The sequence below is a fragment of the Chanos chanos genome, chromosome 12, assembly GCF_902362185.1.
Source record: "Chanos chanos chromosome 12, fChaCha1.1, whole genome shotgun sequence".
Taxonomy (NCBI): Eukaryota; Metazoa; Chordata; class Actinopteri; order Gonorynchiformes; family Chanidae; genus Chanos; species Chanos chanos.
Genome location: NC_044506.1, coordinates 9914079 through 9982159, shown reverse-complemented (window position 1 = coordinate 9982159; position 68081 = coordinate 9914079). Strand labels below are relative to the sequence as shown.

General features: G+C 43.0%; 2 protein-coding genes across 2 annotated transcripts; one reads left to right on the top strand and one right to left on the bottom strand.

Moving 5' to 3' along the window:
• The first annotated feature begins 13905 nt into the window (after nt 1–13905).
• ripor2 (RHO family interacting cell polarization regulator 2) lies at nt 13906–52037 on the top strand. The gene is made up of 23 exons (XM_030789500.1): nt 13906–13981; nt 32578–32698; nt 33868–34026; nt 34368–34446; nt 34742–34765; nt 35055–35108; nt 41271–41420; nt 41677–41740; nt 41938–41981; nt 42415–42540; nt 42945–43093; nt 43293–43422; nt 44208–44354; nt 44725–45375; nt 45899–46071; nt 46991–47156; nt 47334–47466; nt 47754–47915; nt 48469–48642; nt 49014–49216; nt 49436–49519; nt 49658–49748; nt 49872–52037. The coding sequence occupies exons 1-23, from the start codon at nt 13906–13908 to the stop codon at nt 49970–49972; spliced, it is 3261 nt and encodes a 1086-aa protein (XP_030645360.1). The 3' UTR covers nt 49973–52037.
• Nucleotides 52038–54169: 2132 nt separating this feature from the next.
• gmnn (geminin DNA replication inhibitor) lies at nt 54170–57474 on the bottom strand. Its single transcript, XM_030789519.1, has 7 exons — nt 57439–57474; nt 56750–56818; nt 55686–55787; nt 55432–55588; nt 55087–55169; nt 54694–54804; nt 54170–54600 (listed from the first exon to the last, which is right to left on the bottom strand). The coding sequence occupies exons 2-7, from the start codon at nt 56804–56806 to the stop codon at nt 54358–54360; spliced, it is 753 nt and encodes a 250-aa protein (XP_030645379.1). The 5' UTR covers nt 56807–56818; nt 57439–57474; the 3' UTR covers nt 54170–54357.
• Between the last annotated feature and the right edge of the window lie 10607 nt (nt 57475–68081).

Genomic DNA, 68081 nt, shown 5'->3' with positions numbered 1-68081 from the left:
GTCATTTTGATAGAACTTTTTTTCATTCACAAATAAGGAAGTATTCTGTCCATACTGAACCTGTGGTTGTGTCATGTCTTTCCATCCAAGGCACACATGCTTTCATCAAGTCGTCACTATGTCAGTTCAGTGTTTCATCACACCGCAGTCCTTGTAGTAACCTCTGGTTTGGAGGACTGACTCTTCTTTGTATGTGTGCACCCTCCTTTGTTGTAAATTCCTTTGTTACTGAAATCTGATCACTAGAGGGCTGTCTTTTACCTTCTAATGAAACAAACAGAGATGATTGTTGAAAACAATTTGAAATACAAAATACTCAAACACACTAAAGAGTTTTCATCATAAATATGTGCTAAGATCTTACAGTCTGAGAATACGGTTCCCCCCTTTTTGGATCACGTTGCATAGGTAAAGGTGTGTGTGTGTGTATTCTGTTCAGGTCCGATCCCCCTTCCAGTTAAGATGAGGAATCATGTTTCAGCAGGGTGTGTGTGCGCATCCAGTCTTGGGCACCGGCTGCCAATGGGTGTGCTGCTCTCTTTGGCTGAGAACAGCTCAACGCAGCCTGTGTGTCTCTGTCGAGCTGCGTAGGGGCATTATGTTCCCCTGACTCATACATAAAATATAAAGCTGAGACAACGCAAACAGAGCAAAGCAGACAGAGAGAGAGAGAGAGAGAGACATCGAGAAGTCTGAGAGAGGAGAGTCACAAACAACACCAACTCAAACCTAAGAACAGCCAGAGAACTACTCAAAAGACCCAGAGAGGGCTCGGAGCCTTCCCCCCCCTCCCTGTGAGATGAGCCCGCCGCGGGAGCTGGACGGACGGCGTTCGGGCTGACGTCTCTGGATGACATCTCGTCCGTGCGCTCTGGCTCGAGGCCATGGAACTGTCGCGACGGCTCCACTGGATCCGCAACCGGCCCTGGAGGGCCAGGGCCCGTCGCAGGGAGTTCAACAGTGAGTGTGTTCTCCAAGGATGTGTCTGTGTGTGTGTGTGTTTCTGAGTGAGAGAGAGAGACAGGACATAGTAGGGAGAAAGAATCTCAACTATATACTCTTCACTGGGTGCACTGAGAAGCACTGTGAAAAGACCCAGCTATCAGACAGTGGTCTAGCTGCATTAGCTGGGAGCTGATTGGGCCTTTTGGCTGGACTGGTGTGTGTACATGACTCATCCTGCTGGAAACGACCAGTAGATGGCTCTGTGTGTAACAGCACTATAGTGGTCTGTAGAACAGTGCTATTGTTAGAGGAGCTCTGCACATGTGATTGTGTAGTGTTCACTAAACCCTCATATAGTGAGCGTCCTCGTACGGACATTACCTGGCAACCGGTTCGCTCGAGTCTTGCATCTAAAGTGGTCAACCTTTTTGGTGATGTTCCTGTCTGCAAGGTTTTGTTCCCATCCTAATTTAATACACTGGGTTCTTATATTAGATTTACTCCAAGAATGTGTGAATGAGTGTTCAGATGGATGTGTTACTCAAGGCAGTGAGTGCTGGGCAAATGGGAAGAGCAAACCCTAGCAGCTTTCTAACAACAAGAAAGGTTGGCTACTAGTACTGTCGACTGTTAGCCAGGTTTACTTTTGTTAAGATAAATGTTGAGTTCCAGCTTTGTGTGTGTGTGTGTGTGTGTGTGTATATGTGCGAGAGAGAGAGAGAGAGAGAGAGAGAGAGTGTCTAAATGCGATGGGGATCTGTGATCTGCTGCCTCTGTCTTGTGCTGCTACAGTTTTAACGACATTGGACTATTTGTCATATTCCTCCACATACAGCCAGCATGTGATTGGTGATGTGAAACAGCAGCTCCCGGTCCCAGTAGTGTTGTGATAATTCACAGCCAATCAGAATGTCCCTCAAACACTCTTATCAAATGCCAGGCATTTATAGTCAGCGGTTCATTCAGCGACAAACATACCTCTTTACTGAGTGTATTACTATCCCACTGACGCAGAGCCTCCAAACTAAAAATAACAGTCCTGCAAATTCCTTTCATTAATTTCACTCTGCCCCCTTTTGGCTGGAGGTCATTTCTGAAACGTAGTTACTGAGTGGGTGTTGACACGTAAACACAATCACACAGTGTGAATACTGAGAGGGCTGGACAGGGGCAAATACCTGCACCCTGAGCTCCGCTGTCTGTCAGCGCTGGTCTCAAACAGTTCCGTCAGACACCACTGGAATTTGGATTCTGTAAAAGTCTAATTGAAAGAGCGTCGATGCTCTTGGTACGGGATCATGTTGTACTCTCCGGGCCAAATTACCTCTCTCCTTAATGGTCGCGGCAACTGATCGGCTCCCGTACTACGCCAGGCTTTCCGTGTCACGTCTTAAGTAGGCGGTTCAGAAGCGGCTAAAACATTCTAGCATTTTCCTTTTTTACTCTCGTGTGATCATACGCGCATGTTTCGTGGGAGCTGTCGTTAGCGTTGGTTTGAGAGTCTCAGAGCCACTCTGAAGTTAGTCCAGCCGTGGGCAGCAGTTCACAAACGGCCCAGGCGAGAAATGCTGAGCGACGCAGCTTGTCTAAAGTGTTCTGCCCTTGTGTGGCAGAGTGCTGCATTTTTGATTGCTTTTTTTTTTTTTTATTCGGTGTCAAGTGTTTATTGAGCTGCTCAGCACTATTAAGATATAAGGGGAAAAAAAACAGCTCCCCTAGCAGATGTGTGTGTATAACTCTCTGTGTGTGTGTGTGTGTGTGTGTGTGTAACTCTTTCTGTGTGTGTGTGTGTGTTTATGAGAGAGAGATGTGGAAAAAACAGCTAAGCTGTCTAAGGCTGGTAGGACTGATAGAAACAGGCTGTTAGTATCATCTGCCATTATGATGGAATTTAGATAATATCTGTTTACCGCTCCCTCTGATATGACTTCTTCATCTCTCTAGAGTTCATCAGTTTGTTCTGTTTGTTTACATGGAAGATTTGGCTTTCTGGCCAAACCTACTACTGCACGGTTAAACAGTTAAGGCTGGGCTTTGGGCACATGCAACCCCGTAAAATGACTCAGACCTGTGTTAAGTAGGACACAGGATGCTGATTTGAACTATGCACTGCCTAATTCTTTCCACTCTTATGCCAAATTGGTTTAGACTACACAGCTGAACATGCTTGGGTTTCCCAGCTCTGTCCTCTCTCATTCAGAGTGGGTCAAAATGTCTGAGAGAGAGAGAGGGTGAGAGAGCGAGAGAAAGAAAGAGAAAGAGGGAGAGAGAGAGAAATTAAATCCTGTTTTATGTGTGACAGAGAGGATTTAGCTCAAAGCTCATCAACTCAATGCCGTTTTAAATACCCAGTGACAGCGCAGAGAGCGCGTGGCCTCAAAGGCCTTTTCCATAGCTAATTAATGACTGGGGTGTATTAGCATCCCAGCCAATGCTAAAATCTCACCCCACGAGACGCCAAGGACCCCAACAGATCCACTCACAGATCTGATAGCCAATACTCAAGCGAGCTGTCGTCAGTCGATTAACTCACGTGTTCCAATCACACACGTCATACAAGGTCACCGAGTTCTAGCCCTGTCTCATACGTGTCTGCATTTGTGAAAACTTTTTCTTTAGCGTGTTCAATGGGTGGCATTGATGTGAAAGTTTGACATCAGTGTGACATCAATGTTGAGCAGTGGTTTTTAGAAAAAAAAAGAGAAAAAAAACTCCATTTCAGAAGGTCAAATCTACACTGTTCTCACTGAGCTGTGTTGAAGGCTGACACTTACAAATGGAGACTATGGTGCTTGTCTTCCAAATGAATGTACGGTGTGCTCGGCACACCGGAGCTCACCCAGTTCTACAGCTGCTGTAGGCTGTAGACCTTTGTGTCTGCACCAAGGCTGAAGGCTCTTTCTTTTCTGGACTTGATAATCTCTGTGAATTGAATTCCGCCCCTCCCGTATTAAAACTAATTATTGGAAACACCCTGCAGTGTTTAGAAGGATGAGAAAGATAGACAGACAGAGACACAGACAGTGAGACACACAGGCAGACACACACACACACACACACACACACACACATATACACACACACACACACACCAAGGCCCCTTTGCAAAAAACCCTGCAACCGCCTGGGGGCTTATTTAATTTCAAAGCTTTCTTTCATCTCTGTGACGAGTGGATCTCGGCTCGTGGTGTTGGTAGACATGCTAAAGATGTGTTTCGAGAAGCCAGACAAAGGCACAGCAGCGTGTGGAGCAGGGTTTGATCTTCCCTGTACAAGGCGTTCTGAGGAGACTGTCTGAGGGAAGGGGTTAAAGAAAGAGGACAAAGCTCTCGCTCTCTCTCTTTCGCTCTCTCTCTCTCTCTCTCTCTCTCTCTCCCCCGCCCTCGCTCTATCACGCCTGGGGTGGCTCAGGGGTATGTACCGTCTGCTGTCTAACATCCAGACTCTGTTCTGTTCTTCACCTGCAGAGAAAGATGTCTTTGATGAGAGAAGGAGGGTAGTGGAAATGAGATGGGGGATTAAAGAGAACGTCAGCCCGTCTGATTTTGGCTGCTCACTGGAGATAAGGCCGGAGGAGCTTTGTTGTGTGTAAAACGTATTGAGCCTCGTCTTTGAACTTCAATTTCCTCATGAACTCCAGCCTAAAACTGAGCAAGAGAAAGGTGGAGTATTGAAGTATTGATCATGGTAAAGAGAGAGAGAGGGAGAGAGAGAGAGAGAGAGAGAGAGAAAAAGAGCACCTAAAAGAGAACATCTTTAAGAGGATCCTTGCTATTGCTGTATCTGATTAGAGTGTTTTGGAGAACATGTGCATGACATTGATTTCTTCTGAGCATGACTCTGGAGATTGACTCTCTGTGGGAAGCCTCAGCAGGTCTGAATTAGTCATAAACTGTGACTTTCTCCACTTTTTTCCCCTATAGATATTCAGCAGTTACTCTAGTTAGATATTCATCAGCTCAGCATAACAGTCTGTGGTCCATCAAGCATTATTTAAGTAGTTTTTTTTCTTTGTTACCAGTCTGACTTGTTTAGCTATTTCTAATGCTGTTCTTTGTGATATGTGAGGGGCTCTTGTCTGGAATTAGACGTATAAGCTCAACAAAAGTGGAATGCTGAGCTCCAGAAATAGCTTATTTCTTTCCTTTGATAACCTAGATCTGCATTGAAGCCTGACTGGCTGAAGAGAGAAAGCTGCTATTCTCAGCAGCCAGTGAGATATACCTGCAATCAGCTAGCAGCTCAGACAATCAGTGCCTGAAGCATATCTCCTCCAGCAATAAACACTCAACAGACAGCAGGTTGTCCACAACAGATCTGGGACTCTCCGCCAGCCAATACGACAGGCACAAGCTAAACTCAAACTCACTTTACTTCAGCCAGAACAATATGGGAAAATTCACCCACAGTACATATGCACTTCACAGTGGGTCTTGGGGTCAGGTGTAATGTTTAATTCATGAATTCTGATTTTTTGGAAGGGTTGAGTTTAGAGATCTTACCCCGAGACAGTTGGTGGTGTAATTGTATTATTCTTCAGAGATGTGTAATTCCTGCACTGTTCTCTGATATGGCCACTAGGGGGCTACTTTAATAACAGCTTTCACAAAGCGGCTCTGGAGTCAGGTGGGCGTTCTAGGGTTTTGTTTTAAGACCTTTAAATACACACACACACACACACACACATACACACAATTAATGAGACCAGCCCCACTAAGCAAGCATTAATAAGAACAGCACCTCAAAAGTCACCGTATTCAATACAGTGCAGACCTTTTGAGAATGTCTTAAAATTTTTAAGTACTTTTAAGAAATCTGCTGTGCATTTTGATCTGCACAGAGTCTTACACCCTGTTTTGTGTGTTACATAACAAACAGAGAGATACAGGACACGATTCTTTCCTAATCTGACTTCTGCAATTTAAAAAGATGTAAATTGCTATTAGGAGGTTGTGTAAGAGGCCGATTACATTGCATTCCCTTAAAGGAAATGAGGAAAGTTTCCATCTTGGTTACTTTTTGAACTTTCTTTCTTAAATATATTTAGTCTTTAGTCCATGACTCATCCTGCGAATAATGGTCAATTCAGAATTCAACAAGATTCTAATGTGTGAATCAGTGTCTAGAACAAAGCCTTTGCTAACCCAGACTCTATGCAGTGTGTTTGAGTTCTGTCAACAGGCACTTTTTAAAAGCCTTCTAACTTGTGATTTGTTCATTTTCACTGAAAACAGAGAATAGATTGTCTCACTGTGGTGCATAATTCATTTCCAAAGGGTAGTGTCTTTTGTGGTTATTGTACAGCTGTAATGTTGTGGACACAGAAGATGTGGTTAGGGACAGCTCTAATATTGCAATGCATATATACGAATCCCGTGTTTCATCTCGTTTTAATACTCCGAACTCTCTCTCTCTCTCTCTCTCTCTCTCACTCTCTCAGTTTATGGCCTTAACCTGATTTGTGATGGGCTTTACAGACAGAGCATCTTCCCACTCCATGGCAACACGCCTCACTACTGCTATTACAGGACTTAGAATGTGGGGGTCCACTTGTGCAAAGGGAATTATATTACAGCATTATGTGAATCATCCACTCTTTCTCTTATCCTCTCTTTCCTTCTCTCCCTCTCCCCCCTCTCTCTTTCTCTCTCTCTCTCTCTCTGTGATTTTTCTTTTTCATCCAGACTTTTTCTCTCATCCAGATATCCCCCTTTCAGAAGCCAGTCACCGAATCTCAGTGCTGGTTTTTTTTTTGTTTTTTTTTTGTGACAAGTCTTGTAGTTTTTAATCCATAAATCAGTTGGGGACATTTTGATACACTCTGTGATCTACAGGCACAGCTGCAGTGAGAGAAAGAGAAAGAGAGAGAGAGAGAGAGAGAGAGAGAGAGAGAGAGAGAGAGGGGGTATTGTGAGTAATAGCCTTTATCAGAGCCGTTTGAAACCAGTTGGAGCTTTGCTGTCGTACAGGTTCACGAACCGGATACCGGTTTACACGGTCGTGATCTGGGCCTGCTGGTGTGATAAGAGGCCGCATTCTCTTTGCTGTCACCCTTGTCAGTTTTTATTCAGAGAGATGAGCTTGGAGAACTTTGATCACGCTGTCACTAAACCCTCACTAAACCTCAGTGGTCTCCAAAAGCTGACAGGAGGTATGCACTGTGGTCCTTTTCTCTGTGTACTTTAAGCCCAAAGAGCACTACTAACTGTCAAAATTTATGGCACCCATCTTTGTAAAACTGGAACAAAAGCTTTGACACATTTCTTTTTCCTCGCACGAGGCCCCCTTTTTTTTATTGTAAAAGAGCATTCTTTATGAAGTGTATCAAACTGAGAGGAAGTCTGAATTGTTTGTCCAATTAGAGCTTATGTTATTTTGACGCTCTAGTCACAGTATGTCGTGCAGTATCAATAGATAATAATGTTAGTGACGTAACAGCTCATACTGACGGACGGACACAAACAGCGGAAATATCGCCGCGCTCTCCGGGTAAACAGGATGATACCAAGGAAAGAAGGTAAAGAGGACAAAGGAGGCGCTATCGTAGATTCAGAGTGGTAGTTCATCAATCTGATAGGTGACAGAGCGTTGTATATGAGAAATGTTTTAGAAAGACGCTAAACAGTTCATAAGCCTGTGATGAGCAATTTAGAAGAGAACTGCTATCAGCCGCGGTCTCAGCTGACGAAGTCACTACTGAGTCATGCCAGTAAAGCGTGAAAAATAATCCCGTTCCTCAAGAAATCGCCAACGGCCCGTGGGAACTGTGTCAAAAACAAGTCAAATAAAAATACGAACAGTGTTTACCGCATAAATCATGAAACTAGACGATAAACCATCAGAGGCAGTTGGAGGACGACAAAGTTTCTTGGAAGCCTGTGTTACGCATCACAGGCGAGTCAGTGCTATAAATTGTCATTACAACCACATAGCTGCGTATGTGTAAAAGTGCAAAGACAAATGCTTTTGTGTGCATTTCTCTAAATGACAAACCAATGGACCTTTGTAAACTGGTTGTTTTGTTTGGTTTTTTTTGTTGTTGTTGTTTTTGCTGGATACTCAAAGCCAAAGAAGAGAAGATATATTATGGTGTTTTCTGGAAGTTTAGGTTGTTTTGAGGGGCAGGATGTGGGCCTTATTGATGAATGCCAGGCTGTCCAGCTTGGCTCTGCTTAATGAGTGTCGGGATAGACTCACGCCAGTCGCGGTGGGGGAGCCCATTCTCATGCAGATGGACCGGAAAAGGGCCCTCTTGTTTTGAGTTCTGAGCTCTGGAAACCCATGTGAGAACCTCTTGGGGCATGCAGAGAAGAGAACCTCCCCAAGGACATTCCGTGTGCCGGTTGGCAGATGGTTCTCTGTACACTCCATAAAACCCAATGTAAAAGCAAGAATTTGTCCATTCTCAGGATGCAAAAAAATGTATATTGTTTTGTGAACAGCATTTTTGGTATCAAGAGGTTGAAGATGGTTCAAATGTATCTTAATCTGTCTGTCATTCTATCTATCTATCTATCTATCTATCTATCTATCTATCTATCTATCTATCTATCTGTTTGTCTGTCTGTCCACTGTTTCTCTAACTCTGATTTATAGTCAGTTCATATATATCTATGTATACTGTGTGATGCACACAACTGACCGCCAGGCCTGTTTCTCTGATCTTTTGATTGTACTTTAAAACCTCTGGTTTTTAAAGAGCCCATTCCACTTGAGTATTTTTGTTTGTTCAGTGGAAGGAAAAAAACTGGCACATGCTTACACACACACACACACACACACACACACACACAGGATTCCATCTCCACAACAGCGCCCTCATTGACTCAAACAGTGTAACAGAGAACCATGAAACAGATCTGTCAATGTCAAAAGCTCAACTGGGCTGAATCCTTTGGCCCTGAAAGAGTAGTCATCATTGCAGTTACAAATTACAGTCCACATGTATTTTGTTTTCCGCTGGTCAGCCACATATCTAATATAATACTAAAGTGACAGCCCCACCTCCTTTGTCTCAGTATTTTACCCTGTTATCAAACCTCTTGCTACACCACAATGCTTGTTTTCAAAAAGTGGGAAGAGTTTGACCTCTCTGAGCGTTCTGGGGTGTGTGCCACACCAAACAACTCACAGATATTTTGATATATCTCAAGGAGATTTTCCTCCACCCTCTTTTAGCAAGATTGCAACAAGAGTTACATCCCTTGTACCAAGATTCACATCCTTTTCTCTGGTCACCTGGCCCTGTGGGAACGGATGTCGTGGGTGCCAGAGGCTAACCACAGCACTACTCCACCCTCAGCCTGATCTTGAAGCAGAGAGAGAGAGAGAGAGAGGGAGTGTGTGTGTGTGTGTGTGTGACTACTCCACCCTCAGCCTGATCTTGAAGCAGAGAGAGAGAGAGAGGGAGTGTGTGTGTGTGTGTGTGTGTGTGTGTATTACAAAAGAACTTGTTGGTGAGTATTTTTATTCTGATAGGGATGAAATCTGGAGAGGAAAAGGTGAAATCAAGGGGGTTTACTATGTGGATCAATTCCTCCGTGCAACATATGACACAGCTCTGGATAGAGTGGTGTGTGTTCTCTTAATTCTATTTCATTCTATTTGCTTGGAACCTCCAACAAGTTGTCTGTCTCATTGTAAAACATCCCATTAACAAAATGTTCAAATCAGAGGTCTTATCACTTTACCATAAAAAAGCCATTAAGACATTAATATTTAAACTATATTTTGTTTCCTCACTTTCATCAAACATCCTGCGAGTAGTGCATTCTCTGTATTGTTTTGAACTCTTTGTCTAACGACTTTTTAAAAAGGGTGTCCCGGAGGGAATTTTAAAAACAGCCCGACGAAGTGAAAAAGCAGAAGTCAGAGTGAAACTGGTACATGGGTGTGGTGCAGAGTATGGTTTATTAGCCGTGCCACTCAAACTGTTTACTGTTTACTGTCATCTCAGCCTTTCACCTCGATGTACCCTCACTGGTGGCATCTGCTGATCACTGTGTAATTTGCCTCACAGCACCTGGGATGTGTTAGCTCTCATTCAGATGTTCCTCTTCAGTGCATGGGAAGTGTTACTTTTACTCACTTATGAAGCGGCAGAGAGAGAGAGAGAAAAATGGACAAAACATGAAAGATTACGTCTCTTTAAGGCCGGTACTAACACCGGTGTTCATTTTGTCCGCTTGCCCTAGCACAACAATATCACTTGTCAGCTAAATGCTATCAAAATGCCAATACCTCGGCAATTCATTATATTCAGTCATTTAAGACGACTTTTGGTTCGGGATGTTAGTGATTAATGGGGGTGCTACTGGCGGTCTTGTTTGAAATATTAAAATTCCCACGTTATGGTCCCCCAACTTCAAAACAAATAACTTTGTGCTAGGAGACTGAATAAAGCTCTTCTGACTAGTTAGTTACACACAGACCTAAGTCTCCTTTGCTGTTCCAAGAGCATGCCCTTTGGCAGCATTAATCCGTGGAGGAGTGGATTACTGGGCAATGGTTTCTGTAGAGTGAAGCCAACACTTTACCAGACCAAAACAGTTTAGCTAGCTTCTGCTTTATCATGCTGCCCTTGTTATTGTTTCCGTGGCAACCCAGCACCACTTCACAATTATCTGTCATTGTTTGCCCTGAGAGGACACAGAGGAAAGAGAGAGAGACAGAGAGAGAGAGAGAGAGAGAGAGAACAGTGGGAAAAGGGGAGATCAGACAGCAACCCACACTTATTGCCAGGTTGGGTTTTTTTCACACAGCATCCCTGCTTTCCTCACGTTGGCTGTGGCTGAGGCTGAACTTGGCTCGTCTGTCATGCTTGCCTCTGAGGGGGGGGGAAAGGGGAAAAGACATGACGCTGTTGAGATGAAAGAGCGAATCAAAAGCGAACTAAATTTTCACGCTGCCCGGGTCTGGCTTTTACTGCTTCCTTCCCTCTTCTATTTTGTTCTCATCTGATATCTACAATTTGCGCTAGTAAAACAGGGAACTGAATACTCTTGTGCATCTTATATTCTGCTGGAACAGCCAGCTCTACTGCTGTTCTACTACAACAAGACAGTGCATTGAACCACACAGTAGTGGCCAGTACACTGAAGTGCATTGTCACAGACGACAGAATGTAGGATGCTGAGAGGCTCATTGTCTGGTTCGTTTAAAAAAAAAAAAAAAAAGTCCATTGTACAAGAGTAGGTCCTGCTGTAACAGTGCCATGGAGTGTGCTGTGTGTGTGTGTGTGTGTGTGTGTGTGTGTGTGTGTGTGTGCCTCTGTGCATACTGGGGGTGTGTGCATGTGTGTATATGTGAATGTCTGAGTATGGGGGGCGGGGGGGGGGGGCGGGTGCACTCTTGAAAACAAATGTGTTTTGTCAAAGAGACTATGAGTTTATAGCGCAGGGGATACAAGAGTGGCCTTGTAACCCTGTGACAGAGGGTTCACAGCTCTCAAGAAAAGCCTCTATGCTTTGGGATCTGATACTCTCCTTCATTCTGCTTTTTTTAAACTTACCAGTTCCAATGTTTGCATATCACATTCCACATTTTGCATACTCCTAACCTTTTTTCTATTGCCTATAGCAATAAAAAAAAATCATCTTCATCTAAAAAAACAAACAAACAAACAAGCCTGTTTACTCTGCTTCTGAATATAAAGCACACGCAGTGGACAGTTTTCCTATTATTGTGGGCAGCTTGTGGTGTGTAGGATGTGTTGGTAAGAGCAGGTGTGTATTTTTGTGTTCATAAGAGTGTGTGTGTGTGTGTTGTTTGTTTGTGCTTCTTACTCTCAGCGGCATGACTAATGGTTCTCATAATTATGGCCTCTGCCAAAGCACAGGGGACAGTGGAGAAGCTTGTTTTTGTGTTGATTGTGTCTGAAAAGCCATGAGTTGTTTTTTTTTTTTTTTTCTTTTTTCTTCTGATAGGATTCACAACATTAACAATATCCCTTTGCCAACAACAGCTGCCGATTCTCAACAGATTCAACTGACGGCCTCTTTATTACCGGTACACACGTCGAAACGGGGTGAATCCTTTTTCACATCGTATCCGGTATTTACAGTAGGCTGAGATTTCTGGCTTTTCATACATATGTGAACGCGGTCTGCTTGTGAATCGAGATTTTCCCTTAGATTTCTCATTGGGTGGCCGCCTCGGTATTAGTTTAATTGGCCTTGGTTACTGCGGTGTGGTTCCCCCCGGCTGCCTCGAGGGCTCCTGTTTCTCTCCTGTATTTCATTATTCATGAGAACAGACCTGAAACGCTCCTCCCATGTCCCTCAGTCTCAGGGCCAAGGGTCAGTATACCTCATGTGGCCTGTTACGGACACAGATATATGCACCACGCACCAACTATAGAGAGAAGTGGTGTATAGGGAGTTTTTCCTGTGTGCATCACTGGAAGACGAATACTGCGTTTAAGGTGAAAGCTATCTCACAAAGTGATGCTTTACATTTCACTGTGTTGATATATTTATGTGTGTGTGTGTGTGTGTATATGTATGTATATGTATCTGTATATGTATGTATGTGTTTGTGTGTATATGTATATATCTATACATATATACATATACAAATATATATATATACATATATACATATACATATATATATATATACACACAAACACACACAGATATATATTCATCTTACACAACTGGTTGACATGCTGTTGCATTTGGTCTACTACTTATAAGTTACCTAAATTGCCACGTACATTGAAGTCTCTCCGTATCTCAACAAGTTTCTTGGACATGTGTCAGCTGAGACCAGATTTATTTTCGTTCCCTATTTGGAGCATGTTTTTAAAGAAAGGACTGAAGCTCGTAATAGCTGTTATAACTCGATGGCTGTCTGAACGGGCCTTAATGAAATTGTCTTCAGGTCTATTCCAGTGGGCTTCAACAGGAGGTGTACAAAAAAAAAATAAAAATTGGAAGCATAAGGAAAGTGCAAGTTAAATCAACCCACTGCAGCCTAGTTTCTATTTCTGTGCGTCTCACTGGAGCGAGCCATTTCATTTTACAGTACATGACGCAATGGATGTTTGAGACACAAAGGGACTGGACTAAATGGATTCAGTGGAGGGCCGTGGATTTAGGTGCTTATCACTTGTTGAAGCGTTTTTGCGAGAGAACTTCCTGAGGGCTAACCGTGCCCAATGATACAAACCGTTAAACTCTGAGCAAACTTGCCTTGGAAAGCTTGTGTAACTGACATCTGGTTTTCATTCATGTCTGTAGCCGTTTAACGACAGACCACTGAGAACATCACCTGTTTAGTCAGTGGCAGTGTGGGAAGGGCACACAGGCTGTGATTAGGCCTCACCACAGAGGAGAGAAAAATCTTATCCTATTAAATTTGAAGACCCAATAAACACATGCACTCTCAACATCTCTTTCTGCTGCTGGTGAAAAAAAACATGCTAATTTAGCCCATTTGTCACACAGAGTTGAACAGACTCTCAAATCCTTCAGCTTGCCCCTCTCATGACACACCACACTCTCCACATTTACCACATACACACACCCTCATAAACACACACACACACACACACACACACACCAGCACAGTCGCACAGCCCTCACAAACACATACAACAGAGTGCACGCTTCATCATTCACAAAACAACACTTAAACAGGAGATTATGAAATCACTCTGTGGATGAAACCCGGCCCGGGTGGTGAAAGCTCCCACACACACACACACACACACTCACAAACTGCTCTCGTGCAGTGAGCAGAAGCACAGTGCAGTTTCTGACTGTCTGCTCAGGCTAGAGCTGAGAGAGAGAGAGAGAGAGAGAGAGAGAGAGAGAGCTGTGCATCGCCCGGAGGAAGAGAACGGCCAAACACTGATTTAATTTTACAGTAGAATCACTCGCTCAGAAACGCTGCCTTACCAAAGGCAGAAAAAAAAACCCAGAGAAAAAGAAGGAGAGAGAGAGAGAGAGAGAGAGTATGACCATGTGCGACATCACTGAAGATGACCTAAATGAACTGATGCGGGAAGAAGCAGAAGATGTCTTCTATGACGGTAAGGTGGTCAAGGGGTCGTGATGGGATTCTGAGTGAGTAAAGAGAATGAGAAGGGGAGGTGAGGAAGGAGATGTTTAGGCCAAGTTCCAGTGTTGAGTTTTTAAATGACTGATATCAGTTTTAAGTCTCCGCGAGTTTAGTTTATGTTTGTTGGGATGAAGCATTAGAATTCACGAATGATCTTAGATTTGCCTGTGTGTATGTGTGTGTGTGTGTGTGAGTATGTATATAAAATCACCTGTGGCTGGCCTATGTTTTAACATTCTTTTCGGCTGTTTGCAAGTTTGATTTGTCCTTCTTTTCATGCCTTTCTTTTTGCTGTATCCATCCATAGATCCCAGTTTTGGTTTATTGATGCTTGGCTATTATCTGTGAGCAGGTTGCATTGAGTGGGTGTGCTTGTGTAACAGCTGATGAAGACATGTAGAAATACAGTAGTGGACATTCCGCTGTATCATTCTGCTGGGCAATGGAATAATTTAATTTCACCGTCTTGTTTACGGGTCAAGACAAGTAAAACATCCACTGAATTTAATTTAAGCAAAACCACAAAACTCTGGAAATGAAATAATGTTTTTAGTATGGCTCATATTTCAATTTAAGACCAGTATACGTATCCTGACAGATGGCAAAAATTATTTTAGTAACTCATTTTTCCTCTAATCTGGAACAAGTATTTAAGTGAAAACTAATTCTATGCAAATTAAGGCTGACCCTGGTGAAAACCACATTAGGAAGTTTTACATAACAATATGCTACTGCTACTTCTGTTATAATGTGATGTCCTGCATGAAATATATTGTAGAAAGCCTTCTATGTTTCAGACGACTCATATGAGTAAATGACCAAAATGTTCGGTGTTTCCATCAGCGTGAATGCACTGCACTGAAATGTGACCAGGAGAAAGACACCATGTTCCAAATGTACTTCTGTTCACAGTCCACAACACTGATAACCAGTCAGTGCAGTCTCAAGGACAATAGATCCTTTTAGTCAGCATACAAAATCTCTATGTGGGATAATTTAGGGAATTAATCTCAAAACATTATCACCATTTTCCTGTTTTTTAATCTTAATCTTTAAAGAACCTGGATTTTAAATCAGCATCGAGTCGAGATTGTTGCATTTCATTTTATAACAGTCATTTCAGCTTTGTGTTTGGGTTAGTCCCACCCTTTGACATTGGCGCTACGGTCTCCTGTACTTGAGGAGGAACAAGAGTTTTGAAACTGACATTTATACATTGCCACATCAATCCTTCCCTTTAAACCACAGAATCTGACAACCATGTTAAAATTAAAGATCCTTTCCTGTTGCTAGGTTAAGATAATGTTTGGGTTTGTCAAGGTTGTATCCTGTCATCTAGAGTATGTCTGAACTCAACACCCTGCCTCACAACATTTTCTAGAAAGAGAAAAGGTAGAGAGAGAGAGAGAGAGAGAGAGAGAGAGAGAGAGAGAGAGAGCATTATAGAAACCTCTGAGCAGATGTATTTCATTCAGTCATATTTGTGAGCTGCAGTAAATTATGGCTTAGGTGGCACTTCCCCTCCTGAGGCCTGCAGCTGCAAAAATGTCAGAGCTAAGCGATATAAAGTAGAGAGTGTGTCTGGACGCTGACTGTATGTCTGCCAAAAGGTGACAGACGTTTTCTCTTCTCGCTGGTACCTCAGAGCCTCTGATGTTTACCGACGTATGTAATGCATGGAGATTTGGTAAAGTCTGGGTTAATGAAACATCTAAAGCGAATGCTCTATCTTTTGTTAAAATCGGCTTCATTTACTTGGTACAGACACTGAGAAATGCACTGAAACAGTAACACATAGAGAAGGAACGAGGGGGTGGGGGGCAGGGGGGGTATTATGTGTTCAGTCTAACATGATGCATGATGTCACCTAAAGTTACGAGGGCTCACTGACGGCCTGATGCAAAGATGAACATATTGTTTGAAACATCAGGTGCCGAGGTTCAGACGTGGGTGTATGTATCCAGAGACAGTATAGTGTATCTGACACACCAGACAGGTTTGGCCTGGGGCCTTCTCGGGGGGAGGGTCTCCCGTGCAGTTTCAGCCTCCTCTGCATGCCTGAGGAGCAGGCCTATGCCATGCTCCTCGCTGCTCCAGATACACACAGCCTCCAGTAAAACCCCTATGGCTCTTTTCACACAGCTCAAACCCCTGTGAACTTTTAAGAGTTCACCCACAGTCCTCAAAACTTTTTCTTTTTTCTCATTAACCTGATTCAGACCAAAAAAAAAAGAAAAACCAGAAGGGATGAAAAGGCAACTTTATTGTGTTAAAAATACACACAATGGAGTCTTTTGACTCTTTTTCACGCGCGATTCATAAGTTATTCAAAGAGCCGTTTGCATGTGACTGCCTGTGGTTCATAGAGTAAAGTGGGAAGTCTGTTCGCTTGCCCGGCGGGGGCCACAGCCGGAGTGCCGATTTGAGAGCGACAAGAGACGGACCGCACGCTCGGTAAATAAACCGGGAAAGTGGGTCACATTGACCATGAGTCTCAAAATGCTAGTTCAGCTGAAGAAAAGTTTTGTGAAATCCCCTATTAAAGTGCCACTCAGTGTTTTAAAATGTCTCTCATTACTTCAGATCCCTGTATATGCCACATGATACCTCCTGAGGGCAAGATTACATTCAAAACAATATATGTTGGTACACTGCTGCAAGCTTTGGCATGAATAGTTACTGTTTCGTGTATTTCCACGGTTACAGTTTATGAAAGCCAACTTTTCATAGATGGAGGAAGAGAAGCATTGCCAAACACTCACAGCTGAAGAATGCACCTTAATTCATAACTGCCTGTGACTATTCTGTTGGTGTCAATCATTGTGTTTTATCCTCAGGAGCCCTCTGGCTTTTTAATACAGTTCAATTCAATTTTATTTGTATAACGTTTTCACAATGGACGTTGCCACCAAGCAGTCTTTCAGGAAAAATAGATCTGATACCCCCAGTTAGCAAGCCCAGGGTGACAATGGCAAGCAAAAACTCCCTAAGACTGAGAAAGGAAGAAACGTTCCTCTAGACTTAGACCTTAGCCTGAGATGGGGATGAACCAATACTCAGAAGGGGGAGCCCATCCTCCTCAGTTACATTAGTTAACAGTTTAAATTAGATTCATGAACACTTTAACTTTATATAAAAGTAATATTAAGCAAAAAGGATGTATGAAAGTGAGTGTCATCAAATACTGGAATTGTGGAGGGACTGACTTGCTTGTATAGCTTCACTTGATGTAATCCACACTGGTGTGTGTTTCTCAGTGTCAGTTTGGCCTGATTGAATCATGGTCCCACTTTCCAAGTGTTCCCCTTCCTCCATCGAAATGCCACAGCACTCAGTAATCACGGGAAGACAATAAGCCATGCTCGGGGTAAGCAGGGGGTGCACCTGCCCGCAGATCGATCCTCAGAAAGTCTCTCGGTGGGACTCCGCCGTGCTCTTTGGGTGACACAATGCCTGGATCAGGTTGTTAGGTGGCAGACGGGACAATTTCACAGTGGTTCTCCATTCAGCCACGCTCAGACTCAGAACAGGGCTCTGTCTGACTGGACTGACCCAAGCAAAGATCCAGCTGGGGGGAGTCATGGTAGATGCAACCATGCAAAAAAAAAAAAAAAAAAAAGCAAAAGCAGGGTCGGATTTCACAAACCCATTTATTCTGCCTCTTCTTGTCTAGACTTGCCTCGCTCTGGGGTGCTGAGGCCATTGGAATAGAATTCTCTCGGGGGGCTGGGGCAGCGCTCGTAGCATTTGATTTCAGACCGGCAACCCCCCCCCCCCCCCCAATGATTTATGGCTGATACGGCTGGGGAGGGTTGGAGCCGTGATATATCGGCGGGGTTTGGTTTTAATGGCATGGCAGAAGAGATGATGTCTGATTTTTTTTTTTTTTTTCTATCGGCTCTGAACTGTGATGGACTCACATGGTGAAGCACGATGTGCCCAGTCATCAGAAAGCACATAACATTCAATACTCCTGAAGAATAACTGCGTTACCAGGGCTTCTGCGTCAACAAATCTGGACAATTATGACTCTGTTAGGGGTACAAGTAGCACCCAGTATCCAAAGGCTTTGTCATTGTCACCGAGAGATTATGTAATGTCAGAGTCAGTGATTAAAATTAGTGAAGATAATCGTATGCAGCCGGTTCGGTAATTATTCCAGCTAGATTCTATCAGGAAGCTAATGTCTGAGGAGTGTCTGACTGTGTTTGAAGTTGAAAAAGATAAACTCTAAATGACATGCTGCTGCTTTATTGCTGACGTAATTCAGCTTTTGCACTGCTTTGTTGTGTGTGTGTGTGTGTGTCTGTGTGTGTGTGTGTGTGTGTGTGTGTGTGTGTGTGTGTGTGTGTGTGTGTTTGTGTGCGCGTGTGTACGCGTGTCTGTGCATGCATGTGTAGATAAGACATTGGTTAGAGGGGATCTCTCTGGAGGGGGGTGTGCTAAGGTCAGTGTGGGTTAGTTTGAGACACCGAGGGGCAAGTGTGTGTCAGAGGGAAAGGCGGAGGCTTTGACCTGGTCACGTCAACTCAAGCCACACAGTTGTAGGGCATAGAGAGCACGCTCTTCCCGACTCGGATGATAAAGAGAGTACAGAGACCAGCTCTGAATCTAACTCTGCTCTTCTTCTGACTTCCACCAGCACGACAGGATATGATAAATGACTGATTACAGTTTTAAAAAAAACAAACAAACAAACAAAAACGACGTACTTTACAGATGCAGCTGTTATTTGCAGAGGGGTCAGTAATGTTTAGGCTTTGTGTTCAGTCACTGTACTTGTGTCTCTTTTGCCTCGTAACGGCAGCATCCATTGACCTACTTTAGCCCAAATGAGCAGAACACTCTGCTTACACGACATGTTGTTTATTTTTCTCACTGAGCATTGACAGAAAAGAGACGATGTGAAGGGGTGAAACAGGCTGTTGACAGTCTCAGTGATGCAGCTTTTTCACGTGAACCAAAGCCCCTTAGGACTAGAGATGAACCAGTCAGGCAAGTGTCGTGTAGCACAGAAAACAAACGTGGAAGCTCTAACAATACGAAGTCATTCATACAACCGTCATTGTTTTTAGCACCGTTTTTCAAAAGCAATTTTCCTCATTTTTGTCCTAAACTGATTCTAGATCAGCATAAAAGCAGGTTAGAATTTGCACACCAGTGAGCTTATTCGGAACACCTGGGAGGCAGGCAGTTTTTCTCTCTCTCTCCCTCTCTCTCTCTCTCCCTCTCTCTCTCTCTCTCTCTCTCTCTTTTTTCTGTCTACAGACAGCTGTGTGGAGTGGGTGGCTGTTACCTGCTGTGGAGCCTGTCATTAAGACCAAAGAGAGGAGACGAGCCATAGGGCATGACAGCCTATAATCTGTCCTGAATGCTGAATGACTGTCTTGCTTCTTAACTCCCTCAGCCAGTGAAAATATACATACTCTTGTGGTTAGGTAGTTTTAAGGGATAGTGTAGACAATAAGTCCCCACTCTCTCTCTCTCTCTCTCTCTCTCTCTCTCTCTCTCCCTCTCTCTCTCTCTCTTTCTCTCTCTCTATCTCTCTCTCTCACACACATACACTTCAGCAGAGGGTATGTGGTAAGGTGCTAAGGTCGCATGGGGGAATTAGTTTGTGACACCAAGGGGCAAGGGTGTGTCAGAAAGAATGTGCGTCTGTACACATATGTGTATGTATGTATGTATGTGTATGTATGGATGTATGTTTGTATGTATGTATATATATGTATATGTGCAGGGGTGCATGTACAGGAATTAGGCTCTGATAATCCTTACTCCTGCGCTATACAACAACACAGCTTTCCCACTGATAGTTTGTACCTCACACATTGTACAGACACACACAGCCACGTATTCGAGCAATGACGGACGCTAGTCCTCAGCTGTGCCTGTCCCCTCCCATCCCCTTAACCTCTTGGCCCCGGGGCATCACAGGGTATTTCCTAGTAACCCTCTTCTGTGAAATTAACCCCAAGAGCATGTTTGATGTTACGGTGGACGCGTGTGGACAAATCCTGCTCCGCGTTTTATTCGTCCTGGGCAAGAGAGGCCATTACATGCTACATTATGTCAGAAAAAGAAACCCCACAGGCTAAGGGTAGCTAAGAAAGCAGGGACAAGAAAACGGTCAGTGCTCTAAGGTAACAGCCAACACAGACTACTCGGTCAGTCCTGTTCAGTGACCCTTCCATCTGGGTTTTCTGTATCCGATAACCCTGCCAAACAGAAGACCTCACAAAGAGATGGCTTCTGCTTTCTCCCCTTGGGACCGTGTTAAGGCTTCAGTTATTATCGGGATCTGATCGGAGGTCAGATTTAAGGTTTTAGCCCGCGTCTAATTTAAAGACAGTAATTGAGAATTTTAAACCCAGATCAGTAGGGGGATGATGAAGGTGTTAGCCGAGGGTTTGTTCTGCATGGGATACCGGTGGCTCCTTTAAGCGTGGCGTCTGTTTGAGTGGTGCTCCAGTAAATATAGCTGCCTGGTCGGGGCTGTTGATGACAGCCATAATTACAGGATGAGCTTTAGAGCAGCTGAGAGGAGATGTGTGGAGGTGCTTCTGTCTCACTGCAACAGGCTGTCTGGCTACATTCAGTCGCATGGTACTCATAGACAGTAAGATATAGTTTTGTGCCTTAGTCAGTCGCTTTAACCACAGTGAGCTCATTAAAAGAAACAGGGTACTGATGATAGTATTTGTGAGTCAGATTTGGTGCATGTGTGCGTGTGTATGTGTATGTGTGTGTTTTTTTTGGGGGGGGGGGGGGCTGTTATAATGTAATAGAGTAGTCAGGTGTTCAATGTTTCATGTGGTTGCTCTGATTTCTCCGTCCTGAAAAAATGTCTGTGAGTAGGACTTTTCCTTAACCACAGCAAGCATAAGTGTGTGTGTGTGCTATTCATTCTATTCACTAACCCCTTGTAACCCTCTTACTCATTCTTATCTCAAGAAACAGAGCTGTACACTGCAGAGCTATACATTTTCAAAGGCTATTACACATGTGAAATGTGCTTAAAATATTGTTCCCTGTATCGCATTTACAAAGTCTATAGTGAGTAAGTCACTTGATTATACAATTCCTCCATTTGTGGTTGAGAAGGCCTGGCTGATTGTATCAGACAGCACATTTTCTGCCAAACAGGCCTCGGTTTCAAACAAATTACATTAACAAGACATGGTGGAACAGCATAGCATGTTAAAGAGGTCAGTTCCATTGGTACCAATAGATTTATGTCAAGTCAGTCTTTGAAACAAAAGAGAGCAGCCAACGCAGGAGCAATTTAATACGTCATCAAGTGGTTCATTGGTGCATATTTTTACAACATTATTTCTTTGATTAATGTAGCAATTTTCATGGTCAACTTTAGAATTTGATTTTCTATAAAGCCTTAAGATTATTGATAAAAATAATAATAATAATGTGCTCCTGTGTTTCGAGCACTTCAAAAACAGAATGCGTCGCACTGAAATTAATTATAGCTCCATCAGTACAGAGGACGGTCTGTACGTAACTGAATCTGGCTTTAAACAACTGAGGGGCTATTCATATATCGAATAGCCTTTATGATTTGCATATGCCGCCCAAACATACAATCAGTACTGAGGCGGCAGTGAAAATGGTGACGAGTGTACGAGCACACAGCGTAATACCCGGTGTTTTCATGTGAAAATATCATTCGAGTGAACATCCACGAGAATGGAACAACGCTTTAAAAAAGTGGGCGGCATATTTCGCTGCCCCTAAGGAGGAGCGGTCTCAGCCTACTATTACAGCTATGATTGTTGATTGGTTCGCTGTTCCTCAGAGGGAGTTCTATATTTCTAAACTGGTATACACATGATTTTTGATAAGACGTTGTCGGCAAGGATTGTATCACCTGAAAATATCGCGACGCAAAAGCGCCCATTTTTGTAATTTATCGCACGAGCTCCAGAACTATTGAATGAAATCGATTATTTCCAGGCTTTGTTTCGAAAACTGGGAACTGGGAGCCGTTTTGTGTTTTTTTTGTTTCGCATGGATGAGGGAGCGCAGTTCAAGTAAATAGGATTCACTTCGAATAAGTTTATCAACGGTGAGTATTGCCTCGAAATCTGATGACCAACGAATTTAATGCACAACATAAAAGTTTGTCTCCAATACCTGCTGAAAATGCTCAGAGACCTTGCCTTGCTCAGGAAAACTGAATAGATTTCACTCATTTTTGTGTAATATGAGTCATGAGAATAGGACAGTTATTTTAGTTACGTGACGTTCCATTTTCCCAAATTTTAGTGGATCAGATAATTCTCAAAAAACTTTCTCACCGTATGAACGGTGTCTTAAAGTAAATTGCGTTCCAAGTTATGTGCCCATTTAAAAGCATTTTTCGAGATTTTTCGAGGGGATATGAGATCTCCCACCAAAACACTACTGTTTTCTTTACACTCATTTCCCTTCAAAAGTCTTGACAAATTTGGTTCCCAAATTGCAAAACAACTGCACTGTCTTTTTGCAGTCACCAGTACCACTAAACATAATTTGGGTTCGCCGCTTTCATCGTTAATCACTGACTGACCAAATTAGTTTCGTCTTGATTATTCAACATTACCATGACAAAGCCACTTGTGCTGACATGGGAAGCGTTGTGGTGATAGTAGAGACGAGGCGAAATATTGCTGTGAAGTCCAGAGGGGAGGACTGGATTGATGAGTTAGGTTAATGTAGCCCTACTTAGCTGGAAGAAGGCACACCCTATTTGACGCACTTGAGAAAGTCTTATGAGAGAGAGTCACTGATAATAGTGAATCTCCCATAAGGTTTCGCTGTTTTGTTGAGAATGGATTTGTCGGTGTTCTTGAAGTTTATTGTTTGAGGAACAAGATTGTTGACGGATAAATTCATCATGAAACATGACTAAATTTTTTTTTGCCAATAAGATTATGAAGTATAACTACTGATCTCGTGCATTTGGTAAAAAGTTATGTAACGGCACAGCAAGACGCCCAAACTATATCATTATTCCCCCACAGATGCAGGTGGGGCATACTCTTTCAAGGTTCTTTCTGGGGAAGAAAGGTTTTCTTAGATATGGTTACTTGCAAATGCTTTTCCCCATTGCCAGTGCAGTGTTGTTTATATGGCTTTTGCTGGGAAAGCTTTGGTTTAGTGGGGGGTAAGACAGAATGCCAAGGCCTAAAGCCACCAATATGACCATAACTAGAGACAAATATCCCCTTTCCAGCTTGCTCTCTCTCTCTCTCTCTCTCTCTCTCTCCTTTTTTCACCCACTTTTCATTCGTTCACTCCCTTTTCCTTTGCTCCTGTTCATTCTTTATCTGTTCACTCCTTCGTCCCCCGTAACTCCTCCTTTCCTGGCATTCCAACTCTATCTGATTTTTTTTTTTTCAGAAATGTCATGAAACGTGGTAGAGTAAATTCTCTTAGTTGTTCCCCGTTTGACATTTCTGAGAGGAAATTTAAAAGATAATCAGTTTTATCGAAGTCTGCTGAACTAGTGAGTAGGACTGAATGGAGTCAGCCAATGATGTTTTGTTTTCTTTCTGAATACAACACAACATGACTCTTTTGATACAATGGAGCATTATAAAGTATGACATCACTCTTAGTCTTGGATAAGAGCTAGGTCAGTCCGCGAGATTTGCACTGGATAATGATCAGCTCTGTCTTTTCTAATCTGTCATTAGTTTGAATTGAGAATGCAGACATTTGAGAAAGGCAAGCACTGTACCTATAATTCAGATACTTGGGAAGGCTTGAAAGAAACATATAGTTTTGTCTGTTAAAACTGAGTGTCTGAGAAGCTCATGTGGTTTGGTAAGACCTGACTGGCTTACACTCTTACTGGGAATGGCCTGTGTGACTGTGATTCCCAGTGATGGCCTTGTCTAGTTTTTTTTTTTCTTAGAAAGAAAGTCCTTAAGTTTTTACAGCTGATAGTCATTAAACAAAGGCGTGTTTCATTCATGGAGGCCAACAATGTTATCCCTTTCAGAGAAGTGTTGATTCTTTGACCTCACCTCTCTGCTCTTAGTGTGAATGAATCTGCCCACTGGCATGCAATGACAGACCAGTAACATTACCATTCCTTTCACAACTTCTACTCAAGGTTAGAGCTTGCAATGTGTTTTTTTTCCCCCTTCTTCCTCGACACCATACAGCTGTGTTTTTTGCTTTGCCATACCATAAGCCACCGCTCATAGTGTGACTCAACTTGATTAATGATGTTACTCTGTCAGGGTTATCTCTGTTTAAAGATTGCCCTCCACTCTGGCTGTCTTGTTCTGACACATCCCGCCCGGAGAGCTTGGCCCTCAGGGCTGAGTGGGGGGTGTATTTTCTGGTAAAGTAGAATGAAGACACTGAAAGATATCTGAAATTGTCCTGAAGGACTGCTGTGAACTGAAGAGGCAGAGAGAGACTGAGGGATGAGAGGCAAACTGATGGTCTCTTTATCCTTGCATGTCCTTTGACTGAATGAGAGAACAGCGTTCGGCTGTACGTCATAGCAGTGATGATGAGGGCGTCCGTATTTCAACAGAAAATCACAACAGTGGGATATCTATAGGATATGGGATCGTGACTGTATTCAAAGCATCTTCTGTACTCAGACAGCTGCTGGCACTGTAAAACTCTTTCTGTCATGGAGTTCTATGTTTTTATTGATCTCAAAAGACCCATGGCTTTTGGCTTCACGGATGCGTTTATCCCTGTTTCCCCCCGGTTGTACTTTACCAGTGTCTAAACATCCATTACGTATGCATGCACACACTCAAACACACATCACACATGTACACAATGCTTGATAATTTGCTTTTAACAGGGTGTTCCATGTTTTGAACTGTGGCCCACAGTGTGTTATTTGGAGATGGAGCACCAGTATCAACTGTGTGTGCGGTTGTACAGATAATCATTTGGGCTCCCAGTGGTGATGTAGCAGGTGTTGGACTGTGTAGCTGTGGGCCAGCTTGAGGTCTCTTTCTCTCTCTCTCTCTCCCTCTTTCACCATCTCTCCTTTCTCTCTCTCTCTCCCTCACCCCCTCTCTCTAAACAGATGATCTGTGTTTTTAGCATTGCTCTGTAGGGGGCTTTCCCATAATCCCCCTGATTAACAGTCCATTTGGATCCAGCGGTGTACAACTGCACCCCCAGTGGCATGTACTCCCCACACTCACACACACACACACACACACTCACATAAACACACACAGAGAGCCACTCTGCCTGCTTTTAACCTTTTTCGGTTTTGATGTCATAAGCTTTCAACAGAAATCATCAAAATCATCACAGTGACTTAGGCGCTGTACAGACATAATCTGATAAGCTGCTGTTTTTGTTTTTCTCAGTGGTGAACAGCTTTGCAGGTGGATGATTGGTTCACATGATTTTTTTTTTCATCTAAACACTGATTGCCTCAGCGGAGAAGAAACGACGATGCCGTCTTGTTTGGATTTCTTTTTTTAACTGACACATTTTCCATAGATATCTTACGACTAAAGTGAATAATTTAATTTGTTTTTGAAGAAACGTTTTATGACCGTGGCATTTAGAGTGACATTGCCTCGTTTGCCTCTAGGGAGAGTGACACACAGCTGCAGTGTGGCAGCTGGATGAGGACCCAGTGATGGTAAGAGCGCGTCATTCTGTGTAGGCCAGAGGCAATGCAGACAATGAAAGGCAACTCCAACTGCTTTAAACTCTGGGGGGGACTAGTAATCTGCATGTATACGATTATGTATTGCGTGACTAAGAATAACGTATGGTCGTCAATTTAAGTGAGATTTGATGTAAGACTCACTTTTAGATGGATTTCAGGATAAAATAAAGAACGGAATGACTTTCCGTATCTCTCAACTAGTTATTATCTTTTTGTTTACTTGTCTATTCACGTTTGAAATGTGAAAAAAGTGTATGCGAAGTTCTGTCTTAACCTCCTTTGTAACCTGAGAGCCACTGTCAGCACCCATTCAGGGAGCTTTTCTGTCCTCCAGAATTTTCCATTTCCGTTCTCTCAAAAAATCTCATAAATGTAACCAAACCACATGCACAAAGTTTCAGCTCTGAACAGCTACTGCCCAGGTGATATTGCTGGCAGGTTTTCTTCTCACGGAAAAGACAGATGTTCCATTTATGTCCGGCTGAGCGAGTGGAGCTGACCCCGGCGATCTGTTTCTCTCCCACAGCTGATTCCTGCCCAAACAAACCCAACCGTTGCTTCAGCCGTAAAATCATATTAAAGCTTTACCTGCCTTGTCCTGTCCTAAAACATGGTGCTGGTGTGAGTCCCTGCTTGAGTAATTAATACCGTTAATTTCCTGTACTTCAAAGTGGAGTAGCAAGAGGCGAAACGGGGCGGGGGTTTATGTGCATGGCATGTTTTACTGCTGAATGAATGGGGGTTTTAGCCTAGCTCCAAATTTAGTCAGTCCAAATTCAAGTCAAACTGAGTTCAGTGGCTCGACAAATAAGCATTTGCATTGCCGTAGCTCGCGAGAATATGGAAATTCAGATCCTGTGTGGAGTTTTTAGCATTTCAGGACAGCTATTTCTCGAAGCATTGTAGGTCACAGAGGGCACTTTTAGGCTGATTCTCTCTCTCTCTCTCTTTGTAGTGGCCAAGTATTTATCTTGCTTCGCATTTGAAACATTGAAGGTGCTTTTCAAACCCTCTCCAAAAGAAAATAATTTTATAAATTAAAAAAAAAAAAAGATACGATGAGATATTACAGCTAGATATGTTGTTAAGTCTGTTAAAATGGAGCAATGGCCCCCGACAAGGCAGAAAACAATCACATTTGCATGAATACAGCCACTTCAGGAAGATAATGTCCCTTTATTCCGTGGTGCTGGATGGATATTTTAGTCATTGCCGTTCTCAGATGGACCCAGCAGATGCGTTCTCACTGAGTTCTCCCACTGCCTCACATGCGCTCACTCTCTTGCACATATAGGAATGTCCTCCCCTCCCCCCTTTCTCTCTCTCTCTTCTCCCTCTGATCCTTTCAGTGTGTTCTATAAATATTGGTCTTCCACATAATGCCCAGTGCCAAGGCACTAGATACGCACGTCACCTCTATTTTGTGTCAGCTGTAAGCTATGCCTTAGTTTTAAACATGGATGGTCAATCCCCTTTCTGTCCAGATATTTCTCATCTTTCTCCAAAAAACTACACGGTTAACACTGAAGTGGATCTGAAACACTCTGTCCACTGAAACTGGATTTAACTAGCTATGTTTGCCCTAGTTTTTTTCTTTTCTTTTCTTTTTTTTTTAAAGGTCCTTTTTACTCCTTGAGGCTACTGTGAAAGTGCTGGAGTGGGTGTTTTTTTTTTGAGGGAAAAGCTCTGACCAAGAAGGTTAGTGTTTCATAGTCATTTAATAATGAACTGTCATGTTCTGTCCTCTTAGCCCAGTGACATTTTCAGCATGGTCAGAGTTTTCTTAAGCCTGCATATGTGTGAGGAAAATGGTGGTCAATTAAGGCCCACTCTAATATCCATATGTGACATTTATATGTACAGAGATTTCTCTCATTAATAATGCAATATATACCTGCAGCTTATACTCAGGATTTGCATATTGATGTGAAATGAGTTTTTCATTTTTTTTTTATTTTATGTGATTTAACTGAGATTTGTTTTCATTCAAACATTGACCAGCTCTTTCAGCATCTCATGTAATTTGGGTACTTATTAACACTGCATGTGACAACCCATCTAACTTTTTCATCATGTCAGTACTTTTCAGTGGCTTTCCATTAAATCCTGTGTCTCAAATTATAACCAAGAGTTCAGGGTACAGGCATCCTCCTACAATCTTTTACTCATGCATGAGCAGAGCCTGGTCCATAGGTAGCTCTCCCCACTCACAAAGCAGTGGATCAGATGGTATGGTGTTGTAGTTCTTGGTCTAGTTGACATTATTTATTATTACAAACATTATTTTTGTTTTCTTTATGAGTGAGAAGAGCTGTGTGGACGGTTCACACTGTGAACTGATTCATTAAATATAGCAGCCTCTATATATATCAGGCTTGTTAAGTGAACACAAATACTATGTACTTTCTCACTCACATTGTTTTCTCTTCCTTCTCAGTTTACAACAAGTGACATGTGTTTGTGTAAATAAACAAACAAAAACAACAACAAAACCTGCATTGTTTTAGATCACTATTGTCTGTTTACACCAGTGCGATGGCGAGATCGTGTGTCGTGTGACCGCAATTGATCACGTCATGTCAAAAAGCTCTGAGATTTGGAGATATAAGAGGATAAGGTAGACATCTGACCCACATACTATGGTTTAAAGTCAGGAGTTCAGTTCCACGATGTCAGTCTTTGTTCTTACTATCTGTATATGGTTTTATTTTCGGAATTTACGGCCAGGGTCCTCTCTGTGTCGAGTTTACACGTTCTCCCTGTGTCTGCGTGGATTTCCTCCGGGAGCTCCGGTTTCCTCCCGCAGTCCAAAGACATGCAGGTTAGGCGAATTGGAGACTCTAAATTGCACCTAGGTATGAATGTGTGTGTGAATATATTTGTGTGTCTGACCTGCGATGGACTGGCGACTTTTCCAGGGTGTTTCTCTGACTTTCGCCCAGTGAAGTCTGGGATAGGCTCCAGTACCCCCGCGACCCTAATTAGTATGAGCCGCTTTGAAAATGAGTGAATGAATGAGTGAACATTTATGCTTGGGGTAGAGGGAAATGTGCGGCAGTGATGTTTATCCGATCATCCTCACAGGATCTAATTTCAGAATTAGGTATCAACATAAAAGTAGGCATTATTCCGTCAACATCCGGTATACTTTACTTGAGCCGGGATCAATACGTTGGGTAGGCGACGAATTGGAGAAGAGCGTTTGCTTCCTTGGTGATTCTACCCCCCCAAACGCCCCGCCCCCCGGTCTACATGTGCGCTGTGAAGAGCATTCGGTGCTAACCATCATCAAAGTTAAACTTCACCTAACAGTTTTAACCCCCAGGGTTCTACAATTATATACTGCTCTCTAATTATGCAGAGCTATGCATTTCTTTTTCGCCAGATCACGTTTTTTCCCCCTCTGTGTGCGGTGGCTAAGAAGCATATATAATACAGCTTCTTTGTGATCATTTTCCCTTCTGGACTTGGGAATGTCACTTTAATTAATTTTGTCTACCCTTTTCTTAGCGTGTCGCTTACTCGGATTGGATGCGAAGCTCACATGCAGTTTAGAGCTCGCTGAAACCTTTTTAAAATACTAAATAAAGCTACCTGTCAACCTGTAAGCAAAACACCAAAATATCCTTTCAAGCCCTTGCAGCTCAGAAGAGTCCTGTTTCATTCGATGCTTATAGTGTGTGTAGTTTCATAAGGGGAGCTCTGTGTTTAGATTTTTAGAGGATGGTCCATTAGCTCTAAGGCTCACAGTTATTTGTTGTTTAAATTGCAGGGGATTAAGTCTCTGGTTACCGATACTCAAGGCAGTAGTAATTTATTTGTTTGCTTGTTTGCTTGCTTGTTTGTTTGTTTGTTTGTTTGTTGACCATTGGTATAATCCCAAGGTAATATTATTAACCATAAAGTTTTATTCAGTTGTGTGAACTGAAGGTAGGACAGAATGGTCACGTGGTCACACGTCACTGGCCCTGACATGGTGAACAGTGGTGACCTGACAGCTCTCGCGGGTTAGCACACACGATAAAGGATAGTTTTAGTGTCAAACAGCTGCAGAGTTCAAGAGTGGGATGTAAAACTCCTACCTAATGGAGAGAGGGCAAATACAAAGAGGCTCCAAAGCCGGAATCAGAGCTGAAATCAGAGTTGGAGGTTCATGACTCAATGGAGGATGCATAATAGCAATGTTGTTTTACTTAACACACTGTGTATTGTGCGCGGTTGCTATGGGGAACATAATTTATACAGGCATTAAAACTTTTCCTGCTGTTGTTAACTTGCGCTGTGGGCTGAAATTAATGATATTCACACATGCTCCCGGCATTAGCCACTGAAGACCTACATCCGTGAGATTGGGTGGGTGGGTGTGTATGTGTGCGTGCACACACCAAACGAAGTCTTCCTCGTGTATTTGTGCGGAAGACTCAGAGAGATTAGTGGACAACAAGAAACTGAGAAAGACAGAAACAAGTCAGAGTCAACATACACTTACACGCATGTTTTTCAAAGTTTCTTTGTGTATATATATTTGTATGTTTGTCTGTCTGTCATGAGATCAACTCAGAGAGTGAAAGAGCATGTCTGGTTCCCAGGATGCTGTCCCTGTGGCATGACTATATGGGGTAGATTAGCTTTGCCTGCTTGATTCATGCCTCCTGACACCCCCCCCCCCCCCCCCCCCCTTGCTGTGGGAGCGGATGTGAGAGGAGCATCTGTCCCCTCCCTATGCTCCCTCCATACACCCTCTCAGCCCGAGTGAGGCCCTGACGCACATGGACACTGATGGTGGTGACAAATTAATGAAGCCTGCACTTTTTTGGCCAAGCTCCTTCTCTTTGCCTCTCTTCTCCTGAGGGAAGGGTCCCAAGGCTGGTTGCCAGACCGTTGCATGTCCTCGGAATACTAATTAGCCCTGTCCAGAATATCGGGGGTTGACGTGTCCCGCTCCTCAAGAGCATTTTCGGTCTGTTTGGGTAGTGAAACAAGAGGCTCTGAATGGAGAAAAGTGGGAACCTTATTCAACAGGGATCCCATGGCTCTAGCCCAGCGTCCCAGCAAGGCACTGGGAACCGAAGTGTTGCTCTGTGTTATTGAAGTGAATGGACTGGGTTAGTCTGGGGAGATTGAAGTGGGAACGATGTTTTTACTTGTTTGAAAAGATAATGGGTCCTTTCGAACCCGAGCTTTTGTCTTTGAATGGATTTGCTGATGGGTTCAAACGAGTTCAAAATGATGTGGTTTGTCAGTGAATGTGAATGCAGTAGAGTTTTGTAATTTCACTTCTTTTGCATTAGATTCTTGCCAGCACTGAAAATATAAGAGTCTGGTGTCCAATTGTATGGTATCTTTTAATCTGCTCTAGCTTGATCAATCGCATACTCTCCCCATACTCTCTCTGCATCTCAGACATTCTTTTCCTGTCAGACTAAACAAATTGAAGTTCAGAGGGTGGAATGGGATGAAGTCGCAGGTTGTCAGCACTCTCTAGTCCTCTGATGGTTACACCTCTACAAAGTTAGCGAACCATCTTTGCTAGGAGGGATGTAGAATACACTAGCTGCCTTCAAGCTTGTGCGTGACCACATGCACACGTGGAGCAATCCGGTAATTCATTAGCGAAAAACAGATATGGTTTTCTCTAAGTTGTTTATGTAGTAAGTTTGCAGCAATTGCCTGTCATTTTAATCAACAGCCAAACAATACAGTACAGTAGGCCACACATCAGCTTCAAAGTGGCTCGTGCTTATGTGATGTATATAAATAGTCCAGCATGTGTCATGTGAGAGTCTTTTGTCTTGTTTCTGCAAAACACGGTCTCGTTTTTCTCGGCTAGCTTTGTCGTTCTCGTGCGCCACTGTCTGAGGAGATGAGTATCGCTTTGCATGTCCCTTGGAGTGGTGACCCCAGTAGGGTATCCAATTACCCTATCTCACGGGGCTTTCCAGCCCCCATGAACTATATGGAAATCGTTGGTCTGAATGGACTGTGTAACAGTACCTGGACGTGCCTCCCCGCCGTTAAAATCTGAAACGAAAGTCATTTTGTGTCCTAACATGACCACGGATGGTCCAGATTTACTGACCGCATCGTAACTCGTCTCTCGTAGCCAGCGCTCCAAAACTCATTTTCATTGGCTGGCTTGTTGATGCGAGAGATGATGTGGTTGGTGCTTATCTGCTGTGTCTGAGTGAGTTCACCCCACGCATCACTGATCCCAGTGCTTCATTAACCTCATGCTGGATCTTCCCAGCATCTTCCTCATTAAAGCCAGTGGTCAGTCTGCGTCAGAGGCGAGAGCGACTGCGAAGGAAGCTACATTACCAGAGATCTTATAAAGTGAGACCTTACCTAAGTCATCTATAGGTGTTTGATTGATCTGTGTTGGGGGATTTGACCATGTACGGTAGCCCACTTGTTTGGTTCTTTCAAATGAGCCGGGCTCAGGTGGCTCCTGGCATTTTGTAGAATCGTTTTAATCTGCGCCGTATGGGGCCGTTTGCTTTCTCCATTTCTATTTTCGGAAAGCATTTTCACAGGAGATTAAATGAGTCATTGGTTGACGGTTTTTTTTTTTTTTTTATGTGTGTGTGTGTGTCGGTGTTGGGCTTTGAGGTCTGTTCATTTACAGTCAGGGTTGACCAGATTGTTACATAAACAGCACTTACATTGTGTGAGTTGTGGGAGCAATTTGGAGAGGAAGGGTCTTTTTGTTACACTGTCTTATTTTTCTCTGCTAACGGCAATGACCGGAGCGTCAGTCTGATCCTCCGTTATCATTCATACTCAGTGCATCTCCCTACATAATAAACACAGAACTTAGCCAGCCTTAAGACAATGCTAATATAGTCAGACTCAAAAACCCCTACTGGTGACCTCTCTTACCCATAATCCTCTCTGTCTCCCTGCAGGAGTGTCCTCCCGCTTCCCAGAGATCATGGCGGCAGGCACCCACTCTCCCGGAGGCCCCAATGGCATCATCAGGAGCCAGTCATTCGCCGGCTTCAGCACCCTACAGGAGAGACGCTCACGGTAGAGACGTTTATTCCCGCTCACGCCGCTCCCCGGCACAGAGAACACAGCATGAATAAAACGGAGAGATTATTCACCTACTCTGTTTAAAACGTTAAAATGAAAACTATCTACTTAAGCGCTTGATAGAATGCTTTGTGTTTCCTCATAAGTGACTTTTTTTTTTTTTTTTTAAATGCATTTTATAATAGAGCATAGTATCCTCTTGGATTAAAAATAATCTGAAATACTGAAATAATCCACATAGATTAACAGGCACGTACATGATGTTGCCATCTGCTTAATATGGATATTGTTAGGGGGTCTAAATAACCAGAGTGATGCATTATGTATCAATAAATGATTTGAAGCTTCTAGTCTCATTTATAATATAGACAGCAAATGTGGTAATGACATCAAAGAATGTATGTATGCATGCATGATGATATCCGAGCATAGCAGAGCACAGTGTGAACGTGACCTCAAGGCAACAGTGTGTTCTCGTTCCCTGCACTGGCCTAGATTTGTGGCAGCGCAACTTCTAATTCTCCTGTTGTTTGTGTGTGAGCGAGTGTGTGAGCGAGTGTGTGAGCGAGTGTGTGAGCGAGTGTGTGTGTGTGTGTGTGTGTGTGTGTGTGTGTGTGTGTGTGTGTGCACGCGCGTGTGACTCGCTCAGACATGTTACGCGGTAAAAAGGACTGTCGTCGTGTCCTAAGGAATGCTCTGTTTTATTAGGCAGGGGATAACTGTCATAGCAGAGGCAGAATAATAAGAACTTGTGATTGCTTCATAGGATAGTTTAAAACTGACAGTAGAGAAGAGTGTTGACACAGGCAGTTACACATGGACATTCCTACAGGACTGTGATCTCTGAGTATGAATTTTACTGCGTCAATGTTATTTGATTACAAGATCCGTTGTCCTCGTATCAACCCAGGCGGGTTCATAAACAAATTAATTTTAATAATCCTGAGGGCTGTAGAACAGATCCCTAAAGTAACATGCTCAGCATCAAGCATATTGTAATGTTATTCTTGTCTTAAAAGTTTGAATCCTTCGCAGCAGGGAACTCATTACCGCACAGTTAAGCGCTCAGTACTTGGAAGTTGTAATTTACAGAGTAGAAGAGCTAGCTGTCAAACAGAAAAGGCTTGGTTTCTAACAGAGAATGTTTGTATACACGTTTCCAGGTGTAACTCTTTCATGGGTAACTCGGCAGTGCCGAAGAAACCCCAGTCCAAACCCAAGAAGCCCCATCTGTCAGGGCACAAGTCCAGCAGCAGCAGTAGCAGAGAACCTCAGCCCAAGAGAGTGGAGGAGGTGTACACTGCCCTCAAACAAGGCCTGGAGTGAGTGCCAGTCATGCGGTCACTTTCTTTTCCTTCATGTTCTCATGCAGTTCTGCTTCCAATACACGCATACTCTCACACACACACACACACACACACACACGCACGCATGCGCGCACATACGCACACACACAGTCTCTCTTCAGAACACACTCTCTCTCCCTCTCTCTGATCTCAAACTTTTGTTCCTGTCTTTTTGCTCTCTTTATAAACACACTCATACTGTGCATGGTTTGGAATAGGTCTTATTGTCATGCATGTGATGTCACAGAGACTCTGTTTGTAGTTTTTAATGATATCAGAGCTAATAAAAGCGAATTTCTCCACCTCTTTGACATCAGTGAGTATCTGGAAGTGCACCAGACAGAACTGGACAAACTCACATCTCTGATGAAGGACATGAAGAGGAACTCCAGGCTGGTGAGACGTTACCAGATATCACTACCAATATTAATTCCAGTGCATGTCAAAGTCATTTTGTTACTGCAGAATTTATCCCCCGCAAACACTGAAAAAGCCCTCCCTTAAACCACCCATTAGCTTCCTATTAGTACTGCTAAATTATTGACTTGTCCCAGTTTCAGCCAGCACAGGCCTCGTTTTAGATAATTTGGCATGATTTTTGCTGTTTTTCAGTCTCAGTGTAGGTGTTTTTTGCGTCGGGATGATTATGGTTCACTAATAAGTGTGTGTGTGTGTGTGTGTGTTTCCTTAGGGAGTGCTCTACGATCTTGACAAGGTGAGTGAAAGGGAGAGGGTGGGCCTTCATAAACACCTTGCTCAACCTGTCCCAGAGGAGTGCACAGACACACACACACACACACGCGCATGCACCAGGAAAATAAGATGATTTGCATTCACAGCGTAACGCTTCCCTCCAAAATGTGCCTCATTATTGCTCCTCCATTTTTGGATCTTCAGGCGTGCCTCAGTGTGTGTGTGTGTGTTTAAACTCTTCATTCTTAACTTTGGTTTGATCCTTGTTTGAGTTATTCAGGTTGTTTCTCCTCTTTTTCTTTTTCTTCCAGCAAATCAAAACCATAGAAAGGTACATCCGGAGACTGGAGTTCCATATAAGCAAGGTGAAAGCTGCTTCTGATTTCTGTTGATTTTCGTACTGTCTGAGAAGTGGTTTTTTTTCCCCCCTTTATTATTCTGACTACATGTCGCTGTGACTCTGGTGCCAGGAGGAGTCAAGTCGTTCGATAGGTGTTGTGTTTGTTAATAAACACGGTATAACGTTCAAGGAATATTGGATAACCTATACTTCAGGGATTCATTCTTTTGAGCACTTGCGAGGAGATTTTTTTTTTTTCAATCCATTTTTTCTTTCGCTCATTGCATTTTAGCTCCTCCTATCTCCACCTACTCCCTCTCTTTCTCTGGCTCTCTCTCTCTCTCTACCTCCTCCACACATCGACACAATATACATAGGAGCATCTCCACTATTCGCTCTCTCGCACATGCATGCGTGCTATGTTGTTGCTATGCACTCTTCCTCTTCCTCTTCTCCTTCTTCTTCTTCTTCTACAGCAGCTTAGAGTCTTGAATGAAGTCAGTCGTGTGAATGTGCGACTCTGTCTGCAGTTATTGCCCTGAGTTATTTGAACCCTTTGGGGTTTGCACTTCAGGGTGCAGATGGCACCTCACAATTTTCTAGGCGACCTGGTGACACAGGTGGGTGTCAAAGGTACAGGGGGAGTACTGATTGGCAACCCGAAAAACACTTCTTCTCCAGAGGTAGCCATGGCAACCTGAAAGTGGAGGCTTTGAGCCTGTTGAAGAGCTGCTCATTTTTAGATATCAGAGCTATACATTGTTCTAGCATAGATGCGTGAAGAACACTCTGTGGACGGTCTGTCTGCATAGATTTAGATGTGGGAGATACTTTTCAGATAGTTTTCAGAAAGATAATTCAATCAATCGTTTTTCTTGTCTGTTCGCACTCTGTACGGTTTAGAAAATATCATTTTATGTAATTTTCAGCGCTGTTATCTGTCTTTGTGCTCCTCGTGTAGTGTAGTTTGTATTGTTAACAATAGGTGTTCGATGTAGGTCAAAGCAATCTCTCCCAGAAGGAGGAGTTGGTCTTTGACGACAGAACAGCAGGATGCTAATGAGTGTGTTAGTTTGTATGTTTGTGGTGTTGTAGTGCCACAGAATTGAATGCTGCAGAATTGAATGTATACTGTATACGGTATGCTGTATACTGTCTGCTGCAGAATTGAATGTTCTCTTTTCTGGTCTGACTGGTGGAACACTGGAGCTCCCTGGGGAGAGCTTGGTGTTGAGCAATTCTGGATATTGCCACTCAGCTAGCTCGGTGGGGGATCTGACGTGCCCCCCCCCCCCCCACACACACACACACACACTCTCCAACAGGGAGCCTTGACAGATGAAGTTGGTGAGACAGGGAAGGCAAACTAAGCATCTCCATATTATGGATTGCATTTAGATGATCCATCATGCTCATTTTCCTCAACCGGAGCGATATTACAGACGTTATTCAAAAGAACCTCAAATGCTGTTGTTTTCCCACACTGGCACTGAAAAGCCCTTTAAGCTTTTTTTTTTTTTTTTTTTTCTTAACTGAGATTTTGAAGTATCTGATTGTTAACTCTGCATTTCAAGTGAGAGAAGTCATTAATCAAAGCTTAATTAATCTGTGAAGGAGACTAGAATCTTTACAGGCATCGGTTGTTCCACGGAAACTCAAAAAAACATTTGTACCCAAAACCAGGGTGAACCCATATCAAACGCTCTAATATAAATGGCATTTCCAAATGGAAGAAAAAAATGCTTCAAATGCAACCACCGTGCCTTCTCTGGTGAAGTGAGAGCAGTTGTTTGCGTTAGTCGAAAGTGCCTGTTGTTGTCGGCTGGAATAATTTGAATGCATTTTTAGCTGGGAGGCTGAAGTGGGTGTCCATCCAATGTCTGTCTGGCACCGCGGAAGACTACGCAGCTGTTTGCAGCCTCTGTTGCTGCTGCCTCTGAAAGCCCAGCCCGCGGGGCAGTCGTCAGCAGATTGATATCTAATGAGATCAATGGCTCTAAAGCGTTCTTTGTAGACCAAAGAGAGAGCTGAGCATGGGCATGGTGATGTCAGGAAATTGAGACATTACTGCGAATTTGACTAGGGTAAAAAAAAAAAAAAAAGGGGGGAGAAAAATCCGTAGTTGGCAGTGGGCCCAGCAGGGGTGTCTGGTGTCAAAATGTGTTTTCTCATCACATGCTGGTGAATTTTATCAAACATCTGATCAGTGTCAGCAGGTAGACATGTGACTAGGCGTGGTCATTCGACAGACACACAGTAAGACGCAAACGGGCACACACACACACACATACACACACACACACACAAACACAGACAAAATGGGGACTTAAATGGGGCAGGACAGATTTCTCAGTGGGAGTGCCGTTTGAGAAGCACTCTTACGACATGTCACGTAATGATTTCACCACAGGGGTCCCACCCCTCTCTCTCTCTCTCTCTCTCACCATCAGCAGGAAACAGGTCAAGGCAAACAGGAAGTCTTGCGACAGGTGCAACATGAACAGGATGGAGTGGTGGAGGTGTTGAGGGCAGGCAAGAAAGGGACGGGTCACTTTTTTTTTTTTATCTTATCTCTCAGACCAAAAAAAAAAAAAACAGAGGCAAAGAGATGGCGCCCTGAAAGCTGAAAGATAGACTATTAATAGCTCTCTCAGATGGTTTGAAGCACAGTCTCTCAGACAGGCTTAATACTGGCCACAGGGGTGACTAAACGAGTACCTATAATACGAGCTAAGATGCAAAGGCCTATCACCCCTCGTCAGTCCTCTGAAGCCAGAGGTGTAATTGGCACCAGAAGACAAAGCAGGTGGCGTTAGCCTCTTTGTGATGGTTCCTAAATGTAGAATATCAGAGCTGCTCGCCGGTGTAACTGAGGTTTCATTGGATAAAGGAAGACAAGACAGCAGCCCGAGGCTTACAGCCAAGTGTGTGTGTGTGTGTGTGTGTGTTTACCTGTTTTTTTTTTTGTATTTATATCAAGATGACAGCTATTTTTAACATCGTGTCTGAGGTTACATCATGTAACATATGCCTCATGCATACTCACAGACATAGCTCTTTTTTTCTTTTTTCTTTTTCTTTTTTTTTTCTTTTTTTTTAAATTTTCAGTTACTTACTGCTTGATCACATGTTCCAGCCTTGCACAAACAACTTGCTTTAACCATAACTTTACTACTGTGTTCCTAAAGCATGACCTTGACTTAAACCTTTCTCTTATTTTGGGGGGGGGTTTGCAGCGATAGTGAGATTTTACATCAGTGTGTGGACTCTGTTTGCCTCTCCGTGTTCTTAGACCTCCCCCTTACCCTCAGATACTCAGGGTACCTTTGATGAGCAGTGAAATCTTTATTTAATCTGGTGGGAGTCCTCAGCATAATTGCTGAGAGTTGGGGGTTTCAAATCCTTGACAAGTGCAGCTGATAAATGCGTGGACATCCTAAGAGGATTTCGCTTAGCCTGCAGATTCTTCGTACGGAGTCAGCTGTCCTGGTTATGAGCTGGTACATATTGGTATGAACACACGTGCGTGAGTTTTCTGTCCTGTCACGATGCTGGTATTTTGCAGAGACCAGCTGAGTTCTTTCCGTTGGTTATTTGACTCTGAAAGGCTGAATTTGAATCCCTTTAGCTTATGTCTTAACATGAGTCTTCCCAAACAGCTGCTAGCATGCATGCACGCATGGATGGGTCAGATGGTGTTTTGTTGTGCACAGAAAATGACATATACCCAGGTTCAACACTCTCGAAAGCACATTCAAGGGTAAAACCTGTTTTTGTTTATGAAAATGTATGTATGTGTGTGTGTGTGTGTGTGTCTGTCCAAGGGTGTGTGTGAGAGAGAGGTTTAGCTTTCTAACTTCAATAAAACACACACCACACCTCGCTGTTTCTCTGAACTAGGGAAGTAGGGTGTGAGTGACATACCCACTGTTATAGCACGATCTGACACAGCGTTTTTTGTTTGTTTATTTGTTTGTTTTTTCTTCACAGTCCCCAATCAGTTTAGTTTGCATTCCATCTCTTCAGTACTGCTTACTTAGAAGGAAAGCTTTAGAGAGTATGCGATAATAATCTTATTTCCTGAGGGTTGTTGAACATGTTGACGGTTATAGAGAATCAGCCTTGAGTCCCACAGTGTGCCAGTTTTACCCTGGGCATTTCTGTCACTGCGGTTCCCAACACTGCCCTCAGGCAACATCGCCATGAGCGCAACAGATAAGATAAAAATCAGTCGATGAGCAAAAGTGAATTTTTTAATTGCAGCAGTATAAGCTTGGAAGAGAGTCAGCCTTGCGGTTGAATAGTGTAACGGTAATGGCTTTGTTTGTCAAGTTGGTTGGCGTGTATGTCAGCGCAAGTTGGAACAGCCTGGTATTAAGAGGCCTGTCTGAGAGAGGGATTTTTGCTTGAAGTCAATCAGCTGATCTCACCGGTTCACAATCATGTCAATCTTGCTTGATCTCAACAAGTGGCCGCATCCCATTCTTCAGATGCCTCTGGATGTGTTTGAACACCCATATGAGTTGAGGGACATGTGGTGTATCCTGTAGGTCATTCAAGGACATATTTCCACGGCTACTACACAGTCAGGAACACAGAAGAAAATCATGCTCAAACCACAAACTTATTGGAAACTTTAATGGGAAAACATCATAATTTGTTTAATGTTCCAAGTTGTGAACGCCGCTTTGGGACCTCTCTCCTTAGGTGTGTCCCCATCATTTGTCAGAGGGAAGAAAATGCTGGAATCGGAGAATAGCAAAGGCATGTTAGTGGCTGACCAGCCCAGACAGTGCTAAAGTATGGCTGATATAGGAGGAGGCTGAAACAGGGGGATTTTTATGAAGCCAAATAAACAGGAGACCGCATACCACAGCAGGGTTGGAGTTGGGTGTGTATGGAGTGGGGGTTGTGGCATGTGTGTCTGTGTGTGTGTGGGAGGGGGGGGGCACCAGACTTGGGTGGGGTCTTTTCCTCTCTGTACAACCAAACAAACGGGACCACCGCCAAATAGTCCCACACTTTTCCCAGCATGCCCCACTGACTCACTTCACGTCTCCCCATGCATAAGGCAAGTGTAGTTTTGTTTTTCCTAATGTGTGTCATTTATCACACGCCTCCCCTGTGCATGTATGCAGGCTCTTTCTCTCTCTGACGCCCACACACAGACACATGCAAAGACTTCATGAGACTGTCCCATTTTCTCATCCTTTCTGTCCTATGAGAGGAGTCAAAAAATGGCCATCCATCAATATTTCACATCCCACAGAGATTATTTATGAATATTTCCGTTTAACGTAGGCGCTCTAGGTGTTCATTTCGTTTCCCAATAAGAAAGCAATATTTTGCTATAGAAGGATGAACTTTGCCTCCAACCACTCTGCCAATCTGAGCAGCTGGTTATCTCTCCCTCTCAGATTTGTCTTTCGCTGTTTTGTTCTCTCTTTCTTTGTCTTTCTTTGCACTCTCTTTTGCAGTCTTTCTCTCTCTCTCTCTCTCTCTCCCCTCTCTCTCCCCTCTCTCCCCTTGTCTCTCTTTTGCTCAGATCCTTGTTTTCTTGCACTTTCTGTGGAAATGGTTAGGAATTAATGATTTTAGACCCGCTGACCTCGACACTGGGAATGGCGTTGCTCCGCTGACCTGGTCTGCTCCTGTGACCCCTTTGGCCTCTCATGGTCATGGATTTTCTTTCTCTCCCTCCCTCTTGCTCTCTCTTTCTCTTGCGCTTCTTCTTCATGTCGTTCCCTCTTTCTTTCCCGTACTGTTTCTCCTTATCCAACCCCCTCTCTCTCCCTCATTTTCTCTGCTTTGTGGGATTAGCATAGTTAATTTGAGTGGGAGAAGAGGCCAGTGTGCACTGAGATGTGAATGTGCTAAACGTGCATTTCTGTGATAACGACTACGGGCTGGTCACGTGAACGTGGTCATGGATGTTGTGTCGCAGCCCAGGGGCTCCCCACGTCTCACGTCCATTTCGTTTGTCCACACGCACATGTGTAAAGACCTCATTTTTTAACATGAACATGAATTCTTATTTGAATTCACCAAATCATCACAGGATCACAGGAGTTTAAAGCTATGTCTTACGCTTTGTGTGTGTTGATTTCATGCTAAGTGTGTGTGTGTGTGTGTGTGTGTGTGTGTGTGTGTGTGTGTGTGTTGCTAATCCTTTTGGTACGGTCTCCAGGTGGATGAACTGTATGAAGGGTTTTGCATACAGAGGCGATTGCGTGACGGGGCCAGTAAGATGAAACAAGCGTTTACTGCCTCGCCATCTACCAAAGGCACCCGGGAGAGCTTAGCGGAGGTCAACCGCCGCTACAAAGAGTACACAGAGGTAAACACACACACACACACACACAACCACACACACACAAATCTCTCCCTCCCTCTTTTTCTCACCCTATTGTTAGTTTATGCACATGCTGAACAGCAACCCCATCTGAACTCTCTCCAAAACAATTAGCATAGCTTAAGGATCAAGGAACACTGGTAAATTTCCTCCTGTCAAAACTGTTTCATAATTTCAAGTGATTTTTTTTTTTCCCCTCACTGATAGTTGTTTCTGTTTTTTTCCCCCGCCCGCTCTGTAGAATATGAGCACTTTTGAGGGAGAGCTGGAGAACCTGTTGGGGGAGTTCCATATTAAAATGAAAGGTAAAAATGCTGTTTTTACTGTGCACTGCATTCGTGCAATGATAAAACAATAACCCACACACAGCATGTGAATTTGAGTTAAACTTAGCTCTTCTCCGAATGCTGAGTTTTTATAGTTATGTTCCTTTTATAGTCTGTCTCTTTTTCTTTCACTTACTCTCTGTCTCTGTCTCTCTGTCTCTCTCTCTCTCTCTCAGGTCTGGCGGGCTTTGCACGGCTTTGTCCTGGAGATCAGTATGAGGTGAGCTAAATTCATTCACTGAATTGTTTAGTTCATGGTTCAACTTCACCTACTGCAGTACAAATCGATTTGTACATTTCTGCTCAGCCCAGTCGTAGTCCTTGGTTGTGTTTGCTTCCTTTCTGCCGAGTGCATCAAGTACCTTCATAATCACTGTTCTCCTAGCAACGCCACCAACCCTCATCCAAAAATCCTCCCTCATCCCAACCCAATTAAAGATATTTTATGAGATTTAGAAAAACGCAAAATCAGTTTTTGGTGGCTGCGCAAAATGTTTCCCCCTCCTTTAATTGCTGTGACACATTGATGAGTGGGCACATTAGATTGGCTCCATTTTCTTTCACCTCATCATATTGCTCTCAGTTTTTCTCTCTCAAATGCTCTCTCTCTTTCTCTCTCTCTCTTTCTCTCTCTCTTTTTCTCTCTCTCTCAGATTTTCATGCGGTATGGGCGTCAGCGCTGGAAGCTGAAAGGCAAAATTGAGGGGAATTCGAGGCAGAGTTGGGACGGAGAAGAGATGATCTTCATGCCACTCATTACAGACCTCATCTCCATCAAGGTGGGCCCTCTGGCCGTGTTATACTGTCACACACACAGGCTTTAATGGGGCTCTATCAGTGTTCTGTCCCTGAGCTAGTCCTTTTTATATATCAAACTCTGCTTTTCATTAAAGAGCTTAGACACTTGTCTGACACAACTTCAAGGATTTGAAGAGCAAAATTCTTTCGCTTAATAATCAATCCCACCTCTCAAATGTTCAGGATGTCCCAGTCACGTGCTCGTGTGACTTGGTTGTCCAGCGTGTCCACCATATCCAATAGAATGTTTGTTCAACTTTCACAGAATGAACACCATATTGGATAGATCTGGCTGTTAGTTGGGGGTGTATTGTCCAGATCACTCAGGTGTTATACGTTTGACATTTGAAGTATGAGTCTGATTTTTCTAAACCTCTTTTGTTAGGTCACGGAGCTGAAGGGACTGGCAACTCACATTCTGGTTGGCAGTGTGATCTGTGAGACAAAAGAACTGTTTACTGCCATGCCTCAGGTGGTTGCCGTTGACGTCAATGACCTGGGCACCATTAAACTCAACCTGGAGGTCACCTGGTTGTAAGTGACACTCTCAGAACTTGGGGCTGGAGCAGGGGGGGGTCGTATCTTAGCTTGGGGCTGTGTAGTCACTTTTGTAATGCAGCGAAGGTCTGTGCTGCCCCCTGCTGGCTAAGTGGATTTTTTTTCTTTTCCCGTGGATCAAATGTTGAAATTGTAGAAAGCGGTGCCATTGACCACGGTGTCTTTCACATTGCAGCCCGTTTGACGTGGAGGACCTGACGCTATCTTCCGGGAACACGAGCAAAGCCGCGGCCCTGCAGAGACGCGTGTCGGTGTACAGCCAAGGCACGCCTGAGACGCCAACGTTCCAGGACACCTCCTTCTTTGTGAGTCTCATTCACGAACACAGAAACTCCCTAACCTCATTTATTGCCGTGTGGCTGACTGCCAGAGCGTGGCTTTGATTTATTTACCACATCTGTTCACGATAGCTTAAAACCAGACAGGCCTGTATGCTGTTTATGTCTTAATACCCCGTCCTCAGTGATGTATTGCAACACTTGCCTGAAATTTTGAGAGCTTTATTTTTAAAATCGGTAAATTCGGCTCTTAGTAACCATGCCAAGTAATTGGAATTTATGATGTGTGTAGTAGATTTACCTCAGATCTGTGTACACAAAACAATATTTAACTCCCTTATAAAGAGAAGAAACTACACACAAATTTAACTCTGTGTTGATTAATAACGCATAAGAGATTTATATTGTCCAATTTGTTTATACTGGGGAGTTAAAGTGACGAATCTAGGATCACCCTACTGTATTTCAATTAAACTGAGTTTAAAGAAAGACCAGAGTTTTACATTTATCACGTGGCCCTTACTGTGTGTTAACTAATAAACTATTTCATTGCTAATCCATGTCCTAACTTGGCCATTGAATCTAATCCCGATCTTGTTGTCATGGTGCCTGTTGTGTGTGAATTTATGTATGTGTCCACTGACTGCCACTATATCAAACTAACACTAATTACCTCACCTTGCTCTCCCCTACTTACTACACCCCTGTTCCTGTGCTGACTGTGTCTGGTGTGTGTGCATGCTTGTGGCTTTGATGCGCGCGTGTTGGCTTGTGTGCGTGCGTGCTTGTGTGTTCATCCGTGCGCGGCACAGATGTGGCAGCCCCGGCCACGCGAGGCCCAGCATTTGTCTTTTCTGCACGCTCTCAGGGACACGCTGTTAGATAAGCTCAGACGCAGTCGCTCATTTGGCGACCTGGCTGCGCTCCGACCCCGCCCCAAATCCAGTCTGGAAGTCTATGTGAGTCAGGCCCCTCCCACCCCCCCCCCCCCCCCCCCCCCCCCCCCCCGCCGGCGTGACCCCTCTGTGTGTGGATCTGTGTTTCAGCTGTCAGCATTAACTCTGTGTGCCTGTTTGCATGCCCATTTCAAAAGCTGTTATTTGCTGTATGCACAGTTAGGCCTTTTAAGATGTACCTGCTCAAGTCTGTAAGTAGTCAGTTCAAGTCTCTAGTGCCCCTGAAACTTGAGACAGTGTTTCAGTTAATCTGACGCATGCACGTTAACGTGAGGGAGAGAATAATTATTGAAGAGCGAATGTGATAAGAAAATTTGACTGGCCTTTCTTTCTGTGTTTTGTTCACTTTTCGACGTGTCTCTCTGTTTCTCAGTCCACTCTTCCTGATGACGTGTTTGAGAACGGCGGCTGCGGTGTGGCTGAATGTAAGCGTCTGTCGTTCACCTTCTCCGACACCACATCCACCCCAAGCCCAGTTCCCAGCCAATCAAATCCCGAGATCACGGTCACGCCCCCAGACCCCGACGCTGCCCTGCAGCCCCATTTGGAGACTTCCGAGCAGAATGACGAAGAGGAAGGTGAAGAAGAGCAGGAGACCGGCAGTGTGAGTGCCAGTTTGGCAAGCGCAAGCGAGGCTGACTCAGAGTGGACGGAGGGTCAGGGACTCAACAGCTCAACAGCGCCCTCTCTCTGTTCGGAGGGGCAGCTGTCCGCGGTGGGGCCGGAGGACGTGGTGTTCCTGGAGCCCAGCGGGCCTGACGAGATCTCCGAACTGAAACCTGTAGAGCTGGATGGGGAAGAAGGCAGCCTGACTCGACAGCTGGTGAGGAGGCTGACGTCGTCCGACGTGCTGCCTGAGGCCGGGGCGCTAAGCTGGGCTGGAGAAGGAAGCCGGGCCTTCCTGGAGAGCAGCCTGGAGGAGGCCATCCAGAACCTCCTTCTGCGCCTGGAGAGTCTGGGTCAGCGCTGTAGGGAGCTGCAGGACCTTGAACAGGAGGTCATGAGACTGGAGGACCTACTCAAGGTGAGAGCTCACTAGAGGAGAGCCCTCAAACCATGTCTTAGGCCAGAACTCAGTATATTTCAGAATGCTCGTTGCTCCTTTAGTTAACCTTCAATTAGTCTTGAATTAAATATAAATGATCGATTGTGAACTGATGAATTCTTTTACCACTTGTGATTTGTTTTTGTCTCTACCCACCATTTGAAGCTTTCTAAAATCCTCTTTTCCTGTAGATGTTCCTCAGTGAAACACATACTAAACTTATTATTTATCAAAGCCTTCATGGAGGCTGGTTTTGAAGCCATTTGGATTGTTCTTGCCTGAAGCTGCAAGAGCAATAACACAAGGCATGTTTTAAAGGCTCTTGCCTCTCATGATAGTGATAAAAAAAGGCACAAGTCCTTAAAAGAGCTTCATTCTGGAAAAGTGCACAGAGTGACACTGGACTAATGAGCTCTGCACAGAGTATGGGTTTGAAGGTTTGGAATCCCTCACTCAGAAAAGCCGTAGCAGGTCGAGTTTGAAGACTCTCGTCTCTCCTCAGTGCCGGCTGCCCGCTCACAGGAGCCGCTCCTCCAGCCTCAGTCTGACGGTCGAAAGCGCTCTCGAAAGCTTCGACTTCCTCAACACCTCCGACTTCGACGACGACGACACCGGCGACGACGTGGGGACCCTCCCTCGCTCCGTGTTTTTTGACATGGAGTCGGAGAGGATCGGGTGAGTCAGCTGGTGCCGAGACACGGATGCGAAATCACTGCACGTCTCTAAGCTGCGGGGGTCGTCACCGCTAAACCCCACAGCTTCCCCTTTCAGCGAACTCTGACCTCTCTGACCTCTTTTGCCTAACGCCTGTCTCCGCACAGCCCTAGCCCCAACCCTCAGGAGCGCTCCCGAACCCTGCCCACGTTCCGGTCCTTGTCTGTGTGTCAGGTCAAATACATATTTCCAGTGCTTAAACAATACAGGACTCTTCATGCTCTGGATGACCGAAAAATTGTCTGTACAATTTGTCATCCAAGCTTGAGTATTATTTCTTAAGGGACTTTAAATATGTATTTGACACAACCCTGATGTATGTGTGTGTGGAAGTGTGTATATACGTATGTGTGTGTGTGGCCACTGTATAACCCTAGCCTGTTGTGTCTCTCTGCCTCCCTGTGTGTCTCTCCAGCCCTTGGGCTCAGTGCAGTGGAGTCAGGTTAGCAGTCTCAGGTCCTGGGTGACAGGGTTGGGCAGCCAGGTGTAGGTTTTCTCCGTCTGGGTGCCGTTGAATGTCATCTGTGTCTGTCTGTCAGTGGCTTGATTGTAGTCATTTCCTTTGCCTTTGCTTTTTGATGTTTCCTCCATCTGTATGTCTGTGCTCATATGCTCACTCTGTCTAATTCACTTAAATCCACTTCGTTTCATCTTTCTCATATATTATTACATACTCAGTGTTATATTTCACAGTGGTGCAGAATGAAGTCTAAGTGTCAGACATAGCATTGTAATTGATGTCGCAACGTAAGCCATTTGACACTTTAGTTGATAAACCCCATCTCAGTGTATTTCTGCTTTTGTGGCTTTTAACATATGTGGTGCTGTTGCGTGTTGTACTGCCCCCTGGTGGTAATTGTATGACATGTCTCTTTTACAGATCAGGCCAGCACCCAGAGGCTCGCGGCCACTTGAGTGAAGCCCTGACAGAAGACACAGGTGTGGGGAACAGTGTGGCTGGCAGCCCCCTGCCTCTCACCACAGGCAACGAAAACTTTGATGTGGCCATTGTCATTCATCTGCAGTACTGCAACCATCTCATACAGGTGCCTCTCAACAGATACAAGCACACACACACACATTCGCGCCCGCTCAGACGTATGCACACGCATGCACTCCAAACAAACATAACGTAACTCAGTGTCCTCAGTTCCTATGTGTAGTTTCTATGTGCGTTGACGACACGAGACATCAATCTCCTCTCTCTCTGTGTTTGGTTCCAGTTGTTAACGTCTGGAGGGAGTCCCTGGCAACGCAAGGCCCTTTTACACAAGCTCTCCACCCAGACCCTTTTACTGGAGGAGCTGAGTGAGAGCAGCATAGACAAACTTGGCAATGTCAGCACTGCAGCAGACGGTCAGTACGCCCTCCTGGGATGGTGACAGCGTGTTTTTTTTTTTTTTCCTTCAACCTTTTTTTTTTTTTTTTTTTGTCCATATCCTACTGCTGTAATTGTTAACAGTATCAAGAAATATTTGATTGACCGACAATCACTGTAAAGTTTACTGTACGTTTTGCCTGTAACATTTTTGTTATACTCCTATTATTTGTTGTTACTCTGTCACAGTGGTATTAGTATATGATTGTTATCTCCCTGTGACTTTATTGTAAACTGTCTTGTCTTTATGTCTTTGTTTCGGCAGTACTGCCAGGTTTGGCGGAACGGCCGGCCCTGATGGCTCTGTGGTCCGAGTTCAGCGGTTCTGCCGGCGTGTTCCACACCACTCTGGACCGCGTGCTGCAGCACATGCATCACAGCTTCACCGCACCGCTGCAGGACACACACCCACACACTGCAGACTCAGGTATCTCCCGCATCACCCTGCAAGACACACACCCACACACTGCAGACTCAGGTATCTCCCGCGTCACCCTGCAGGACACACACCCACACACTGCAGACTCGGGTATCTCCCGCATCACCCTGCAAGACACACACCCACACACTGCAGACTCAGGTATCTCCCGCGTCACCCTGCAAGACACACACCCACACACTGCAGACTCGGGTATCTTCCGCATCACCCTGCAGTTCACACACCCACACACTGCAGACTCAGGTATCTCCCGCATCACCCTGCAGTTCACACACCCATACACTGCAGACTCAGGTATCTTCTGCATTACCCTGCAAGACACACACCCACACACTGCAGACTCGGGTATCTCCCGCATCACCCTGCAGTTCACACACCCACACACTGCAGACTCAGGTATCTCCCGCATTACCCTGCAGGACACACACCTGTTTACTCTGGCTTACTGCAAACATGCTGTTTCTCGAGCTCTCATAAATTAAACCTGTGTGTGTGTGTGCGTGCGTGTCTGTGTGTGTGTGTGTGTGTGTATGCACTGCAGTGATCAGGCTGGTGGTGAGTGAGATGGTGGACAGGAGTGAGCTGGCCTCCTCCCCCTCTCCCTCCCCCTCGGCACTGTCCCAGGATGTTCTCACCGTGTTCCAGTTCCACGCTTACGCAGCGGAACACAACATTACTGACATGGAGGAACATCTGCTGCAGCTGGCCAGAGAGAGTACGTATTGTTATTTGAAAGACTGAAGGAGAAAAGCCCACATTAATTCTACATTCACGTGAAAGTTTGAATATTACCAGCGATGCAGTAATATATTTAAATAGCAATGGCACATCTACGGATGCCTCACACTGCAGCAGACTGACAGAACTCAGCACATTATTGGTTCTTAAACGAGATTGTATCATTTTCCAAAAAAACAGCAAAACTGAACGACTGATGCAGAACAAATAAATAAATGATCTTGCAGAAAAAGCAGACATTTGAGTAGACCATTTGAATGTGTTTTTTTCAAATAGTTTGTAAAAGTTGGTGTCTCTTTCTGTAAAGGAGTTGGGGGGGGTCTAAGGTCTGTTTGTTTGCTTACCTAGTGATGTTTGCGGAGCACCTGAACAGTGGAAATACAGAATGCTCCATGAAGGAGCTGCAGGAGGTGTCCGTGACCTCCCTCCAGCCCCGCCCTCAGACCCTAAAAGCCATAGCTGGGCTTCTGACCTCCGACGACTCTGAGCTCAGCAAGGCTGCAGCTGCCCTCCTCACCTCTGGCGCCTCTCACCCTCCCTTCAGGACAAAGGTCAGTGTCACTTACGACCTCTTTGCCCTTATTGGTTCTTCGGGTGATTGAATAACTTGGCATAGATTGCAGCTGCTCTCTCCCTTCTCCAAAGTTTGACTTTGTTAATGGATCTTTCTTTTGTCAAGGTCTCATGGTTTTTCATCTTTATGACAATTCACGTGCTGAAGTTATAATAGTTGTGTGTGTGTGTGTGTGTGTTTGTGTGTGTTCTCTCAGGCAGTGGATTGCTACACACAAGCCTTATCGGAGGCTGGCGTACAAACACAGAGGGCGGCTTGTGTTGCTTTGAGTTGCCTTCAGGTCAGTTTGGTCGCATTAAACTGAAGCTTGGCGTTATAGTTTTTTCTCAAACAGCCAGCGTAATTCAGCATTGTATACTGAGGTCAACTTTTGTTGTAATGATAAGGTGTAAAGGCTTTATTTCTCTTTTTGGCCCAGGCTTTGGAGAGCATTGGTGCTGTAGTGTCACTGTGTGACTCGGCCGACGAGGAGCTCCGCCATGTTGCCATAGAAACCCTTCTTACATTTGGTGAGTGACAAGTAGCAGTAAATGATAATAGTCTTGTCAATCTGTGTAATCTAAAAACATCGGCGGACTTTATTTTAATTTGTTGTCTGTCTGGTGTATTGGACTGTGTGTGTGTGTGTGCAGGGGAAGAGGGGCGGCTGGCATACGAGCAGCTGGACACAGTTCCCCGGGAGATGGTGCGACTGGGCACGCGACGGGGCAACGCTGTCACCACCGCCTTCTGAGCCTCCTGGCCTTTACATAGGAGTTTTACAACCGAGTTATGACCGCATAATCCTCTTATGCTTACTCTTTTGTTGCTCTGAACTTTGAGCCTGTCCACTCACACACACATAAACACCCAGCTACACACACACACACACACACACACAACTTTGAGACTTGAGGGCTTTGTTAAGGCCAGAGGATGCTCCCATTCACAAGACCAATAGCTCCTTATACTCTGACCCTTGTCAAGCCGCCGCTCTCTGCACAAAAAAGTCTTTTGATCCGAACATTTAGTGGCGTAGACAGTGGTTGTTCACGGTGTTGTTGTTAATGTTACGATTCTAATCTTCACGACTTACTTTTAGCTTCTTGTCGATATAAGTTCATTTTCTCGATATTGCACTGTGGAGGGCGTGTAAATAAAGCACATTCGTTTGTCTGTGTAACGTGTGGCTTTCGTGCCACCGGGGCTTTCTGCTGAGCTTTTTTGGGGTTTTTTTGTTTTTTTACCGGTACGTGCCGTTCAAGTTTCAGGGATTTCAAAGGACAGTTCGTCAGCACGTACAGCCGTACATGCGTGTGTAAGAGAGATTTTACCGTGGGGATTACGGGAACAGGATCGTCGGTTTGTGTCAGTCTTCACACTGGCGGGGTTGCAGAAGGGAGATGTGGAGAAAGACATATTTTTGGATCATGCTGGACATCCAAGCGCCTCCGAACACTCCTCGGCCTTCTCGAATTGTTATTCTGTAAATGAGCATCGCTCACTGGAAGAGGTCCAGTGAGATCAGTTGTTGTGGGATCAGTGAGTAAAAGGAAATAGGGGGCAGAATGCCACCAGAAACTATGAACGCAGACTGTTTCCACTCAACATTCATACAAAAGAGTAAACGTGCAATTAACGGGACCTTTTGGAACAAACCGGGGCCAAGTCCGTAACAGGTTAAACCCGTTGAAGGCTGGAGGCCACGGGAATTCTGCCGGGAGCTAAAAACGCACTTTTTCTCCGTTTAGAGGAATATGGATGGGTAAACTGTGAATTGGAGGTGACGACGCTGATGAAGATTGAGACTCTTGTGCTCTGTGAACCAACTAGTTTCTGTGCCTATTGTGACTGTACTACTGAGTCAGGTGATTAGCTGTAAACGAATGATCTCTCTTTATTTATTTTGTCATTAACGTGTCACTTTGCGCAGTATGATGCTAATTTTTCTTTTTTTGCTCATATTCTGTCTTTGATCATGAGTACATCTTATGAAAATGTACTAAACAAGCTGATTATTTATATTTATCCTGTGTTACATCTGGTACAGTGTTCAAAGAAGCCAGTAGTTCTTAGGGAGTTACAGTCTTCACATTGGAATATATCAACTGGTATGGTATGGGAGTCTCTTTGTACTGGGTGGACCATATGTTGTTATTTAACTGAATTATCGTTTAATTGTTTACAGCTTATTTCTTTGGTATTTCATGTTTTGAAAAATCACATTTGTGTTTAATCGATATACACAGAATTAGCAAAGTGTGACGTGTCTTAACACATTTGTGACACAGAGAATTTAATTTATCTTGTAACTTACTGGATACTTAATTGGCTGTCTGTGTAGCCAGTATTTTAATAGCTGAATTGTGTATTCTGATATTTTGTTTGAGAGGCAGTGTGCATCGCTATTCGGGATAATCCCAGATTATCAAGGCAACATATTAGGTAAGGTTTTACTGAAATCTAAAGATGAAACCAAAGGAAGACCTTTTATTTAGTGGTAAAAAAGTAAGAGCATATCAAGACGAATGTACAGAGACTTGAAGCAAAAATCAAGAATCCTTACAAACATCTACAAAGCACAGCAGAAACTTTTATTGAAATCTACGGCATTAATTAAAAAAAAAGGCTCCTACAGCACGAAGTCCAAAAGCCATAATGACACAAAAATGTATTTAAGAGTTTTATTTGGTGTGTATGTGTGTGTGTTTTCAATTTTTTTTTTTAATCCCTTACCTGTATAGTTTGAGTTGTTATTGCAAATGAAGACCTCTTGTCATTTTTTTTTCCTTTTTTTGTAAGTAATAGCTTTTTATTGAAGCTCAACGTATGCCTCTTCTCATTTGCTCTGTGATTAATTATTATTATTATTATTATTATTACAGTATTGTTTTGCCATCTCATGTTAAATACTTCGCTTTCTTTGAGGGAGTCGTGTTCTTTGTACAGAGATTTAAAGTGACCAGTGTTATAATTAACCAAGTTATTATTCCAATCCAGGGTCCCCTACTGAGAAAATAAATTAATAAATAAATTTGACATGACTTCACTAACATCATCCAGAAACTGCAGTATTTCAAATCATATCTGAATTATTAGTATTTTTTTTTTTCAAAGTTGTAGAGAGCTCAGATATTGCTTGTCACCAATAATAGCTTTGCTTGTACAGTAAAAACTTGGCTTTGAATGAATAGAGAATTTAATGACGGTGATCTCCTTACAGCTCCTGCGCTGATCAAGCTTTCTGTCTCTGTCCAACTCTCCTTCGCTTGAGTTCACAGTATTTCTTCAGTTCATTGAAAGTGGCAATAAAATTTATTTTTGCATAATTACCAGAAAAGGTTGTTTTCTTTTTCTGTCATCGTGACGAAAGATGAATTTCACCAGTTTATGTCTGGAGGTGTGTTTGTACTTTGTTGGAAGGATATGGTTATTTTTCAAAACACTGTAAATGTCAGAAAGGCTAACAGTTACAGGTGTATAGGCTTATAGTCAGGGGGGAAAAATGTACTGTTCAACTTTCCTGTTACCAACAGGACCAGCACCTTCCAGTCCTGCTCCTGGAAGACCACAGCTTTACACAATTTGGGTCTTTTCCTGCGCTAAAACACCTGCCTCAGCTAATCAATGACTCGATAATGAGATGGATCAGACGTATTGGAACAAAGAGATGTAAAATAAGCAGCGCTTTAGAGATCAGGTTTGGAAAGCACTGCACGAGACAAATGACTTGGTTGAAGGGTTGTTCCACCAGAATTTTGGGAGGCAGTATAAAGGAATAATATTTCACTGGCCATGTGACAAATCTTGGGACACTCCATTGTTTGGCATGTTTAGAACTCAGCTGCATCATAAATGGCAACAGAACATTAGAACCTTTCAATGGAATGATTCTGTAATCACTCTTGGTCCTGCCCAATTCAGCTTGTCAGGAGAAGTCGGACCATGTTTCCGCACTTCCATTCAGTGGTGATTTTCTTATACAACATTAAGAATTTCTTGTGTCCGGACGATGAAGATCTGGATCGTGATTACAACAATCTCCATTATGAGAAGATCATTACGGCAGGTCAAAGTATTTGGAACACCACCCTGCCCCTGGCAGAGAGAGCACAGGCTGCCCATGACCTGGGGATCTTGGGATACACAGGTAGGCTTACTCGTTTTTTTCAAAATTGATTTTTTTAAATATTTCACTGACATGGTAGACATTAAGGGAATATTAGGAATCAGAAACCTATGAATTAGGTTTAGGCCCCAACTCCCATGAAGCAGACCTGAAATTAAACCAAGGGGGCTTGGATAAAACTAAGTGTGTCAGACAGACCTTAATCAGTCTGTTAAAACAAATGTTAACTCATAATAATTTTGTCCAGGAGGTTATGCAGCTACAAAATGCACAGCGGAATACATGCCAAATATGGTTAGCCTCCTGAAGACGCCCAACCTCTCTGATCAACACATCATCAAAATAATCCAAGGTTTGATTGGCATCTGCTGTGTTCATTACAACAACCAGAGGGAGGCTCAGTCTCTGGGTCTTTATGACATCTTGGTGAAGTTCATAGCCCCTGACCGCCATCTTTCCCGCAAGACCAAGTTCTGGAGCTGCTATCTGCTCAGCGTTCTTTGCTGTAACATCCCAGCCATCCGCGACCTCATGAGCTCAGACAGTGTGCGGGTTAGCCTGGAGGAGCTGGAGGCCCAGGACTGGTATGGTTGGCCCAAAAATTACGCCCAAGAGCTTCTCTGTCTTTTGGGGTTCTGGCTTCCTAAACCTATTCAAGAGTGCCCCACTGACCAAGAAAACTGAAATAGAAACCGCAGAGTCTCACGCTTATGAAAAGAAAAAGCAAAGCAGCATCTAACAAAAAAAAAAAAAAGTTTAGAAAATGGCAGTTTATTTTTGTGTACACTGTTCAAGTATTTCTGTACAAGGGCACAATACAAGTTGTAAAAAAGCATTGTACAAACTCCATTTGTAAGACTGACACCGCATCAATATACATTAAATTAAAATGGGTTTAAGGCGATAATTTAAAAAAAAAAAGATCATTGGTAAAACATTATACGTCACAGGTACACTCGGCTCAGTCCAGTTTTACAGCAGGCACATTAAAAATAATAAAAAGGTCATTTTCACTCAGCACCAGCATCTTCAGTTTGACTTGAACTTGTGCTGCTGTTTAAATGTTCAGGTGCGTTGCTTTCCTCATGTGAATCTTCCGGTTCTTCTTCCGTCTCCTCTACCTCTTCATCCTCTTCGCTGTCCTTATTCCGACTGCCTTCATCCTCATCGCAAGCATCATCCTCCTCCTCGTCATCGTCAAACGCGATCTCTCGTAATTCCTCCATGTTATCCGGGCTCTTTCCTGTTAACCTCTACCAGAAAACGGATGGGAAAGAGTTTTAAAGCCATGGTCGTCAGACACGGTAACCTCACTGGAACCACGCTAAGAGAAAATCCTTTCTTACCTCGATCATATCTGCCATGTGTTGGACGTGCTGAGCCAGCTCCTGCAGCTCTTCATTCTCGCTCTTCAACTGGGCAATCTGCTCGTCTTTGGCCTCAATGTCTTTATGTAGCTGTAATTGACAGTGCAAAAAGATGAGGACATGTTTATGACCAGCCAAAATCACCCAAACCCAATAAGGCAATCCAAATCCAATAATCTCGTTTGCACTCATTTGAAAATGAGCTGCTCAGAGGGCCAATGTCTACATGCTTGGAGGGATCAATAAACAAGGATGACTGCCACAAAGACAGGATGAACACTCTGCCGGCTGAGGTCATTCCAGACAGACCCCATAATTCCATCACTTGCTGGGAAGTGACATAAAACGAGGTCATCCCAGTGATGAACTCACCTTTTCATTCTCCTGAAGAACATTGAACAAGGCTTTCCGACGCTCCTCCGCTACCTCTTTCCAATAGGAGGAGCCTGGGGTTTCTACAACACATCAATTTTTTTAGTTTGTCATGTCTGTGATTGATACTGACGGCCATCCAGAACACCACGACGCATTTATGCTAACAATGCACATTAAAGCCTGATTAGAATCATCCTCTGAATCATCCTTCAAGATTAACCATCAGGAGAAAAAAAAACACAACCTTCCTGCAAAAGGAAAACCTACAACTAAGCGAAGGGAGATCAAGAGCAGTTGTTTAAATTAAAGCATAACACTTCAGGAGAACATTGTGGAGAGTACCTTTGACCATTAGCTCATATGCATCTTTAGAAATTCCGTCAGGCTGATTTTCATTATCGACGTCTGTAGTTTTCACTGCAACTTCAGCTTTAATTCTTTTTGAGCCTTTCACTTGATCTGCGCTCCACAACTTCCTCTTAGAAACAGCTTTTCCATTCTGAGAAGAGTATTAGAGAGGGAGGATACATTACAAGGACTGTGACATGAATTCGACACTGAAAACCCCCTTGGATGAGGATAGAAGCTCTTTTTACCTCAATTATCCTGGGAACATTTTTATTAACTGCGGAGGGCTGGAGAACTTGCAGGGTCTTCCGTACTGATCCGGTGCTTGAATTCTGCGCCGTAAAGAAATTCTGATGGGGGGGAAAAAAAAAAAAAGACAATCAGAATCTTAAATGCAAATTATTTTCATACCATACAGTGAATGTGTTGAATAGTTGTTCATATGGACTTAACCAGCACAGAGAACTCCTAAACCCCCATTTAAGTAATTTTTTACTCATTGGGAAGCCACTTGTCCAGGCTGCTGACCCAAACAGTGGGCATTACGTACACCTGCCGCACCAACAAAGGCTTAGTCATTCTTCTCTCCTCATACATTAGTTACACTACCACAAAATGAAGTAATCGAACAGCCCCGCCAGCGTCTGTTGGTCTAACAAGCGTGGGAAAGGGGCTGGGCGGTTGTCAGTGACACGGGGCAAAAACACCTCCGATTCCCACGGGTAGCGATTGGCCTTCTCACTTCATTATCTTACTGCAACATTCTTGAACAAATAATTGCCGTGGGAAACTAGCCTCAGAGGGCCCATTATGGACAGCTACAAGTTAGAAGCAAGTTAATGTTTTCACACACAAACAATACAGTGGCAGTAAGAGCCACAGATATCAGGTTTCAAAACCGGTAGCCACAGTCTGCGGTGTGCATGTGTTTGGCAATGATTAATTTACAGGGATTAAGGTCTGTTAATCACTCATGAGTCAATGGCATGAAAATTGAATTTAAGCTTCTCTCTCTCTGTCCTCCTTGTACATCATTAGCACAAACTGAAACAAAGAGGCATAACATTTCCAGCACAGCTAGCTAAACCTGAACAAGATTTGGGGATATTGCTCAAAAACCAAAAGTCAGCTTCAAGGGCAAACGCTGTTGTAAAAGTGATGGCAGAATTGAGACAGTTACCTTATTTGAAACAATTAAAACATCGATTTGAAAAGACCGTATAATAGGTGGTGGCATTACTTACAGGTGTGGTCCAATCAACAATATTTGCACTCAAACCAGAAACAACGGATACACTCAACAATAGTTTACCTTTATGTTGTTTTCAGAGGAATTCTCTACAGATTTCAGCTTTCTAACAGAAGTCATCCTCAATGGAACCTAAAACGGAAATTAAAAAAAAAAAAAAAAAAAAATCAAAAGAATTGGCGCACAAGTTGTAAATTCCTTGAAATATCAACGCAGTTTCGTTAGTTTGACGTTCAAAATATGAGTAGACACAATACAAACGTTTCGAGCAAAAACTTAGGCTCGTGGCCCGAAAGAATGTAGTACAGTCAGGTAATGGATTTACACTCGTTTGCTGATTAAATCACTCAAGAGAAAAGATATCAAACGACACCCACACCACTCACTAGCAATACATCGAGAGCTACACAGGCGCCATGTAAGACGTGGACTAGCCAGCTAACATTAGCAGAGAACGAATCCTGTGTTATGGCTGAGAAAAGTGAAAGGCTAGTCAGGCTGGTAATTAGACCAAGCTAGGCACTAGGATGACTGTTATACACAAGAAACAATATTTACTCATCGTATAAATGACACCCATACATTAGATCAACAACCAGACCAGCAATCGTTAACGTTAGCCAACTTATCATGAAGTCACATTCATTCATTTAGTAGCTTACTATTGGGCACAAAATCCTCACATGGACACTATCAGAGTCCAAGTCAAGGCATATAAGACACATAAAAGAAAAACGACTGAGAATACTCACAAATTTGATGACCGAACAACAGTCTTCCTTTTTAGATCTTCAGGAACCAATGTTTTCAACTCTTTGAGCGCGCCACAACGTTAAGTACTCTGTGTCACGTGGTTGAGCAAGTCGCGCGAATCACGGTCCTTGGTCAGATGATTATACGCCCTTTGTTTATTTCGACTGTGACCATTCAAATCTTTCCATATAACTGGCGTGTTCACGTTTAAATGTGAATCAGTGTGGATTAATAGCAACGCGGGAACAGATACCTGCTGCAGAGTGTCTCACTGTCAGACATAAACGGAAAGTCGAGTATTTTAAGAACACATTTCCTAAGAAGTAACATTTTCGGGCTACAAGGCGAGATGAGATTACCAGCACACGCTGAGGTGGATAGAACGAAAGTGTGGATGGCATTGCAAAAATTTTTAGGAAACACGTAATGATCTTCAGTATCTCTCTGAAAAGTGCTCATTCACGTGCTTGTGACAATACGAGTCTACCACCAGATGGCAGTAGGAAGAGAACATGTGAAGCAGCTCTGTCTAGTATGGCCTAATATGGCATTTCTTATTATGATTAGTGAAAACTCAGAGTTAGTTAACTCAAAGAAAGAAGTAAACCTCCTAACAGAGGGTCCCTGTGGTTTCATTCTGCTAGCACACTTTGGAAGCCACACTTTCTGACACACTTTGGAAGCATAACCTTTGTGATTACAATGGGAGTGGTCTTTACTGAAAGCTAGACTTGTGCATCTGGAAGGTGTGTAATTCCAGGAAACTGCACATTTTAGCTAATGCCAAGAATCAGCCTAGTTCACGAATCCAAGAGGTCAGTGACCAGTGGGTAAATTGAGTCAGGTGTGCTATTTTGAGGGTCCCCATGATTTGAGTTTAGAAGCAGTGGTACAACTGATTGTATTAAGCACAGTAGACCACAGGTGGATGCTTATGAAACCAGTGCATGAAATGCCTTATCTGCCTAGTTGTGACTGAATTATTGATATCTCGTTTGATACTGTAAATATGTACAATAAATGCTTGTTTTGCTATCACGAATTGTTCATTAACAGCCTTCTTTTGTCTTGTATTTATTTGCACCATTGACTACGAGCTTTACAAGACATCTTACTGTCTGATGTCTAGGAATACAAGTTTTCCAAACTGAATGAAGACCGAAGAATTAAGCTGGACACCAAATTTATTCGAAATTTTCAGTTCTACTTATTCGTAGTTCTGTCTATTTTCGTTTTAGTCATAGTTTACAGTAGTTGTGCAGAATACAGTATCTTGGCTCGTTGCTAATTTCTGAGCGGCTTTAAATCCACAGAGTTTGTGGCTGTGTTGGATCCACCAGTTCAGAAATAATTTCTACTGGGTTTAGAGCCGTAACGACCCGTTACTACACTGCAGGCTGTTTGGCAGAATGTAGCCACGCCCCCTTTGGTAAAACGACAGCTATTTCACTTTCGATTTACAAATAACCTTCTTTGCTTTCGATAGAGCAACTTTAACGTGCCCCTCGTCCTTGACCAAACACATTTGCTAAGTACTTCATTCATAGGCTATGTGATACATTTCGTGCACGAACTGTGTATTCTGAGATTTTGCTGAAAGTGACTGAAGTTTCTTCTTCAGTTACTTTGAGGCGCCTACCAGGTAAGCTATTTGGAATTCCATAAGATTGGTGGTTTCCACGAAATGATATGGTATATTAGAATGATATTATTCAAATGTCGAGGCTGTATTACAAAAAACTGCTTGTAAAAAAGAGGGTGAGGGTGCTTTCTCTTTTCTCATCGTAGCTTCCTTCGAACTGTCGTGAACTCTGCCCGAAATGCCCCGAGACGTAGGCCTATTCTCTAAATAACAGCACTCGGAGGTGAGCCAACCTACGTGATTGCATGACGTTCAGGTACATTTTCTATATCTACCAAATTCGAGATTTCTGGTCACGTCCAGCTAAAATGCCCATCCTTTCATATAAATATTTTAAGATGGCTAATAGGAGAGTAAAGGAAAACCGAAGACAAACGGTCAGTTACGGAAAGATTACTTAAGGTAGACTAGTGACGTTTTTGTACATCCCACATATGAATGCCACACTTCGACACTGTTTTTACGACATACCTGTCTTTCACAACCTAGGGTGGCGGAAGAGAAATGTTACGATGTATCTCACAGGTTGGGTTAAACATAACAGGTTGTTAAAACGTAACACAGTCTGGGGATTAATTAAAACTCGACACTAACAAAATGAATTGTCATATGGAACAAACATTATATACTGGCAGAAATACATACATACATACATAAACACTAATAATAAAAAAATAATAAACTAAAATAACGGCAGGTGCGACGTTGTTCTAAGGGTCGTGAGGAACGACTGAGGCCTGTAGCCAGTACTTGAGGGGTCGAGTTTCATAACAGTGATCAAAAGCCTTTGCAAAGCATCTTACAAAGTTACCTGTTTCTGCCTTAATATGCTCAGATACATATTCTTGGAAATGATTTGTCCCACACTCATCCGTGGTCGTTATTATGAACCCTTTCTAGAAACAGGAAAAACGCTTAAAATTTGTTAATGAATTCTAGGTATTAAAAATCTAAAAACATCCATTTGTGCAAGATATAAACACATAAAGCAAAACAATTTCCAACCAAATGCGAGAAAAGTTATTGTTGATTTCATGCATATTTGTGTTTAGTTCAAGTATACATATGAACAGTGCTGGGAGTTTAATGGACATGTATTTGGTATCAATATCTGAAATATTAATACCTTATTCATTATCAAAGAAACTGTAATCTTTTACACTGGTTCTCTTATAGTGCATTAACTTGAAACGCTAATGCAATGCAAATAGTCCTTTTCATATGTGACATATCCATGTTAATTAACATAATTATCATGTAATAAGCTGAGCAGATAAGGTTATGTTGGAATCAACATTGATATTTGCTAAGTAAATTCAGCTAGTTTATCAAATATTGAAAACACGAATGAAACATGAATAAATTCATTTTTGATATTGATGGAGGGTCACATGACATATACATTTATTGGCTGCACTGCCTGTTAACTTACATATCTGACAGCAATTTCAAGCATGTCGTTGCCCTCTCGCTTATCAGCTGTTCTCTATCAAGTTCTCATTTGTGAATGTAACATCGTAAAAAAAAAATCATGAAGTCACAAAACTGCCGTTGGCAAAAAGTGATGTTTGTCTTTATTTGTTGTAGGGACAATTGGAACACTGATCATAGTTGCCTTTAGACAACACCCGCAATTGTGACCTTTGAAAATCACATGTTGGGCACGAGAATTGTGCAGAAGGCAAAATTATAGCCCACTGGTCATGTTAGCATGCCTTGGTGTACAAACACAACAAAGGAATTGAGAAAAACACCTGGTTAAAAAAAAAAACAGAAAAAAAAACAACATAGCTGGAGCCACACAAAGTACAGGGATACATATACTTCTCCAATGTAATGTCTTTGAAATCTTTGATTCTGAAGGTTGCAATTATTACTTTTTACAGCTATTTGTATAATAATATCACATAGCATGAAGTCATGTTTTTATGTCATTCATTGTTCTCAGCATTTGACACTGCCATGGAGACAATAGTTGTTGAAGTAAATGGAATCCCCGAGGTTCAACTTTCCCCTGACCAAATGATCGACAAGCTGACGATGCACTTTCTGAGACCTCGAAATGGTGGAGGAGAGGTTCAGATGGTACTTTACCCGACTTCCATCGATGGTCAGGCTTTTGTCATCTTTGAATCGGCAGTAGGTAATAGTAAATTCTGTTACGTAGTACTTTGTCTTACTAACTAAGTATAAGAAAGTAAGTATAGTCACAACTAAAGTACATTTGTGTAGTATTTGTACTTCAGCAATTTAGGTTTTTTGTGCACTTCTACTAATGCATACATTTTTGAAAACATTGTACTTTTGCTTCCTTGACACTTCCCAGAATCTGAAGGGAAAAGTTATTGGAGAACATGGACTATCTTAATCTCTGACTAGCAGCTGTCTGTTTCTGCAGCCTGCAAATGTCTATTCAGTTAAACAGGATAATTACTTAGTCTGATCTAGATCTTTGATCTTTGATCTCTGATCTTTGCTCATCTTTGCAGAGAGCAAAATTAGGGTGTACAGACTTCGGAGTATGAAGTACTGTTTGAATAATGACCGCAAATAATTCATCTCAGTACAGCTGTGCATTCTATAATACTTTGTTCTGATTGGTTGAGTGAATATCACATTTGAAAACTACTGCTTCTGCCTCACAAGAGCATCAATGCCATGCTTTGCTTATGTTTTGTTTTTACGACTCAAATGCACCTAAAAGCATTACCTTAAGACATTTATTTGAGTGCAAGTCATTGAAGAAATGTTTTTTACTTGGACTCACTCTCCTTCATGCCTACATTACTTACACTTTTGTTGAATCACAGGAAGGTAATACTTTTCCACCCTCTGTGCATTCAGCACACAATATCTATTGAGTTCTTGCAAAACATGTATCTAAAAACAATGAGATAACCCTGTTTTCTTTTCAATGCGATTGGACAGTGGCTGCTGAGGTCCTGCAGCATGCTCATGCTTTTGAAGTTAAGGGCAAGGCTTTTCCTCTCACGGTCAAGAGAGCACCACAGGTGAAGCTTTTTCTCATTACTTACTTACTTTACAGTGGTCACACCTGACCTGAGTTTATGCCTAAGTGTAAAAGTTACTGACTGTGTTCAAATGTGGCAAATAGAACTAAACAGGAAATCGCACAGCATACTTTGTAAGGTTATCATAGTTTTCACATTAGCATCTATAACTTAATGAGCCTTCAGATATGAAAGCATTTTCCAACCAGCTGTTTTAAGAGGTATTTTCAAAACAGCACTGATAATTCTTTTTTTTTTTTCCATTTTTCATGTTTTATATTGACATGTTTTAAGGCCGTGAGTGCTCAGATGAACATGCAAGTCTCTACTTCACTGGATTTTAGTATGTTTTCTGAGGAAAAGAGAGAAGAGGTTCTGAGTATCCTTCACTCCCAAGGCTTTGCAGTACCAAGAAAAATCTCAAAACAGATAGACCTGGAGTGCCCGTTCCTGAAACTAAAGATTGTAAGGGCTCAACTCCAGCAGCTGCTTGTCAGAGATATGGAACAAAGAAAATCATCTCAACCCATCCTCAATGGCCATACCTCAGCAACAGCCGTCAATGGCCATGCTTCTGGTGCCATCCCAAAAAAGACAGCAGGTTATGTTAACGGCACTGCAATGCATGCTGGGAGTAGAAGCCCACTGATCAGTAATTGGGAATCATCATCTTATGGTTCTCCAAAGAGCCCCAATGTCTCGTCACCTGCCTCACCTGCCTCCGGAGGCTCAGGATCTATCGCAACCTACTACAGCCCCTCAAATGATTCAACACTGAGCCCATCTTATCAGAGACCCCCATCCCCACGTCAGCACAGAGAGGCTGTCTTTCCTGTTGATACAGATGCGCTCTGCTTTGCAAATTCTTTCAGGAAAGAGCATATAAAGGAACTACTGGGCAAATGGGGGACTAATATAAGTTTCCAGGAAGGCTTGGATATCACAACCATCACACTTTCAGGTGGAAACTATGCTGGAGCCCAAGTAGAGCTGCAGGATCTGTTAGAAGAGATTCACCGCTCATTGTGCACACAAACAATACACTTGCGCAAATATGATCAAAATCTGAGAAGAGAAATTGGACAGAGGATTATGAAATATAAAGACAAATTTGAGGTTTCAGTTAAACAGCATGATGACACCATCATCATAGTGGGGTCTTTAAAAGACAGTTATTTGATGAAAATGATTTTGCTGGGACATAATGTGGATCCTCCAGCACCTGATCGAAAAGGTAGGGGAATGGAGAGGAACAGCAGGCGCAGAAGTAGCTCTTTGCCAAGGCATTTTAAATCCTCTCCAAAGTTTGACCTTGGATCTCAAGCCTCAGCTGGAGTGTCCTCCTCGCCTTCTCACAACCAGGAGAGCTTTCAGTACTCCTCACAGGCTACAGGGATCAGTCAGTCTTCTCCAAAGACTCAGTCTCACAGGATAAGAAGCAACACAGAATCTGACAATACAGTCAGAAAAGAGAAAACCCAGTCTAAGCAAGAACAAAACGATTTGGCGCCCTCAAGTGGAGCCAAGGCGTCAGCAATAAAGACAAAGAAATCGCTTACCCCACCCGCAGCACTTCAAAACTTTAGAAGTTTGATAAGAAGAAATAAGAAGGATAAGGTTCATGAAGCAAATCATTAGACAGGGGGTTATTTGTGTCTGGATCTATTTTAATCCCTTTTCCACTAAATGGCAAAATGCACAAAAAATCATAGAGATCAACCTCAACTGACTCATTCTTGCAATTCATGAATTTCACATGAATGTGCCTCCACACCAGTATATTTTTTTTTTGCATCTGTTCTTGAGATCTGTTAATTGATTAATCTAATGATTAATCACGCACTGCAGACAGTAAATGATTTATTAGATCCAAACCATATTTTATGTTATATATTATCTATATTACAGAATGTTTCATCTTAGCCTCATTTTATCGTATGAACAATGCAGATGGAGACGATGACGCAGACTATTAGGTGCTGCTGAAATGTAGAATTTTTGAAAATGCCATTTTATTTACAAAGAACATAGTAGATGAAGGGAAAATCATGTTGGAACTGCAACGCATTCTGCACCAGTAACACTGATCATCAGTAACAGCTTCATCTCCATCATGGTTCCCCATTTAACACACTTGTCCTGCCATCTTCCTCTCGCTTCTGGAGATGAAGCGTATATGAGGAGCTGCAATAACTCCTTAGATGACTCCATAGCAGGACCACCTCATGTCAGACCCCCATCCTACAGACTAGTGATGCCTCCTTGGACATTGCTACAGATGTCTCCCACAATGCACGCTGCTTTAGACAAGACCTTTTCAAGGAGACACTGGAGAGCTGTGGTTCTCAGAGAAGCGTGTGAGAAAATCACAGCTGTAAAACTTTCAGGTGGGGAAAGAAGTTGCTGTATCTCATTAAAGAAACCATGGCATTACACTCCGCCGTTATGAACCTGCCTGTGTATGATCACGGCCAAAAGGTGTAAACTGGCAAGAGGACACTCTTTTACAAAGATTTGTACAAGAAAGTTCTAGTCAGTCAAGACAGGGACATTGTTCTGATAGTGAGGCCATCAGGAGACATTTTCGAGATAAAGAACAGGTTAGTGGTTGACAAAGTGACTGATCGTAGGGGTATGGCATTGAGGATCCATGCAAGAACTGGAAGAGGCCTTGCTCAGTGCCGTGACTGTATAAGTGGAGTAATCTTAAAGAGCCTGCCCAGAGCCTCAGGTCTCTGCTGTGATGACTTCTTTTCCCTCTCACAGCCTGTGCATTCTCAAAGACCTCTGCAGGCCACCGGGGCCAGTCTGTGTTCCCAGAAGAGTGAAAGGAGATGAAACAGCTTTCAACCTCTCAAGAACAAGTTTGGGACAATGTGACCCAGTCTCAAGCCAGGGAAACAGTGATATGGCTCCCTCCAGTGGAGTTACACACAAGAGTATTATTAAGCAGGTTAAAGTTAATGCTGTTCCTTTGATGAAAGAAAAAAAATTGCGATCATAAAGTAGTTAAGAAGTAAGTTTTTGGTCGTTAACTGAATCATAGAGTTGGTTTCGCTGGGTGAATTCACATCACTTGTTAAGGACTTGGGATGTAACTCTGTTGGTCAGTTTCTCTGTGCTGTTTCAATGAAAGGACCCTCTGGTTGTTGTTTTTAATTTTTTTTTACTTTTAATTTTTCTTTTCTTTGTACAGCTGTAGTTTTTGGTGTCTTTTTCTTTCTGTGTATGTGTCCTTTATGTTTGTCTTTAATGTTGACCTTTTGATCAGGTCTCTCACAAAAGAGATTTTTGATCTCAGTGACACTTGATCTGCATTAGTAAAGATTATTATTATTATTATTATTATTATTATTATTATTATTATTATTATTATTATTATTATTATTACATTAGGCAGAGATTGACAAGTTCAAATTTAAGTTTATTTGGAGCCCAATATCACTATTTACAGTCTCAAAGGGCTTTACATGCCCACAACAAACAAAACAGGACATCACCCCCTGACCTAATCCATAGCAGGCAAGACAAATCTCCCAGGAATAACAGGGGAAACAATGAAAGAAAACTTGAGACGGACCACAAAGAGAGAAGACCCCTTCCTGGCCGCACAGGTGTGCAATAGGTACTGACCCAGTGGGCAATTACAAGTAATACAATCATATTACAGAAACACTAGGAGATAAAATAAAGACAACAAAAGCAGGACGAGGTGGGTGGAGATGAGGAGGAGGCTGACAGGGAGGAATGAAGAGGATGCACACCTGGGAGGAAGACAGTCGCACGCTCACACAAGGCATTCACACTCAAGCATATGAGACAGACGCGTGCAGAAGATGAGGGGGGAAAGGAGAGTATAAGTGGGGTATCAGGACTTAATAAAGCAAATAAAGCATGTGGAGCATAGATGCATTAACTATCATTGGTTATCACAGACAGAGGAGAACGGGTTAGTCAGAGAAAACAACACGGTTGAATTAATCCTATAACACTACTTTTAAGCAACAAGATACACTCTCTTTACACGTCACAAAAATTATTTAGTACTCTTTTTTTTTTAGTTTTGTAAGCTAAATGTAACTCATTTTTAAAGACATATTTTCCTCTTACTGGTCTTTGTTTTTCTCAAACTGTTTTCGTCTGTTGCTGAAAAGTAATAATTTATAAGTGTAAACCATGTTCCAGGGGGACCTCACACTTATATTTAACACACATCACATGCCAGTTGTGCTCAATCATATAAGCAGTTGTGATAGACATTGTAAAGGTTTTACTTTGATTATAAAATGTTTGTCTTGTCACCTTTGTGACAATGTGTTTTAGTATTTCTCATCTCTTTACTTTTCCCTTGTAGTTTTCTCAAACCCCAAATCGAAAAACATTTTATGTTATATTAAATAGCATCATATTCTATTTTCTCATCTCTGTTCTCTTTTTTGTGTCGGTTAGTTAGAGCAAATAATGTTTTCATACTCAGTCGTATGCATGGTAACCCAAACTGCCAGTCATTCTGACTCTGCTGTCGTCACGGAGATGGGAGCTTCTGAGGAAGTGCGTTTAGTCACCTCCCAGATGCATGCTCTTTGAACAGGAAATGAGCAGCAGTGGTCTGCAGTTTGTTGCTCCCCTATAGAGAGGGGCTTGGTGGGCAAGGTTTTCTAAATGATCTGTGAGTCAGATCATTTTTATATGATTATATGAATCATATTTATATGATTTATGACAGAGTGTATGATAGTGTACTGAGAGGCTTCATGGAGACTTGATTCTATTTTGTTGAACTGATGTTCTCTGTGATGAAATTTAGACATTGGACCTCATTAGTGCAAAAACTTTCATTGGACTTTCATTAGTGTGAAAACGACAGCCCAAAATGTCATTTAATTGCTCAAAAAAAAAAAAAAAGCAAGAAGTAAACGTGGACGTTTGATACTTTTCTGGTAGTCAGAAACTTTCTGCTCACTTCATACATTCCCCTGGTTTTCCTTCCTCTGTTGTGTGGTGTAAAGGTGAAAAATGTTTCCACACAGTTGAGACCAGCTCCCACTTCATGTTGCTCAATCAACAACTTGTCTCATGATAAAGAGAGAGTTTACAGGGCTTATAGGTGTAATTTGATGTCCTTATGACGAGCATAATTGAATATAATCGAATACACGGTCTGATCTTAACTTAAGTGTATGCTAATGCTCCTTGCTTCTCATTTGAAACTATACTTAGATTCTCACTTACTCTTTCGCGAGCCGTATCTACAGGAATCGGCGTGGTGGAATGTGTCCGTGAAAAATCCAGGGGTTTTGTTGAATGCATTGAGTCATCTCTTTGCCTCACATTTCTCCTGTGTTTGGCTATGTCTCCCTGTTGAAACAAGTTGGTTTTGTAGAGAAGCTCCGATTAACTGTGATATGGAGAAAGAAATGACTTACCTTAAGAACTTTGTTGTAATTAGCAACATATTTTACATGCAGCAAATGAAACCTTATGATGTTCCCAGAGACTCCTTCACTTTATTACACGGAGATGAGTGGAACTGTATCACTGAGGGTGCTTGGATGTTTTAGACTCGTTCTCTCTTTGTGTACATTCTTTCCTCCCTCCATTACTCATTCTGGCCCTGTTGACTTCAGGGGTGAAAGGAGGAGGAGTCTTTCTCAAATTAGACTATTTGCATTGGAATGTTGTTTAGGATGCTGGAGACTTGTTTGTGGGGGAAATGTAATGCCTTGCAGCCATTGATTTGTATATGACACTTTTAATTTCATGCTCCACTACTGTTCCTGTGCAGTGTTTCACCTTTGATATCTTTTGGTTCTGTAATGAAGGACTTCATCTTGTCCTGTGTGCACAGGTTGGTCATAGCATTCCAAGCAATAAAGTGGAATCATTATTTCTTGAGCCAGCTTTTAAAATTCTAAAGTTCTGGACTAAGTCCATGCAAATGATTTCATTCATTAAATCCTTACTGTCGCAAGAACCACATCCCAGCTCT

What these genes read in the sequence shown, in the direction of transcription:
- ripor2 (XM_030789500.1), top strand. Translation starts at nt 13,906, where the DNA reads ATGACCATGTGCGACATCACTGAAGATGACCTAAATGAACTGATGCGG. An exon ending in GCTACAAAGAGTACACAGAG is followed by an intron (nt 41,421 to 41,676) that starts GTAAACACACAC and finishes CCCGCTCTGTAG; the next exon opens with AATATGAGCACTTTTGAGGG. An exon ending in AACCTGGAGGTCACCTGGTT is followed by an intron (nt 43,094 to 43,292) that starts GTAAGTGACACT and finishes TTCACATTGCAG; the next exon opens with CCCGTTTGACGTGGAGGACC.
- gmnn (XM_030789519.1), bottom strand. Translation starts at nt 56,806, where the DNA reads ATGACTTCTGTTAGAAAGCTGAAATCTGTAGAGAATTCCTCTGAAAAC. An exon ending in ATGTTCCCAGGATAATTGAG is followed by an intron (nt 55,589 to 55,685) that starts GTAAAAAGAGCT and finishes TACTCTTCTCAG; the next exon opens with AATGGAAAAGCTGTTTCTAA. An exon ending in TTCTTCAGGAGAATGAAAAG is followed by an intron (nt 54,805 to 55,086) that starts GTGAGTTCATCA and finishes TGTCAATTACAG; the next exon opens with CTACATAAAGACATTGAGGC.